General features: G+C 41.5%; 1 protein-coding gene and 1 pseudogene across 1 annotated transcript; both read left to right on the top strand.

The window, feature by feature from the left end:
• Nucleotides 21,078-21,989, top strand: CEACAMP9 (CEA cell adhesion molecule pseudogene 9; annotated as a pseudogene).
• PSG2 (pregnancy specific beta-1-glycoprotein 2) lies at nt 35,737-54,229 on the top strand. The gene is made up of 6 exons (NM_031246.4): nt 35,737-35,932; nt 37,192-37,557; nt 42,806-43,084; nt 46,484-46,738; nt 51,838-51,921; nt 53,837-54,229. Exons 1-5 carry the CDS (start codon nt 35,869-35,871, stop codon nt 51,879-51,881), a joined length of 1,008 nt encoding a protein of 335 aa, NP_112536.2. The 5' UTR covers nt 35,737-35,868; the 3' UTR covers nt 51,882-51,921; nt 53,837-54,229.
• Nucleotides 54,230-72,089: the final 17,860 nt, after the last annotated feature.

Raw genomic sequence — 72,089 nt, 5'->3', positions numbered from 1 at the left:
GCTTCATGAAACAGGGATGGATTAGCCTTCTCCTACACTAGATGTGAGCAATTTGAGGTATTTTCTGATTGCTCTAAAAGTGCCAATGGGTCCTCACCAGATACGTCTTAAGTGACTATTCCAGGAAAGATTGCTAGGATGAATTGTGGCTGTGACAGTGTATTGACTTGCATGAATATTTACTCAGCCTCTTTGGTAGACACTGGGGAGGGAGGACAGCAAAGACAAAATTCAATATGACTTTTTTCATTATTCCAAACATTGGAACCTTCATTCAATGACATATTAAAATTTGACCTTGGGACATCCAAGGACACAATTCTTCTAGCTTGAATTCTGCACCTCTGGAATGTTTTCTTTTTTATTTAGATATAGTTTTCTTTCTTTTTTTATTATACTTTAAGTTCTAGGGTACATGAGCACAACACGCAGGTTTGTTACATATGTATACATGTGCCATGTTGGTGTGCTGCACCCATTAACTCATCATAGATATTGTTTTCACTATTTACCCCAAATAAAGTTCAAGGGACATGCAGCTCTCTCATATCTAGCTCCACTCCAAAAGTAGGTAACATCACCATACCAATGATGCTGCTAATAATAATAATAAAAAATACAGTGCATTCTATGCTTACATTGGTCCTTCATCATAAAGTTCCTTGCTAGATTGATTTGTATTCCTCAGAATCTGTTTTTTGCAATCTTTCCATTCGTTCTGTATGGCCACAGAATTAACTGGTCTTTTCTGAACACTGCTAAAATAACACCACCTTCATTGTACCCCAGATTAACTAGTAGATGATGCATGTTTTCTTCAAACTACCTTAGCTTTTCTTTTGAATCAAAAACACTTTTTACCCTCCGAAGTATCTGCCTACCCTTCACTTCACTGCTTCCCTACTTTCCTAAAATCCTTAAAATTGTCTCCTATCCCTCATTACTTATTATCATAAGACTGTATTCCTTTGATTCATAGGAAGAATACACCAACTAAACAAAGTTCTCTAGAAGGCAACTTCGGAGACAATTTGATGCCCAACATTTACATAACATAAATATTTTCATTTCTATCTGTAGTAGATATTTGTTGGCCATTCCAAGTGTTTTCTTTGACATTGCATTTTTCTAAAGTTGTTTATTTCATATGTGATAGAGATTATATTTTTCTTAATTAGGTCAGAAATAACTTTATAAAAATCTCTGTCTTATTACTTTCAAGTACTCCTATTTCAGTGTCTACTTCTATCTCAACAATTCCATGAAACCACACATTAGAAAATGTAAACAGTTAAGTAGTAAATTTTATTTTTGCTTAACTGGTGTTTGACTACATTGTAAACCTCCCAACAAGCATTCAAGTAGTTTTAGTCCTTCTAAATTTTTTATACTTACTGCTCCAAATGCTATTTTCAATGTTTCATGACCACAACGTCAGATTATTTGGACAACAACCTTCAAACACAGGACTTTTCCTTAGGCAGAATGTATTTCTTGACTGTTGTCTTAAGGCATGGGTTTGGTTTATTTCATTTTAAAGCATGGGTTATCATAAAGAGAGAATGCCATTTGAATGATGTCTATGTCTATGTCCCCATTAGTTACTCTGGGCACAGAATTAGCAAGAAACATCCTTACAAGTAAAGCAGTTAGGGAAGCATTTTCCTACTTCCAGAGAAAAATCAGAGATTGAAAAATATTTCTTTGAATGCCAGTGACCTGGGCTATAGAGAAAGAATCTGCCCTGCCATAGCAATCCTGGTGTTGACCACCGAGGAGCACCACCTGTTCCTGGGCATTTATGTGTTGTGCAAAGATCATGCAAATATTATTTGAACTAAATTTAAGTTGTGCCAACACTAAGGCAGTATCAGCTAAGATAAACACCTGACTTAGAGGTGATTCACCGACTTTGGGATTATATGGAAAAGAGAGTGCATTAAAAAATTTTTTTTGGCTGGGTGCGGTGGTTCATGCCTGTAATCCCAGCACTTTGGGAGGCTGAGGCAGGTGGATCACAAGGTCAGGAGATTGAGACCATCCTGGCTAACATGGCTAACATGGTGAAACCCCATCTCTACTAAAAATACAAAAAAATTAGCCGGGCGTGGTGGTGGGTGCCTGTAGTCTCAGCTACTCCAGAGGCTGAGACAGGAGAATGGTGTGAACCCAGGAGGTGGAGCTTGCAGTGAGCCAAGATCGCACCACTGCACTCCAGCCTGGGCAACAGAGCAAGACTCTGTCTCAAAAAAGAAAAAAAAATTTTTTGGGTTAGCATCCTTTGAAACTTAATCATCCATAATAAAGCCCTTGTGTACCTATTAGACTTTGGAATTTATATAGTTTTCTTGGGGTTTCAAAGAATAAGATAATCATTAATGAATGATGAAAATCCCCACAATCCTTTTACATTAGGCAGCAGCATGATGACCTTCATTTAATAGAGGACAGAGATTAAAGGACTAATCCTGAAGTCTCTCTGTGCCATCAGTCGTGGAGCTGGCAGCAGGACTTGGACTTCTGTGCCTGTTTTGGTGCCAAATGATTTACCTGCATGGGAAATATGAGGAATGATTTAAGCTAAGTCCCCACTTGCAGTGCTCATATGGCTGGATCTGGTGAAATTATCAGGGGAGAAGTAGCAAAGTGGCATCTTCAGAGATGCCTCATTGCTCAATATAACTGAGTAGACAAAGGGAGTTCACTGAGCTATATTGTCCCAACACACCACTTGTGTCATGCACTCTGTGTGTGTGTCAGAAACTGCTGGTGTTTTACTTATATTGCATCATTTAACACTAACTGTGATAACTGGGGGCAAACCAGCTCAAGTTCCACATAGAACTGATATTTACAGGGTTTTTGAATAAACATAGAAATTGACCCATCCGGTCTTAAAACTTGAAACTTAACATTTGTCAGTCATCTGAGTTAGGAAACGGACCTTCAGGCAAGAGACTGAAATTCACCACATCACCATCAGAGAATGAGACACCAGACTCTTCATTTATCATGATTGCTTCCTTACCCCTCCTTAATTGCTGTTTTCCCTGCAGGTAGTTACCTCCCTTCCCAGCTATATAAACCCTCCAATTTGAGTGGGCTGGAGAGATGAATTTAAGACTGATCTCCCACCTCCTTGGCTGCAGCACCCAAATAAAGCCTTCTTCCCTGGCAATGTTCATTGTCTCAGTGGTTGGCTTTCTGTGCAGTGAGCAATGGGACCTAGACCCAACCCCTGGTGTTTCAGTAGCATGGGGAAACCAAGGCATGTTTTTATCTCACAGAGCCAGGATTTGAACCTCAGATTCTGGACCTAGTGTCTTCTTGCCTGGCCACTGTGCCATTGTCTATTTTTCTGCTTACTTGCTCCTTGAAGGTGATTCTGCATGTTAGAATCACCTTCTTCCAGTGGAAAGTCTCCCTCTCCACCTGTTCTTGTGTTAGTCTCATGTGTAGCCTGCTCACTGTCATCAGGCTGAAATTCTTTAGCACAGAGCAGTCACACCATGTTCTTGCTCCTGGATCCTTTGTGGCTTCTGGTGAAATTCACACTGAATTTTGGAAAAGGCATTTAACCTCAGCCATGATTGAAACCAAACACACATTCCAATACCTCATACAACTTCTTGTGAAATCAGTGGCCCAGCATTAGTGAAACATCACTGGTATTCAAAGATTGCTTTCTCTACCTAAACAACAGCAAAAAAAATCAACCCGATTTAACAAAATAGGCAGACGACCTGAATAAACATTTCTCCAAAGAAGATATACAAATGGCCAGCAAGCATAGAAAATATTGATCAATATCACTAATCATTAAGGAAATGAAAATGTAAACCACAATGAAATTATACCTTATGCGAATTTAAATGGCTACTCTCAAACACAAAGCAAAAACCCCAGAAAATAATAAGTGTTAATGAGACTGTGGAAAAATTGGAACCCCTGTGCACTATTCATAAGAATTAAAATGGTGCAGCCACTGTGAAAAACATTATGGTGGTTCCTCAGAAAACTAAAACTAGAGGGACTGTATGACTTGGCCATTCCACTCCTGGGTATAAAGCAAAAATAATTGAAAGCAGAGACCGAAACAGATATTGGTACCTCCATGTTTATAGCAGCACTATTTACAATAGCCAAAAAGTGAAGGCAACCTAAGTGTCCATAGATAGATGAATGGATAAACAAAAAGTGGTCTATCCATACAATGAAATATTATTCAGCCTTCAAAAGGAAAAAAATTCTCACATATGTTACAACATGAATGAACCTTGAGGACATTATGCTAAGTGAAATAAGCCAGTCACAAAAAGATACACAGTGTATGATCTCATTTATAGAAGTCCCTAGAGCAGTCACAATCATAGAGACACTGGAATAGTGGTTACCTGGGGTGGGGAGGAGGAAAAATGAGGAGTTAGTGTTTCATGGATATGAATTTTCCCTGTTACAAGATGAAAAATACTCTCTGAAGATGGGTGGCGCTGATGGTTGCACAATGCAAATGTATTTCTGAACTGTGCACTTAGAAATTTTTAAGATGGGGTCAGGTGCAGTGGCTCATACCTGTAGTCCCAGCACTTTGGGGCTAAGGCAGGAGGATCATTTGAGTCCAGGAGTTTGAGACCAGCCTGGGCAACATAGGAAGATCTTGTCACTCCCAAAAATATAAAAATTAGCTGGGCGTGGTGTTATATGCTTGTGGTCCCAGCTACTCAGGAGGCTGAGGTATGAGGATTGCTTGAGCCCAGGAGGTGGAGGCTACAGTAAGCCATGATTGAGCTACTGCATTCCAGCCTGGGCAACAGAGCCAGACACTGTCTCCAAAATAATAATAATAATAATATGGCAAATTTTGATGTGCATTTTATAATACCACTATTAAAAAATTAAAATTGCTCACCCTTGCCTCACTCCTGTACCTCTGCTCATTGTCACTCTTCCTGCTTCCATATCCTTCCCTTTAAATTCTACCAACTTTTAAAGGTCTAGTCCAACATGACCTCCTCCATGAAATAGTCCTTCTTGCAAACTGTGGAATGGAACTCTACCTTCTCTGAACGGCCATCAGTTTACTTAGGTTTTGATAGCCCTTGACTCACAAGTCCATATTTAGCGCTGCTCCAGGCAGGTCACACCACCACCCCTAGTGGCCCCCACAAGACTATGTGTTCCCTAAGGGTAGAAGTCATATTTCCCTCCTCTCTTCATCTGCCGACTGACTTATACATACATAATAAGCATTCGAGTTGAATAATTTGATAGTTATTTTCCTTTTTGTCAGAACTTTAGGGAAGATACTGGAATTGTCTCCGGTGCTTCTAAGGCTTTGCATTCTTTCATCATTGGACTATATATGGTTTCTCAGATAGCAATTTACATTTTGCAGAAAGACCTCAAACTGGCCTAAAGCTCTTTGAATGAATCCAGATAAGCTGCTTCCTAAAGAAAGAACCTCCTGACTTCCTAATACTTCTTTCATACCCTAATCTTTAAACAATGTTTCTAGCAATAATTCCATTTTCCACATACGTAGCAGAAGATCTGAGTATCATCTAAATATGAAATCACTATTTTTCAAATTTTATTAGGTTTCTGTTTAATGGAGAATTATCACTGTCAGTACATCAGATCTAAACATATGGTCATTTAAACGAATAAAAGGCAAACCTTTCATTATGATCTTTACGTTGTGGTAAGTTGTATATGTTTGTATAGAAAATTTTGGGAAATGAGCAAAGTGTTTGGGTTGGATCAACTATTTCATATCAGTCTTTGTTTGTAAGCCACGTTATTGTTAAGGAGTCAGTCAGAACCACCCTTTTTGGTAATTTTACGTGGCTCACTCTTGGCAGATCTGGCTGTGAGCAGGGTTTAAAGTTGGCTTACTATATGGAATTATTTTTAGGACAACTTCAATGCACTCTACACTGAGCTAAAACAAAAAAAAAAAATGAGGCTTAGCTCCTGACTCTGGACAATCTAAATCTACATTTGCTACATCCAAAGCAAATAATTTCTGTTTATTTATTTATTATTACATAAGGAGTTCATTCTTATTATAAAAAGGATGAAACCGGCAGGAGCAGTGGCTCACACCTGTAATGCCTGCACCTTGGGACGCCAAGGTGGGTGGATAACTTGAGTCCAGGAATTCAAAACCAGCCTCAACAACATGGTAAAAGCCCATCTCTACAAAAATACAAAAATCAAGCATGCATGGTGGTGTGTGCGTCTAGTCCCAGCTACTCAGGAGAGCAAGGTGGGAGGACGGCTTGAGCCTGGGAGGCACAGGTTGCAGTGAGCTGAGATTGCACCACTGCACTCCAGCCTAGGCAACAGAGTGAGACCCTATCTCAAAAAATAATTGGTTAAAACCCTTGCTGTCTTTATTGTTTATTCCTTCTCTTCTTTTTTTTTCCATGACAGCTGTTTCAGGACAAGAAAGTTCTTTTCATCTCTCAGTTGGGGCCAATGTCAGCATCATGACTGGTGTACTGGCTGGAGTTACTCTCTTTATTATATCAAACTCTTATCAGAGTTTTAGCAATAGTCATTTTACATGATGGTCATTCACAGATAGTTGTTTTGATTCTTCCTGAAAGCAGTTGCAATCAGCTACAGTCCAAAATTGCTTCTATTTCAAAAGATTTATGGAAAAGATACTGACAAGTACTCTTGCATACAAGTTTCTGAGCAGTTCAAGATTATATCACTGGACTGTCTATAGACTTTCAAAGCTTTAACAGACTGGTTGATGCCTTCATGAAATATGCCAACCTAGACCAAGCAGAACAAAAATAATTTCATTGAAATAAATGATAACGTGGATAATGTTTTTATAATTTTTATTTGAAAATTTGCTGATTCTTTAAATGATTTTTTCCAGATTTATGGAATTTTTCTTCTTTTAAGCTATCTATATCTAAAGCAATTTGGTAAAGTATACTTTTGGAAACAATAATTGAAGTCCATTTATTTTTGCTCTTTACCTAACTGTCCCAGGATTGGGAAACTATTCATGAGTATTCATATGTTTATGCTAATACAGTTATTTGCACAAGTTTAGTAAGAATCTTCTCTCTTTACAAAAGGGCACGTTTCAAAACATTGGTTATATTACCAAGCCTTTGACTGAGATGTTATATTTGAGAATATACATAGAATGGACCCATAAGTACTGCAGGCAAAGTCTGAAGATGGCCTTTGAGAGGTTTGTAAAAGTTTAATCTGAGACTCCTTATAAAAACTTCTAGCGAAGCAAACTTCAGGAAGAGCCTCTGTCGTCCATTGCTACTCTTGATGCACCTATGTAAAGAATCCCGGCAAAGTTTCATAAGACTAAACCTACTTTGTAAACAAATTTGTCCTACTGGGTTTATCTTTGGTAAAAATAGATATGCCTATAGAGAGAAAAATAATGTTGCAAATAAAAAGTGTAGTATACCTGCTATGAAACTGCAGCTCTGTTCATTGTTTTTGAGTTTTTATTATTCACCGGTAGACTGGACTAGACCCTGAATTCTTCTAGTTCCTCCCATCCAGTTTTTTCTTATTGAATCAGTAAGAACAAAATCTGCTCTGTTACTGAAGTCCTATAAGCTGGAGGTGGAAAGCTCAATGTAAATTTCACAGGAAAACCCTCGTGCCTGAAGTATGAGTCACTCGGAGCTCACCAATATGTTTGACACCATAACTACAGACACTCAAACTTAAAACCAGGATAAGAAGTTGACAACTTCACACTGTGAAAAGCTTTTCCTAAGTTGCCAGAACAAGTCTTCACATCAAAATCAGGCTCTTACCCCTCTTAATTTGTCCATGCTTATGCCTGCCTCTTTCACTTGGCAGGATGATGGTATCATTAGAATCTCACGTGAAGTAGCTTCTGAGAGTAGCGTAACAGAGTGACAGATATATCACGTCACCCTCAAAGTTTTACAGAAGATATCATTTAGTCCACCCAATGGCTGACATTAGCAGCATCTTTAACACAATTGTTTGTTCAAATGTACAGTGGCCCTTTTAAAGTTACATTTTCAGACTCACTTGTTTTCACTCCCTGTTTTAATTTAATGAGCCATCGAATGCTACATAATAAAGTTGTTCCCTACCAGCTGAACAGGGAGGAGCCTGTGCAGTTTCTGACACTGATTGTTACACATAAACAAATGTATCGAGTATAATAATGACTCAATCACAGAAGTTACCAAACATACTACTTGGTTAAAATTGCTAGACTCTTCTGGCTCATTCTTTGATCTATTCTATTTTGCTTGGTTTGCATCTTGCCTAAAGTGCATACTCCAAACTTTTGGTGTTACCCTCCTAATAGTCATATTAGTAGCCTCTCTGGTGTGATAAATTCTATAGGTTTTTAAATTCTACATTTTGGTGTGGTGAATTCTACAAAAGTTTTTAGAAAGTTTTGTGTGCAGCCATCAACAAATACCAAAGGGTCTCTCTTTGGCTGAAATGACAAAAACTCAAAGAAATGTGTGATCAGGAAGACATCATAAACCTATAAATGATGGAAGCCCAATATGATGGTTACTGAGATGAATGCCAATGCTTTAAATTTTGGTCACACTCACCTAAGTGAGAGCCTAGAGACTCCAAAATAGAACCACTCATGCTAAATGCTACAGTCTACAACTGAAATTTTAATGAAGCAAAGAGATACCAGAACAGACCTTTGTTTTTGGTTGAAAACAGGAGATTCCACTCTACCTGAGATAGCATAATAAAAGTTTCCTCTGCTTTAACTTTTACAGAAAAGAGACCTGAAGTACCCTAATGTTCACCAATTTATTTATTTATATGGCTTTGTTTACTGGTTCCCACTTGACAAAACCCACTGTTTTGTTATTGTATAGCTCAGGGAGGGCTGTCACCATATTTGTAGAGTAAGAGCTGCCTCAAATAATAAACAAAAAATAAAATCTATAACTACATTAGTTGTAATTTTGTCTTTTGATGCATGCTCACACTCAGCATTGGCCAGTGGAGTTTCACAGGCTCATCATTCTCAGACTGATGCCCCTGCTTTTCTTTGTCACTTACAAGGACACTTCTGATTACAATGGGCCCACCCAGATAATCTAGAATAACGTCCACATCTTAAGATTTTAATTTTATCACCCCTGCACTGTGTTTTTACCAAGAAAAGTAAATGCACAGGTTCTAGAGCTAGGGTGCAAACATTTTAGGAGTCCGTTATTCTGCCAACACAGGTAACTTTCATAAATGTCACCCACAACAAAAACTTGCTTTGCCTTCCTTCTGTGTCTCACTTTTCTGTCTGTGCACAACGTCAAGGTGAAACACACAAGCTCTGTGAAGTAGCTGGATGACTCTAGACCACTCATTTGAGCTCCCTCAGCCTCTTTTCTCATCTTCAGCAGAAGGGTGACCCTTCACGCATCAGAAAATGAAAGTGGAAGAGTAAATCAAAATGTGTAAGATATTAGTCACAGAGCAAGGTACCAGATGAGCCCCTGGGTAAACTTTTGTTTTTTTTTTTGAGATGGAGTCTCATTCTGTCACCCAGGCTAGAGTGCAATGTCGCGATCTCAGCTCACTGCAACCTCCGCATCCCAAGTTCAAGTGATTCTCCTGCCTTCAGCCTCCTGAGTAGCTGGGATTACAGGTGCATGCCACCATGCCTGGCTAATTTTTGTATTTTTAGTAGAGATGGGGTTTCACCTTGTTGGTCAGGATGGTCTCAAACTCCTGACCTCGTGATCCACCCACTGCAGCCTCCCAAAGTGCTGGGATTACAGGCGTGAGCCACCATGCCCAGCCGATAAACATTTTTATCAGACCTTTCCTTTCACCATTCCATTTCTGTCACCCTCACTCATCTTCTCCTCTGACTTTTTTCTCTTCAGTGACTTACTCAGTCTAATACACTGTTTAGCATCAAAAGCCACACTACAAATTCTTTTGTGACTCTCTTGGAATATTCCTGTGATGCCCAGAACCTTGGAAGCCTAAGCCTTACATCAGTGTGCCCTGAATATGAGATATGGGGTCAAAGGAGATTATTTTGGAGCTTTAAGTTTTAAAGACTGTGCTGCAAGGTTTCAGACTTTCATGGGGCCTGTATCCTATTTCCTTCAGCCTATTTCTTCCCTTTGGAATGGGAGTATTTACCCAATGCCTATACCTCCATTGTGTCTTGAAAGTAACTAACTTGTTTTTGAATTTACAGGCTCATAGGTAAAAGGAACTTGCCTTGTCTCAGATGAAACTTGCTATTTCAGACTTTTGAGTTAATGCTGGAATGAGTTAAGACTCTAGAGATGGTTGGGAAGCCATTCTTATATTATTCAATGTGAGAAAGACATGAGATTTGGGAGGGATGACGTGGAGAATAATATTTTTTTGGACCTTTACCCCCACCCAAATCTCATGTCAAATTGTAATCTCCAAAGTTGGAGGTGGAGCCTGGTTGGATGTGATTGGATCATGGACGTGGTTTCTCATATTTTAACACCATTCTCCTTGGTGCTGTTATGGCAACAGTGAGTTTTTATCTGGTTGTTTACCAGTGTGCAACACTTGCTGTCTTCCTCCAGTTCCCATTATATTAGATGTCTTCCTCCACCATTGGCTTTCTCCGTGATTGTAAGTTTTCTGAGGCCTCCTCGAAAGTTGAGCAGATGCCAGAATCATGCTTACTCTACAACCTGCTGAATCATGAGACCATTCAAACTTTTTTCTTTATAAATTATTCAGGTTCATGTATTTGTCTGTAGCAATGTAAAAACAGACTCATACAGCCTTATTCTCAGTAGAAAAAAAACTAGGGAGTAAATCATTCTAACTATGTACCACAAGCAAAGCCCAAGACAAAGAACAGAGCTATGAAGAAAATGCCTGGATAATCTCATCTCTCCCAGCATGGCTAAAAGGCACAGCTGGAGGATGGGATGGGTTTTGTCCCCAGTTCTTACTGTGGTCACTCATCTAGAACTCAGAATTTAAAGCTTCAAATATAAAGACATAAGCTCACAGACAAATTAAGAAAATGTATATATATGGAAGCAACTGTTTGATGACCTTAAAACACCTAGTAAAGACAATATAAGCCTGCCTGCCAACAGACATAGGCAAAAACGTATAAATTAAATTACGAAGACATTTCTTCTTTATTTTACCAACAATTTTAAAACTATATTCACCAAAGGTTATTAAAATCACATGTATAGAAAAGCATTTGGGCTTATTCACTTAATTTGTGAGTACTCATTTATTTTTACATTAATTTGAAACTATGTGTCAACAGTATATAAATGTGTGACATAAACATGTATGTTATAAAACATATAACATATATATGTTCACATAAAGATAGAGAGAGACAAAAAGATTTTAGAATTTTGATTTTAGGGCTTTAGGCATGAGATCGGTAAAACCCACCATTTTAAAGGAAAGTTGGATTCAAATTGCTTTCTTGTAAATGGTAAAGGTTAACATTTATCTGAGGAAGGCTTTACTGAGTTTCAGAGAAAATACATAGCACATTTACATCTCAAAGCAAAGAGAGAAAGAGAGAACTTAAGCTCTTTCAGGAAAAAATTTGGTGTGTTCAAGGAAGATTAAAAAGATGCCAAGGTAACACAAAAATAATAGAAATTCACCATGGGGTTTTATTTATTTATTTTTTATTAGACTTTAAGTTTTAGGGTACATGTGCACAACGGGCAGGTTAGTTATATATGTATACATGTGCCATGTTGGTGTGCTGCACCCATTAACTCATCATTTAACATTAGATATATCTCCTAATGCTATCCCTCCCCCATCTTCCCACCCCACAACAGGCCCTGGTGTGTGATGTTCCCCTTCCTGTGTCCATGTGTTCTCAGTGTTCAACTCCCACCTATGAGTGAGAGCATGTGGTGTTTGATTTTTTGTCCTTGCGATAGTTTGCTGAGAATGATGGTTTCCAGCTTCATCCATGTCCCTGCAAAGGACATGAACTCAACATTTTTTATGGCTGCATAGTGTTCCATGGTGTATATGTGCCACATTTTCTTAATCCAGTCTATCATTATTGGACATTTGGGTTGGCTCCAGGTCTTTGCTATTGTGAATAGTGCCACAATAAACATACGTGTGAATGTGTCTTTATAGCAGCATGATTTATAATCCTTTGGGTATATACCCAGTAATGGGATGGCTGCATCAAATGGCATTTCTAGTTCTGGATCCCTGAAGAATTGCCACACTGACTTCCACAATGGTTGAACTAGTTTACAGTCCCATCAACACTGTAAAAGTGTTCCTATTTCTCCACATCCTCTCCAGCACCTGTTGTTTCTTAAAAGATGTAGCTTTTAATTTGGTCTCTGTTCTTCAACTGAATCACTGTGCTCAAGATAGAGCCCATTAAGGAAGAGGGACAACAATGTCTATGCAATTTTTAGATTCTAATCATTTAAATATGTAAAAAAGAGAACCAGTTGGAAGGGACAACATTTAGACATTAAAAATCAAGGATTTCACTGAATCCCAGGTCCCCAAGAAGAGGAAAATGCAATGAGGACCATACTGTGCAACACTCCCACAGAGTACCTTGCTACAAAGGCATTTCCTTAATTGTTTAAACTGTGTCTTTTGTATCTAAACATGCAAAGAAATGAGTAGCCCTCTGAAGCTAGAATAATTTATTATAACCACTGTTAGTCACCTTCAAAACCATAGCTCTTACCACTGACCTGGCAATCATTACACACACAAGTCAAATATTTTTACAGTACAAAGTAATGTAAAAGGCAAAGAGGTCAGGTAACACAACGGAGAGAAGAACAGAGTTTTAGACCTGAGAGAAATCTATTCACTTGCAACTCTTGGGATTCCATGAGAAAAGAAAACTATGGTTAATCCCCTACAGGAGAGTCTGTGTCATCTTTTCTGTTTTCCTAAAGGGGTCCTAATACAGGAGTTATTGAGAAATTATTTTTAGGCAGCTAGAAAGGGTAAAAGAATTCTTGGTGGAATTTTCCTTTAATAAAAAGCAGCCCCCAAGCCATTTCTAACAGAAAAAATACTGAATGATCAGGCTGCAAGCACAGATATGCATATATAGATGCAGGCAACTAAGAGCCAGGTACTCCCAATATGGCGGTTTCTGTTCTTTTTTCCTTGTCACCACAAGTGCAGGTGTCATGGTGACCACCAGGTAGAAGTCACATTTGCATAATAAAAGATTACTGTGGGAGGACCAGTCTTTTCTCGGGCTATGTAAACAGCACACCTGGTCAAAACAACCCCCTGGACCCTATGTAAATCAATCAGTGCCTCCTCAAGTCTCTGTATAAAATCAATTGCATTCCACCCCAAATTGGAGACCCTCTCTTAGGTGACTGCTTTCTCAGTATGAAAAAGCTTTTTCTCTCTCTCTTCTTTTTTATCTGTTAAATTTTTCACTCCTAAACCCACTCTTTATGTGTTTCCATGTCCTGAATTCTTTCTAGTGTGTGACAAAGAACCATGGATAGATTCCCAAACAGAGCCATTTTATTTGGGAGTTCTTATCCGGGATTGTGATCAGAAGATAGAAACATCAGAATGGTGAGTATGGAGCAAACCTCAAATCTCTCCTTTAATTTCAAGGTTCTCTTCAAACTAGTTTCCTTTCATGGAGAACCTCACCATCACATGAGGCTGGGGGATGTCCTGGAGCAGCTGAGAATTTCTGGCCAGGACACACCCTGATGTTATTCAAAAGCTTCTGGATTGAACACAGCCTCCAGCAGCTCATCCAGATGTTAGTAATGGGTCTCCTAATTTGCTATCCTGTTGCAAATTTGTTCTTCCTTTCTATCCATGGTCTCTATGTCTCCTATTCTTTCTGTGTATGCAATATGTGCAAATTTTTACAGTTCAGGGAACAGTTCTGTTAGGAAAGATCGGTAAATGCTATAATAACTAACCCAATAGGTCCCTTCCTCTCTCTCTCTCTCCTTCCTTTGGTAAGCACATGGTATTTCTAAGCCAACAGTGTCACCTAGTGGAAGCAGAAATCCTCCTCATGAGGCACATTTTTGGTCCTCTGCCATAACACTGCACTTTTAAAATTCTCTCTTTTTGCACTGATAGAAAAGCCCTTTCTGTGAATGGGGAAGCTCTGCTTTCAACAGTTAGGAGTAAAATGTCTTCCGTAGCCAAATTTTAGTTCTGATACTGTCCCATCAGCAGGAAAAACTGCCATTAGGTCCCTATGTTCATTTAAGGTACTTATTCTATCTCCAATTAGAACACGATTTAATTAGTAAGGGCATTTTAAGAACAGAGTTAACCAGGACCACTTTTCTGAGGGAAAATGTTTTAGCACGGGCCATAACCGGAAACTGGCACATTCCATCTGTTAAAGAAAGCTTGCTCAAAGGCAACTGCTACAGTTTCTCCAGAGATCCATTTTTCAGGAAGCCAGGCAGATCACAGGCAGATAAGCTAAGGTTACATGGGTAAAGTGTGGCTAATCCCATCACTTCATTTATCCAGTTCCATGGCTTAGAAGGCCACACCTAGAACCATGGGCGGCACATTTTACACAGTGCCAGGACTCAGGAGCCAAGGAGAGAAAACAGTTGGGGGGATGCTCCCACTGTCTTCCACTCCACTCTGGGTCACAATGAAAGGAGGAGGACTATAAGGACACTTTTATTTTCACTTCTTTTTCTAGATGGCTAACAGAGCATCTTCAGCTTGCACCCCTCTGGAGTGCACTCTGAGGCACTAGAACTCTTTTAACCTCAGGACTTTGAAGAGAAAAGCAACTCATTCTATTTTGCACAATGACAGGACATTTTTACTAAACCTTTACAAGCATTGTAACAGCAACCCAGATTTTTTTAACAGCCATATCAGGCAGGCCTATAAAGAATAATCCCCTCGAATTAGAAAAGCAAATTCCAAGGGAACCATCTGAGAAGAAACTCCATAATTTGGGATCCTTCCAAGTTCCCTTCTCATTACAGGACCTTAGGCAAATAAAGTAAGACTTAGGCTGATTTTCAGACAATCCTGATAGGTATATAGAAGCTTTCCAGAATTTAAGTCAGGTGTTTCACCTCACATGGAAGGATGTTATGCTGCTCCTAAACCAAACCCTAACTGTAGCTGAAAAATAGGCAGCTCTGCAAGCAGCAGAGAATTTTGGAGATGAGCAACATATCTCCTATAATACACCAAAAGGGAAGGAAGGAGATATGGAAAGTGAAGAAATAGCAGAAACACCATTCCAAATAAGAAGTGAAGCAGTACCTCTTGACAACCCTGATTGAAACCCCAATAGCTCTGCAGATCAATGGAAAAGAAAAACTAAGGCTAGACCTCTTAATTTCTCTAAACTGTCTAGGATAGACTAAAAGCCAGATGAGAATCCTGCAGCCTTTATGGATAGGTTGAGAAGGGCACTATTAGCACACACCTTTTTATCTCCTGATTCAGTCAAGTGACAGCCCATTCTAAAAGATAAGTTTATTATATAGAAATCTCCCAATATTAGAAGGAACCTACAAATGCAAGCTATAGTAGCAGATAGCACCTTGGAAAACCTTCTGAGGGTAGCCACTTCAGTCTTTTATAATAGGGACCAGGAGAAGGCCCAGAAGAAAGAGAGAAAGCTCAAGAGAAGGACAAAGCCTCTAGTAGCTGCTTTGCAGAGTTGCAAAGTCCAGGATCCCAGAGGTGTATCCACTAGTTGCTCTCGGTATGGCAGGCCAGGGCATTTTAGGAAGGAGTGTCCAAAGAGCAAGAGGAAGCCACCTTGACCCTGTCCAGCCTGTGGTGGAGACCACTGGAGATGCAACTGCTCCCAGAGATGGAGGTCACTGGGTTCAGAAGCAGTCTCACAGTTGTCCAGCAGGACTGATGGGTCCTGGGGCTCAAACCCCTGGCTCCAGCAGCTGAAACTGCCATTACAGCACAGGAGACACAGGTGATTCTGGAAATTATAGGAAAGAAAGTAGACGTCCTTCTAAACACTAGATCCAGTCTCTCTCTTTTCTCCTTTCTTATCCAGGCCTCCTCTCTTCCCATAGCACAACCATAAGGGGTGTCTCATTAAAAATTCAAATACAATATTTTTCTCAACCTGTACTTTACAATTAGGAGGACCTATTGTTTACACCTGCTTCCAAACCACTGTCACAATAGCTCCACTAGTCAGAAAAGTCTCCAAATTAACCCTAGGAAAAAACGGTTTACACCTCCACTTAATGTGGCAAAATTACTTTCCTCTAGAGGGAGCGCTTAGCTAGCAAACAGCTGGTAAAGCAAGAAATATATAAGGCAGGATAAGCAGTAGTCACTCTAAATAACATCTCTCTTCAGGTGCAGGTGCTCAATCAGCTAAACAAATAGTTCTTACAAGGGTACTTAAATTAAGCAAGAGAAAGGTAGCTAACATTTACATTGATTCCAAGTATGCTTTTTTAGTTCTTCATGCTCATGCTGCCATTTAAAATAAAAGGCATTTTCTTACCACTAATGGATTTCCTATAAAATACCACCAAAAAATTAACATCTTATTATCCTCAGTTTTCTTCCATGAGAAATAGCAGTGATACATTATAGGGAACATCAAAAAGGGAACAGATGAAGTAGACAAAGGAAATAGGTTCACTGATCAGGCAGCTAAGTCACTGGCAAGGCATCAACACAACTCAAAGCCTTCTAATCTAGGAAGACTCCATAAGATAAATTAAACCTCAGTACCTTCCAGCAGAAATAAAATAGGCCACTTCTCAGGGTATCCTTTCCAGTCCTCAGAATGGCTGTAGTCAGAGGATGGCAAACTCCATTTGCCAGCCTTCAGCCAATGGGAAGTCCTTAAAATCCTTCACCAAGCTTTTCACCTAGGAAAGGATAAAACTTATCAATGTGCTCACAGATTATTTTCATATAGAAAATCTCTACATTTGTTAAGCATATAACCTCTCTAGCTCACTTCCAACAGGAACTGACACATCTAGCAAAAGCCCAACCCCAGGAAATAGGACCACCCTTATTTAACCCAGATTTGGTATTAGTGGAAACTCTCTTCTCTCTCTCTCTCTCTCTCCCCTTAAGTGAAGTAGTTAAAATGGCACATTATATATATATATATGTGTGTGTATATATATATATATATGTATATATATATACACACAGACACACACATATATATACACACATATACATATATACATATATACATATATATACACATATACATATGCGTGTATACTTATAGACATATGTATCTATATATTAAATTTATATAAACATAAATTCACATCTAATGAATATAAGTATGTATGTGTTTCTATATACACACTCAACCACAATTTTTTGAAACGTGTTTGGTGAAAAAAAAAACCCACTATGTAAAACACCCCCACCCTAATCTGATAGCCCTCATACACTTCCATGCAGACCTCTCATGACATTATCTGCAGACAGGTTCAAGAGTTTAAGGACATGAAACAGTCCAGGAGACAGCACAAGCACAACATAAATGTATTTGCAGAGACTGAGAACTAACCTGGAGGCAGGAACCTCAGTACTGCCAGGACACATACCCTCCCTCCATGGATTCTGACTTTATCTGACCAAGCCCACTATCCAGATCTTGTTGTGGGGCTGGGGTAGAGAAAGTCACAAAGCCTGTTCCCTGGACACTCTGTGTGACACTCAAGACCACCCCCACCCCATCATTAGGTCTCCCCACACAGGTCTGACCATCAGGCATCGTGAGGAGGACTCTAGCATGGGCTCAGAAATCACACAAAAGAATTAGCCACAGAGAGAAACACTGAGCTAGAGGAGCTGGTTGCTGACATGGAACAGGGTCCCTGCAGTTCACAAGTCCAACCTGGTCTGAATTCCCCTCAATTCATAAGCCAGGCACCCCTGAGAAACAGCTTTTTCCCATGGTCTCCTCTGTGGTAACACACTAGGGTCCCTCGCTTTCAAGATTCCAGAGATGGAAGAAACCTGGACAGCACACATCCCAGCTTCACCCTTCCTCTCTCTCTCCCTCCCTCCAGGAATCAGGGCTCAGGGCTCAGGGCTCAGAAGGAAAGGCAGAGCCCAGTGAGGCCAGAGTTAGTGAGATATCTGAAAGGTGTTCAGTGAAAAAAGTGCATCCCCCTTTAATTCTACCTGATGAGCCCTGTCCTGTCCAGCTTCCTCCACCCTGAGGACTTCCCCAGACACCCTCTCTAACAAGATTGATGGTTCCATTTCCTTCCTGCTCACACTGAGGCCTGTCCTGCCTTCTGGGAAATGAAAAATGCACCAAAATCAGCCAGAGTAGCCACCCTTGCCAGGATCCGTAATGAGGCAATGTCCCCGGGTCACCAGGAGAATGAGCTTCCACTGTGTCCCAGTCCAGGGCTCTTTCCCTCTGAGAGGCTGACTCATGAAACAGACCACCAGAAAGAGATCAGTGACTGCTCCATCCATTCTTATAATCACCTGACAGGTTCTTGCCCTCTGCACAGGCAAAGCCAATTTATTGTGAAGGTGATGTGTAGTAAAGAATAGTTTTACTTAGCCCAAGGCTGCCAAACAGGAGGACAGAAATTTATTATGACTCAAATCACCTTCCCCAGTGGCTCTGAGGTTAGAGTTTTTCAAAAACTTTGAGGGGCGAAGGTCTAAGGAATAAGTACTGTTGACTGGCTGGAGATAAAATGATGCAGGTAGGAAAATGGTATGTATTTGTTGAATCTGCCTCTGAGTGGGGGCCACATGACTGGTTGAGCCATTGGTCATGAGTCTAGATGAGGTCAGCTGGTTGCCAGAATGCAAAAGTCTGAGAAACATCTCAAAAGATAAATCTCAGATTCTACAGTAGTCTTGCTATCTATAGGAGCAACTAGGAAAGTCACAAATCTTGTGACCTCTGGACACATGACTCCTGAGCAGTAAGAGATTATAGAAACTATGCCTGCATTTTAGCAGAATTTGGGCCCCTCCCATAATTTGTGGTCTTTTCTTAGATTTACCAAGGTAGTCCCCGACAAGGAGGAGCTGATTTTAGGGAGGGACTATTATCATCCTTGCTTTAAAGTTAAACTATAAATTCCTCCCATGCTTACCCTGGCCTATGCCCAGGAATCAGAGAAGAGAGCCAGTTTGAGACTAGAGGTGAGATGCGGGCAGCCAAGCTAGCTTCCTCTCACCATCATATGCTTTGCAATGGTGGTTTCTCTTTCTACATGGACTCACCAGGGGGTCAGAGGCAGAAGGACAGATCTGCAGTTTCCAAAGCCCATGGGCTCATTTCACCCATTTCACTCATGACTCCATCCTCAACCTGCTGTGGGGCTGATATCCTCCAGTCATGCCCTAGAGACTTCGAATTTCCATCAGGTATGTAAGTAGCTTAAAAATTTTCACTCAGTTCTAACAAGAAGTAAAAAGCTGAACAAACTGAAAAATCAACAACTCGTTTAGATTTCTCTGGAAGCAAGGTCTCAGTGCTAACTGGCCCACATATTGGAGAGACCCACAGGCAAATACAGAGCATGCACCATACCTCAGCAGAAACACAGGCACAGAAACCCCAGTGGGCACCAGTGCTGGGGTCAGAAAACCTGAACTGTAATTCAGGAAATTCTGGAGGCTCAGTGTGGACACAGCACAGAGATAAACACACCAGTGGATGGATTAGTCTTGGGAGTAGGGGGACAGATTTATGACTCTTAGCTCCTGGAGTCTACCAGTTTCTCACAGTCAATATCCAAAAAGAATCCACCTCCTTCTTGTAGGAAGAAGGGAAAAAAAAACACTTGGAAGGTTGTCAGTGAATTATGTTCTTCTTGGTAAGACCTACATTTAAGAGAAACTATTTTACTGCAGCCTAATTAGCTGGGGTTTGATGGGAGCTTAACTGGCCAGGGGGAGGGGAAATAACCAACTCCAGCCTCCTCAAGTTATCATATTCCACCTAGTGGAAACAAAAACCTGAGAGGCACTTGTGACATTCACAGCCCAGGACACAGACCACATCCAGAATCACAGAACCCTTCCCTCCCCACACTCACCACCATGTCACTGAATGCCTGCTCACTCAAGTCCCTTTTACACAGTACATCATGTGTGGTTTTCAAAAAAATACAAGACAGACTATGGCAAAAAAAAAAATGCAGTTTGAAAGACAGAGCAAGGATCAGAACCAGACACAGATGTGGTAGGGATGCTGAAATTATCAGACTGGAAATTTAAAACAACTCTGGTTAAGGATTATGATGGAAAAAGGAGACACCTTTCAGGAATAGATGGGTGATTTAAACAGAGATGGCTATTCTAAGAAAGAAGCAAAAGAAATACTAGAGATTAAAAACACTTTAAGGGAAATAAAGAATGCCCTCCATGGGCTTACTCGTAGGCTGCACACAGCTGAGGAAAGAATCTCTAGTTTAAGTGTGTAATAATAGAAACTTCCAAAATTGAAACAGCAAAGTTTAACAAGAGTGAGAAAAAGTGGAACAACATATTCAGCTTCATATTCAATATTTTGTATTAACAATAGCATATTTTATATTCTGTAGTCGTATTTTATATTTTGTAGCCTAAAAAGCTGTAACATACATATAATGGGAATACTGATGGTTCCTAGGACTAGGTGGAGCTGGCCAGGTGGGTGCTGTCTGATTTACTGCCTGTTTCATGCACACCTGTGTATTCATAATAACAACATTGTCATAAGGTGGGGTCCTTCGGGTGGGGAGATGCGTGAGCCACTGCTGCCTCACTTGGACTCTTCTCAATTTAAACAAAGTTAATCAAACTCTAATTGTTTGACCCTGCTCAATTCAGAGTTCACCAATATTGCTGCTCGATCCACACTTCAGAAGTCTGTGCATCTCCCACACAGAGCAGGTGGCCCCATGGCCTCTGAGCCCTCAGATCATCATGCATCCATCTGACTTTTGACACACAGACCTGCTGTGGGCTTTTAAGGACTTGGATTGGCTGAGAGGTGGGAGATGTCAACTCTGATTGGAAAATGCTCATGGAGAAATCAAGGGTGCCACACAGGGGAATCTTCTCTGTTATCTGCACAGCGAATCTGCTCAAGCCCTATGTCACCAGCAACCCCTCGGAGGATGAGGAGGCTGTGGTCTTAACCTGTGAACCTGAGACTCATGGCACAATCTACATGTGTTGGGTAAATTGTCATAAACTCACACTCAGTCCCAGGCTAAAGATGTCCAATGATAACAGGATCCTTGCTCTACTCAGTGTCACAAGGAGTGACACAGGACTCTATGAATGTCAAAGGAAGAATGTAGTGAGTACAAGCCACAGTGACCCAGTCACCTGGATGTTCTCTGTGAGTATCCTCTTTTCCTTCATGGACAAGGCTGCCGGCCCAAATCCACATAACCCTAGGCCAGACCTCTCTGTCCCTCTCAGGTCCAAGTATGAAGACACTTACCCCTGGACCCCCAAGCTGGCCATGACTTCCTGTCCCAGGCAAACCTAAGTAGGCCCAGGAAGGCAGGGGCTTCTCCGGTCTTAGGAGACTCAGCTTCCACAGCTTGTGATGGGAGAAACAGGTGAATATCTTAGACTCCTCCAGTTCAGTGAACACAGAGGAAGTTTGGCTGGGACTTCGGGGTTGTGACTTGGCAAAAAGGAACACTGTGTCCCTTTCACAGACCAGGAGCTTCCCATTCCCTCTGATAACATTACCTGTGGCTTTATTCTCTTTGCTCCAGATGGCCCAGATGAACCCACAACTTATCCTTCAGACACCTATTACTATCCAGGGTCAAACCTCAACCTCTCCTGCCTCATGGGCTCTAATCCATCAGCAGAGTATTCTTGGCTGCTGAATGGGAATAACCAGCAAACAGGACAAGAGCTCTTTATCCCCCAAGTCACTACAGAGAATAGTGGGGACTATCTGTGTTATGTCCATAACCCAGTCACTAATGGCAAAAACTTCACAACCAAGAAAATCACAGTCCCTGGTAAGTGGATCGCTGGAGCATTGGCAATATGCTTTCAGGTGAAGCCTATCTGGCTTTCCAAGAAAGAGCCAGGAAGACATTTTTATTCTCAGCCTGTGTCCCATGCACAAAATAAATCTCAAATTTTTCTTCTGAACACTCCCAATTCATATCTACAGATTCTCTTCCCTTTGTTTTCCAGATTTCTGGTGGATGACCTTGAGTCCAGCCTGAGAAATGTAGGGAAATGGCTTTATCAGCCCGAAGCCCTATGCAGTGTAAGGGCCTTCACAGAGGGAGAAAGAGGAGGGTCGTCATGGTCAAGCTGTTTCTGTCACCAAAACATCCCTCCTGTCTCCTTTGTGTGTGTCTGTGTCTGTGTGTGTGTACTCCATGAGCTGCGATGAACATCAGTCTTCAAAACAAGCCCATACTTTTCCCAAATGAGAGGAGGAAGCCCCTTGGTGAGGGAGAAGCAGCTCAGACTCTGCTCCCTGCATTGCTGTGGGCTCGCCCAGTGACCGACCCTGCCCTGACTCCACCCGGGCTGGGACTAGGGCATGTGGATAAGGTGCCTGGGTGGCCTGTTCTGAATCTGGCTAAATCGAGCGGCCAGTAGAAGCCAAGCCTCCCATGGGTAAGGCTTTAAAAAATGGGAATAGGGCTGTGTCCTGGCTCTGAAGTCACTGCCTGTCTGAGTTTGTGGACACAGCTCCTGGAACACAGCACAGAGGACAGTGAGTGATGCACACTTGGAGAAATAGGGAGATTAACTCACAGAAGCTCCCTATGGCAGGGAAGGAACAGCGACAAAAAGTGTGTACTTATAGAGAGGGTAAGAGTACCAGACACTATATATGTAAGATTTACCGTTAACTGTTTCTAAGCGTGCAATTTAGTGTTGTGTTACTAACAACACTATCCATTTCCAGAGCTTTTATCCCACTATACTAAACCTCTGAACCCAATAAATGATAACTCTCATTCCTTCTCCCCTTAACCCCTGGTAATCACCATTCTAATTTCTGTCTCTATGTAACTGACTATTCTAACTATCTTACATAAATGGAAGTATATAATAATTATGCTTTTATATCTGGCTTATTTCCCCTCACATAATGTCTTCAAGGTTCATCCATTTTGCACCATGTGTCAAAATTTTATCCCTTGCTAAGACTGAAGAACATTCCAAAGTATGGATATACATTTTTGTTCATCCACTTATCTTTCAATAGACTTTTCGGTTGTTTCCACCCATTGGCTATTGTGAGTGATGCTGCTGTGAACATCAGTGTACGAATATCTGTTCAAATATTTTTCAATACTTTTGGCTGTATGTCCAGAAGTAGAATTGCTGGTTCAAGTGGTAATGCTTTAATTTTTTTAAGAATCTGACATACTGTTTTCTTTTCTGTTGTTGATGTTGAGACACGGTCTTGCTCTGTCACCCAGACTGGAGTGCAATGGTGCAATCTTGGCTCACTGCAATCTCCACGTCCCAGGTTCAAGTGATTCTCGTGCCTCAGCCTCCTGAGTAGCTGGGACTACAGGCGCATGCCACCATACCCAGCTAATTTTTGTACTTTTAGTAGAGATAGGGTTTCACCACGCATGCCGGGCTGTTCTCAAACTCCTGACCTCAAGAGATCCACCCATCTCGGCTCCCAAAGTGCTGGGATTACAGGCATGAGCTGGCCATGCCATGCCACTTTTTCCACAGTGGCTATAACATTTCCCATTCCCATCAGCAATACACAAAGAGCTTCAATGTTTCTTCGTACTTGAAAACACTTGTTTTGTGATGTTATTGTTCATGTTGTTTTTATCAAAGCCATCCTAATGTGTGTGAGGTCGTGTATCGCTGTGGTTTTGGTTTGCGTATCTCTAAACATTAGTCATATTGAGAATCCTTTCATGTCCTCATTGGCCATTTGTATATCTTGTTTAATAAAATCTCTATTTTAGTCTTTTCTCCATTTTTAATTGGGCTTTTGTGTTTTTGCTGTTTTTGATTTGTAGTGTTCTTCATGTATTCTGGAAATTAATCCCTTATCAGATATATGATTTGCAGAAACTTTCCCTATGTCATAGTTTGCCTTTATACATTCTTGATAATGGCCTTTGATATATAAAAGTTTTAATTTTCATGAAGTCCAATTTATCTTTTTGTTGCCTGTGCTTTTGTAGTTATAACTAATAAATCATTCTGAAATTCAATAACATGAAGCTTTTTCCTTATGTTTTCTTCTGAGAGTCTGGTAGCCTTCACTCTTCCATTTAGGTCTTTGATCCACTGTGGGTTCATTTTTTTGTATATGGTGTGAGGTAAAGGTTCATTTCATAATTGTCCATGGATAGCCAACTTTCCCAGTATCACTTGTTAAAAAGACTGTCCTTTCCCCATGGAATGGTCTTGGCACTCTTGACAAAAATCATTTGCCCATATATGCAAGCTTTCTTTCTGGGTTCTCTATTCTATGCCATTAGTTACTATGTCCTCGTTTATGCCAGTACCACACTGTATTGATTACTGTAGCTTTGCAGTAGATGCTGAAATTGAAAGTGTGAGTCCTCCAGTTTCCTTTTTCCTTTTCAAGATTGAAGTTTTTAATTCCATCTTGGATATGCTGCACTCAGATATTTTTGAAGGTTTTGGGATGTGAGAAAGGCTGATTGCTATTTGCTACAACTTTAGAACTTTTCACCTTTTCATAGCTGCATCTTTCTATTGGTGTCTCAGTTGTGGCAGCCATGAATGACCTCCATGGCAGGGACTTGACTGACAGAGGGCCCAGGTCAGGGCATTCCAAATTCACCTTATATATATATGATAAGTCTATCGTGTATATACTTATTTATATATGATAAAATTGGCATTTATATTACATATGTGGATTTTATATATATAAATGGCCTAGTGTTTATGTGTTACCTTTTTTCATAGATATGGAAATATGTACATATTTTAAATTGTTACATATTCTATATTTTTAGATTATTATATATTGTATATAAATCTATAGAGAGAAATATGTATATGCTTTTTCCATATATATAGAAAAAGAGAACACATAAAACACTAGGAGGCTGTGGACACAGCACATGGGCCACAGCACAGAGGACAGTGAGTGACACACACTTGGAGAAATAGGGAGATTTGGCCATGGGAGCTCTGCATGGGAAAGAAGGAAGGGGCAGTGACAAAAATTGTGTATTTATAGAAACGTTAAGACTACCAGACACTACATATATATATATAACATATGTCAATTTTATTATATGTAAATGTCCTGGTGTTTTATGTGTTACCTCTTTTTCCATATACATATATGGAAAATATGTATATGTTTTACATTACTATACATTTTATATTACATATTTTATCATATATATTACATATAAATAAGTATATGGAAATATATATTTTTTTCTATACACATGAAAAAAGAGGTAACAGATAAAACACTAAGACATGGTTACTGGCTACATGTGGGAGAGACAGAAAAAAGCTAAGTGCAAAAAAATCAAGCCTGGTATGTTAGTTTATGCCCACTGAGATGCATCCAAGATGAGATTGGACATGCAGGATAATTTATTAGGAAAAGTGCCTGTGAGGAAAAGTGGGGCAGGCATGAAAAAAGTCTGTTGAGCTTTGGGACCACCATGCAAATCTGGTTCCTGTGAAGGAGAAAGAGAAAGAAAATTTAGCTAGAGTTCAAAGAAAGCATGGCAAGACTGATGGGGAGTCTTCCCCCCAGTCACCCAGGAGAATAAAACAGAGGCTCATAGAACTGGGCTTGCTTTCATATCCCTGCTGGGAGCTTCAGGAAAGTGAGGACTCTATGTAAAGTAGGTTATCAGTTTGGCAGGCACTGATTTGGGCCTTCTGTCAATCAAGTCAATTGATTATTAATTAATCGATTATTAGCTGGGAGTGCTGGAATTACCTAGGGAAATTTTTCAACATACATAAGCCTATACTTTCTCAGTCCTATTCATTAATGTGTTCCATCAAGAACTCTGTAATCCTCTTGAGAAACACAAGCTGCCATGGAGACCTGACAGAGTCTTATTCATGCCTACCACAACTGACACACTGAGAAAAAGATGCAACCATGAAAGGGTAGAAAGTTCTAACGACACAGAAAATAGCAGTCAGCCTTTCTCACATCATAAAGCCTTCAAAAATATCTGAGTGCCGCATGGTCAGGATGAAATTGACAGAAGACTGATCACTAACCTAGAAACATGTTGACAGATTAAAAAACTGCAAGAATATAGTTGGCTAATCATCTACCAGCAACCCTCCCACAAAATTAATGTAATCCCCGAAGGGACAAATAGAAACAACTTCATACTTAGTGATGGTTCATAAGGTACCACACTGTAAAATAACATCACCTTTATTCCTTCTCTTCTTTTCTTTCCATGACAGATATTTCAGTACAAGGAAGTTGTCCTGGCCTTTCAGGTAGAGCCACTGTCAGCATCATGATTGAAGTACTGGCCAGTGTGGCTCTGATCTAGCAGCCCTGGTGTAGTTTATTTCAGGAAGACTGGCAGGTATGATGGCCTTTCCTTTTGTTCTGTTTCCTGCAGGGCTGACTGTCATGCTTGGGAGAGGGAAAGAACTTCTTTGCCAGTATTTGGGACTGGACCTCCTCCTCCTCTCACTAAACTCCTGCTTCTCAGCACTTATTCCTGCAGGTCTCTTCTCCCCTGTTCTTCATGCTCCCTGTACCCCACTGTCTCCTACAAATGATTATCCTCAGCCTCTGCTCATTTGTTTCCCAGATTCAATACCTTATAAAACGCTCTTGATCATTTTTTTTAACATCTCTCACTTGTGTCATTCTCTCCATTCCCACAACTTCAACAACTGCTAGAGGTACTGCTTGACTTATCTCCAGTCTTTGAAATCTTCCTTGTGTATGACTGCCTCATTACCTTCCTAAATTCTAGTTAACTCCCCTATTCAAAAATCTTCAGGGATCTACTCTTGCCTATCTGATAAGTTCACATTTCTTCTCTTTACTAATTTTTATTGCTTCCATTCCCTCTATTTCCTAGTATAATTCCTCCATTCTAATTAAATATGTCTTTCTACACATCCCTTCCCCTCCAGCTGATATACACATAGAATGCTTAGTTCCAATGCTATGGCTAAAAACAGGGTGATCTCCCATCTACCGTCTGCATTATGGGCTTACCCATACCCTTCATCACAAGCAACCTCTGACCTCCTGGAGAACAATGACTCTAGCATTAATGTGTAAACCTGAGACTCAGAACACAACCTACATGTGATTGAAAACATTTTCCTGATGACCAACTCATATGTTCATGAAAGATACAGAAATGAAGAAGGCAAGGTTTCTACCCCAAGGAACATAAAGCCTAAGATAGACGATAAGACCCAAAAAATAATTATAATACCAAAATAGAAAAAAGTGAATGCCACAAGAAATCAGAGAAATCTGAGGGGAAATACAGCTACACATTGGAATCACTGGAAAACATTTTTTTAAATGGATGCCCAAGCCCCACCCATAGGATCCAATTTAATGGTCTAAAGTGAGACTCAGGCATTGGTAATTTTTAAGTCTTCCCAGATGTCACTAATGTGTAACCAGGATAAAGAACAGCTGTTCTAATAGGAAAACTGACACCTAAATTCATGATTATTAGCTGGGAGTATTGGAATTATCTAGGGAAATTTTTCAGCATACATAAGCCTATACTTTCTTGGCCCTATCCATTAATGACCTCCACCAAGAACTCAGTAATCCTGTTGAGAAACACAAGCTACATGGAAAAGCCACTTTATTTGACCTGTAAAATTATATGAAAAGCATTTTCAAATCATAAGTGGTAAAGGATGCTAAACCTTCTCTATGTTATATTTATGGATATGTTACTGATATGATTGTTCCAGAAATTGTATGAGATTCCTAGAAATTAAATATGTTATCAGCCATTAATGTCATATACCACAGAAATAACTAACTTTTTATGTGAGCTGTGTTATCATAATGAATTCTCATCAGAGTTTTAACCATAGTCATTTAAAATCTTTGTCATTCACAGATGTTGTTTTTATTCTTCCTCAAAGCATTTCCAATCAGCTACAGTCCAAAATTGCTTCCTTTTCAAGGAGATTTATGGAAACGATGCTGACAAGAACTCTTTAATACAAGTTTCTCATAACTTTCACATTATACCACTGGACTGTCAAAAACTTCCAAAACTTTAACAAACAGGCTGATATCTTCATAAAATTCTCAGCCTACCAAGCAGGAAAAACATTGATTTCATTGAAACAATTGATAATAATGAGGATAATGTTTTTATGACTTTTATTTGAAAATTTGCTGATTCTTTAAATGGTTTGTTTTCTAGATTTATGGAATTGTTTTCTTTTAATCTATCTATAGCTTATAGCAGTTCAATAAACTATACTTCTGGGAACAATAATTGAAGCATTTACTTTTGCTGTCTACCTGACTGCCCCAGAATTGGGCAACTATTCAGGAGTATTGATATGTTTATGGTAATACACATATTTGCACAAGTATAGTAAAAATCTGCTCTCTTTTTAACACGACACATTTGAAATCATTGGTTATATTACCAAAGCTTTGACTGGAATTTTATATTTAAGAATATAGATAGAATGAACCAATATGAACTGTAGGCAAAGTCTGAAGTCAGCCTTGCTTTGGCTTCCTATTCGCAAGAGGTTTGTAAATGTTTAATCTGAGATTCCTTATAAAAACTTACAGCAAAGAAAATTTTAAAAGAGACCCTACATGGTCCATTGATACTCTTGCTGCACTTATGTAAACAATCAGACCACGTTTGAAGAAACTCAACCTATTTTGCAAACAAACTTATTCTACTGAAATTATCATTGGTAAAACTAGAGATGCCCATAGAGAGAAAAATTATGTGGAAAATAAAAACTGTAGTACACCGGTTATGAGATTGCAGCTCTGTTCATTGTTTCTGTGTTTTTATTATCCACCTGTAGACTGGACAGTTCCCTGAATTCTACTAGTTCCTCCAATTCCACTTTCTCCCATGGAATCACAAAGAGCAAGACCCACTCTGTTCCAGAAGCCCTATAAGCTGGAGGTGGACAACTCAATGTAAATTTCATGGGAAAACCCTTGTACCTGAAGCGTGAGCCACTCAGAACTCGCCAACATTTTCGACACCATAACAACAGATGCTCAAACTGTAAACCAGGACAACAAGTTGATGACTTCACACTGTGGACATTTCTTCCCAAGATGTCAGAACAAGACTCCCCATCATGATGAGGCTCTCACCCCTCTTAAATGTCCTTGCTCATGCCTGCCTCTTTAACTTGGTAGGATAATGCAGTCATTAGAATTTCACATGTAGTAGCTTCTGAGGGTAACAACAGAGTGTCAGATATGTCATCTCAACCTCAAATTTTACATAACATCTCAGGGGGAAATGTGGCTCTCTCCATCTTGCATACAGGGTTCCCAGTAGAAATGAACACAGAGATATTGCCTGTGTGTTTGCAGAGAAGATGGTTTCTATAAAGAGTAGGAAAGCTGAAATTATAGTAGAGTCCCCTTTAAATCCACATTGTGTGGATGGCTCTCACCATTTCCTAAGAGATACATGGTAAAACATGACAGTAATACTGATTCTAGCAGAATAAGACATGTACCACATTTGCTAATACTGTTCTCTTAAAATAATTTTAAAAGAATGGGGTGGGCCCTCCCATGTGTCCAGGCCAGGTCTCTGAACAGAATCCTCCATCTGCAGTAACAATGCCTAAGAAGATGACATGGACTTGGTCCCGATATGCAGCCATTCCTGTATACCCTTCCCCTGCTGCAGGGCCGTACCAGCCCAGGGCCCAAATCTTCAGCTGCAGAGCTGAGACAGAACATGGGATACCCAGCAGCCCTTACCTTCTTCCAGTCCACTGCAGTGGCTACCGGCATGGCCCATTTACCCCTGAGGACACACATCTGCTGACCCATAGTTTCTAAGAGTCAGACTTTCCTGGCTTCTCTGAGTCCCAGCTACTTTCACTCTGCTGAACCCTTCTTCTCCCCACAGGTGTCATTGCCTTAGCAGACACCTCTTTCAGCTGCAGCTAACAGGTAAGATAAGACCCAGACCCCAGAGGATAAACAAGGATTTCAAAACCTACTGTGTCCAATGGAGATGCCCACTTGTGGGCGGCAAGCCACCCAGGTGCCGAGGCAAGAGACTGAGGGAACGAGCCGTTCCAGTATAATAAAATGTAAAAGAAGAATAGTTATACCAGATATAGATCTTAGATATGATTATATATAAATATCATTAATCATTAGTTGGTAGCAATTGCTCTTTATTCCAATATTATAATAATCCTTGGTCTATAATCATAACCTAGGAAAAGCCAGGCCATACAGAGATAGGAGCTGGGGAGACATAGTGAGAAGTGACCAGAAGACAGGAGTGCGAGCCTTCTGTTATGCCCAGACAGGGCCACTAGAGGGCTCCTTGGTCTAGCGGTAACGCCAGCGTCTGGAAAGATGCCCATTGCCAAGCAGACCGTGGTCTAGTGGTAGCCTCAGTGTCAAGGAAAAACACCCGCTACTTAGCAGACCGGGAAAGGGAGTCTCCCTTTTCCTGGGGGAGTTTAGAGAAGACTCCACTCCTCCACCTCTTGTGGAGGGCCTGACATGAGTCAGGTCCACCCGCAGTTATCTGGAGGCCTGACCGTCTCCCTGTGATGCTGTGCTTCAGTGGTCACACTCCTAGTCTGCCTTCATGTTCCATCCTGTACACCTGGCTCTGCTGTTTAGTTAGCAGTAGCAAACTAGTGAAAGTACTAAAAGTCTCTAATAAGCAGAAATAATGGTGTAAGCTCTCTCTTTCTCCTCTCTCTCTCTGCCTTGGCTGCCAGGCAGGGAAGGGCCCCTTCTCCAGTGGACACGTGACACATGTGGCCTTACCTATCATTGGAGATGGCTCACACTCCTTATCCTGCCCCTTTGTCTTATATCCAATAAATATCAGCGAAGCCTGGCATTCGGGGCCACTACTGGTCTCCGCATCTTGGTGGTAGTTGTCCCCCAGGCCCAGTTGTCTTTTCTTTTATCTCTTTGTCTTGTTTCTTTATTTCTACAATTTCTCGTCTCTGCACACGGGGAGAAAAACCCACTGACCCTGTGGGGCTGGTCCCTACACCCACTGTATAGAGACATAAAGAAGTTGAGATGTATACAACTCCCCCAACAACATTGTATCACAAAACAATGTCCTCTCTGCCCCTCATCATGGAATTTACTGTCTCTCACCACGTGGGCAGGTGCTTCCAGGGTCTCACAATTCTTCCACAATAGGCAATGCACACTTTAACATAGCACTTCAGCAAATAAAGTGGTGAGAGTTTACCTACTTAGATAAAGTTTCTTAAAATGTTCTCCCAAATTTCCCCCTGAAGAAGACAGAAAAGACTTTCCCAATTGTGAAACATTAGCTTCCCCATCTTTCAAAAATGGACACCTGAATAGCCAAAACAATCTTGCCAAAATAAATTGTAGGACTTGAACTTTCTTATTTGAAATCTCACAAAGGAGTACAATTATTAAAACAGAAGCTGCTGGCAAAAGAATGGACATAAAGAAAAATGGGATAGAATTGACAGTCTAGAAATAAACCCTCACACTTATGGTCAATTACTCTTTGAAGAGGGTGTCAAGACAATTTAATGGATGAACAACTCTCCTTTCAAATGATAGTGCAGAAACAACTAGATAACCACATGCAAAACAGTGAATTTAGATTACTCTAGCTTCCACCATATCAAACAATTCTCTAAAAAATTAATCACTGAGTTAAATATCAGACTTATAACCATAAAAACATCTTAAAATAGACATAGAGGTAAATATTGATGACCTCAAATGTGCAATGGATTCTTAGATATGATACAAAAGCATGAGAAACAAGAAAAAAAGATAAATTGGGCTTTATCAAGATGTGAGCCTTTTGTACATCAAAGAAACTTATCAAGAAAATAATTAATAGACACAGAATGAGAGAAAATATTTGCAAACCACATCAAGAAGGACATGAAAGGATACTCAACATCATTAGTCACTAGGAAAATACAAAGTCAAAGCTGCAATGAGACACCACATCACACCTACGAAACTGGCTACCATTCTTTTAAAATGTTAAATAACAAGTAGCAGCATTATGTAGAATTTGGAATCCTCATACATTGCTGGTGAGAATATAAAAAGTACAGCCCCTAGGAGAAAGAGTTTTGCTTTTCCTCAAAAAGCTAATCATAGAATTCTCATTTGGCCCAACATTTATTCCTAGGTGTACACCCAAGGAATTAAATCCAGGGACTCAAACAGGCACTTGCATAGGAATGTTGATTGCAGCATTATTCAAGAGATAAAATATGAAAACAATCCAAGTGCTCATCAACACATGAATAAATAAATATGGTGACACACACAACAGAATGTTAATCTGCCATAAAGAGGAATGAAGGTCTGACACCCGCTGGAACATGCATGGACTTTGGAAACATTATGCTAACTGAAATGTGTCAGAAACAAAATAACATAATTGTATAATTCCATTTATGTGAAACACCAAGAATAGGCAAATTCATAGAGACAGAGTAGAGATGATCAAAGTCTAGGGTGGAACATACAGGGAGTTATTGTTTAAAAGATACAAAGCTTCAGTTTAAAATGATAAAAATTTTCTAGGAAAAATACTGGTGATGGTAATTTAACACTGTGTATGTGGTTAATTTCACTTGATTGTGGATTTTAAAGTGGTTAAAATAGCATATTATTCACAGAACTGTGAAAAACAGATTTCTATTATTTAATTCACCCAGGCTAAGGTGTTTGTTATGGCAGCTGAAGCCCATGAATACATCATCTGACCCAGTGTTTCAATGAAACGCATCAGATTTTCAATCAAGTTAGTTGGAAGCTCCTGTCCCCAGCAGAACCAGAGGCCCCAAAACAAGAGCTCCAGCAGGGGCTCAACCAGCACAGGTCCCATAGGGCAGCCTCAATGTCAGGCCCTGGATGGCATGTGAGGCTACAATGATACAACCACAATGTGAAAATGTAAGTATTTTTAATACTTACACACACTAGGGAGCACTCAGCACACCTGGAGACCACAGAGGTCAGTGAGCACAGGCAGGGAGGAAAGAGACCGGTGAGCCAATGGCTTTATTAAGTCCAGGGTGTTATCTGACAGGTTTCCAGCAGGGAGCTTTAATGGATGTGTTCAAAGCAAGCAGCAAACACTGGGACCAGGAGCTCAGGCTGTGACTGAGAGGTGGTCACTTTAAATGTGAGGGCGAATGTCAGAATTATCAGTTTAAAGAAAGCAGCTGGAGAGAGGTGAGCCCAGCACACCAAGCAGGAGAGATGCCTCTAAGATTTTATCTCTGGACACCAACTGGAGCCACCTGAACCAGATACAGTATTGAAAACTGCCATGGTGACCAAGCCCTGCCTCTGATTTGAGGCAAATAAACTTACACCTTAAAAAATGAATGCCAAGGCAACATGACGCTATGAGCATCACGACATCCAGGGACACCAGAAGGGTGTGATACTGTGCCCTGGAGTCAGAATCCTGGGTTCTGGTCCCTGGGAGTGAGAAAATGAAAATGACTTGTCCCTGCCCCTCAACATTGATCTTCCCACCCTGCTGCTCCCTCTTCTGCTCCCAAGCCCATGTCCAGTGCTCAGCCCCAGACATCACTGCCCCCAGGGTATACACAGTGCCGCCTACTGCACACAAACACAAACTCACAGAAGGTGACAAAAATCTGCGTTTCGGACATCTGATTGTGAAAGAGGGAGAACAGTGAACGTAGAGTCACACAGACTGGGACTCACGGGGCTGGAAGGTGAAGGAGCTGTAACATAACATATGTGTGACCTCGTGTGAAGTGTGCAGATCCACATGGAATAAAACATGCAGCCTGGCCTGGGATTGCTGCCGTTCACACTTCCCTCCCTGTCCACAAGAGGGCGACAGAGTCCCTCCCAGCCTGGAGCCTTCCCAGGGGATGCCAACCTCCCTCAGCGGAACCCACAGCCCAGCAGTGTCCACCCTCACCAGGGTCACTTGGGCCTAAGTCCTCAGCGCCCTCCATGCTCCCCACACGGACTCTGTCAGCTCCTCCCTGCCTTGGCTGCCGCCAACCTAACACCACTCCCTCTGCAGGGAGCTCCTGCCCCACACACCTGCTCCTTCCCTGGGCCCAGCTAAAGGCATCTCCCAGGGCAGCGCTGGTGCACGCGACACTACACTGGGAGCTTTCCCCTCCTGACCTCCCTCCATCCTCATCAACTCTTTCTGTCACTGCTCCCTAAATGCCCACCCCTGCTCCATCTGTCCTGTTCTCTGGGGCATCCCAGGCCAAGCCTAGAGCTGACACAGAACAGCGGCTGCCTGAGGGCCCACAGCCTCCCCGGGAATCAGCCAGGCACCCTGTGACCTCCCTGCCCGCTGCACCGCGCGGGGCTCAGAGCGCATGTGATGGTCACACACAGGTACCATCCGGGATGGGGCCACCTGCCCCCAGCTGTCCCTTGGGAAGACAGACCTCTCTTGTGTCCTTGCGGGGAGATGAGGGGTGTTATTGCTCTTTGCTCCCAGAACACAACTCACCCCCACCTGCCCTCTCAGGTGTGAGCAATGTCCCTCCAGACAGGATCTCTGGCCACTGCCTGTTCCTCCTCTACACACAGCAGCTTGGCCAGGTCAAAACCCTCAGGACAGACCCCTGGGTATGTCAGCACATGGAGGGCTGAGCCCATCATGGCCACGGAGTAAGTCGGGATGAATCTCTCCAGCTCTGAACCCCTGCTCTGTCCCAGGTTCCCCCTCCTGCGTCTCAACAAGCCATGTCCCGCGGGGTTCCTGGGTAACTCCCCACTTCCTCCTGCACCACCACGGGGAAGGTGTGGTGACCACAGGACAATCAGCTGGGCAGAGAAGAGAGGACATCAAAGATGGTCAGGAAGAACATGAGAAACCCTGAGCACCAGCTCAGCAGCCAAACCCCAGGGAGTCAGAGAGTGACCGAGAACTTCCCCTTGACTACGGGACTCACAGCCCCCACTGAGCAACCAGCACAGGCCTCTCCTACCAAGAGGCATGAGAGATTCACCCTGCACACCTCCAGAAAGGACAGTTTCCTCTAGGACACCCAGGTCCTGAATGTCCATTCTTGGAAGCTGCAGCCAAGCTAGACACGATTAGAGAAAGGAAGGGTCCCTCTCACCAGGCAACACACAGCTCACCCACAGCACAATGGGACATCACTGTGACAGGGACCTGGTGCAGCTCCAGCCTCCTGCACTGAAGGGGAGAGCCAGATGGGGATGAAAGAGGGCAAAGGTCGTGAATGTGTACCCCGACCCAGGGCCATGGGGACAGCAGGAGGCTGAGGCCCAGGACTGTCCTTGCCCAACCTGCAGGGTATGTGTGTCACTGTGTGGGTCGGTGTGTGTCTCTTTTGTGTGTGTGTGTGTGTGTGTGTGTGTGTGTGTCTGCACAAAGTGTGTGTTGAGGTTTGGTGAAAGAATCACTGCTGAAAAAGGCAGAGGCCTCCACAATCCCCAGGGACCTGAAACACAGACAAAAGGAAAACAGAAGGAGGGACAAGGAGGCAGGACTGAGAGAGGAGGGGACAGAGAGGTGTCCTGGGCCTGACCCCACCCATGAGCCTGGGAATTGCTGCTGCCCCAGGAAGAGGCTCAGTGCAGAAGGAGGAAGGACAGCACAGCTGACAGCCGTGCTCAGGAAGTTTCTGGATCCTAGGCTCATCTCCACAGAGGAGAACACACAGGCAGCAGAGACCATGGGGCCCCTCTCAGCCCCTCCCTGCACAGAGCACATCAAATGGAAGGGGCTCCTGGTCACAGGTGAGGAGAGAACTTCCTGGGAGAGGACAGGAGGAGGAAGAAGAGTGACTGGATGGGGTCTCCTGGAGAGGATGGGGTTCTAAAAAATGAAAGAAGCCAGCACTTAGGGAGGCTGAGGTGGGTGGATCACGAGATCAGGAGTTCAAGGTCAGTCTGGCCAACACAGTGTAGCCCTGTCTCTACTAAAAATACAAAAAATTAACCAGGTATTGTCGTGTGTTCCTGTAATTCCAGCTACTCAGGAGGCTGTGGCAGGAGAATCACGTGAACCCAGGAGGCAGAAGTTGCAGCGTGCCGAGATAGCGCCACTGCATACCAGCCTGGGCGACAGTACGAGACTCCGTCTCAAAAAAAAAAAAAAAAAAAAAAAAAAAAAAAAAAAAGAGAGAAGAAAGAAATAAAAGGAAAGAAGGCTCTGTTGGAGCCTGGATAGGGGAAAATATACCAGAGAGGGACAGGGGTCAAAACAGGAAAATCACATTGAACTGGAATTGGTAAGAGGTAGGAAAATCTTAAGTGTTCTGTTTTCCTGATTAATCATCAGGGGCCACATTTTGAAAAATGATAATAATAACTATATCAGATGACACTTCAAATAAAAATATAAGCAGGACGTGAAACACTGTCCTCAGCAAAAAACCTCAACAATTGGGGGAGAAAAAAAAAAACACCAAGGGTGTGGAGGGCCCTGAGAAGTCTCACATCTACAGGAGTCTGCAGCCTGTTCCAGGCACTGGGGTGCAACCAAGATCACAAAAGTCCCTGTCCTCACTGAGCTCATGCTGTCATGGGGAGGAAGACAGACATACAAAGAGATCTAGAATGTGAGGTCAGCTGTTAACAAGAACCCTTTAGGGAGCAGAGCAGGGAAAGGTCAGAAAGGGAAGACCCAGGGTCTCTGAAGGAGGTGTCAGGAAAGAAGTCTTAGGATACCCTGATGTGAGCAGGACCTGATGGGGTCATGCGGACCCCTGGGGAAGAGGATTCCAAACAGAAAAATGCCAAGGTCACAAGTGGTGAAGGAATGGGGGTCATGCTGCTGACCTTGACCTAGTAGGACAGTAGTACACACACACATACACACATACAAACACACATGCCCCTTTTGTGTGTGTGTGTGTGTGTGTGTGTGTGTGTGTGTGTGTGTGTGTGTGTCTTCAAGGCTGAGGATTGAAGAGACCTCCTCAGGACCCAGGGCCCCATCTTTTCACCCCAATACATAGGTCTCAATATTGTCTGATGCTCTCTCCACCTCCTAGCATCACTTTTAAACTTCTGGAACCTGCCCACCACTGCCCAAGTCACGATTGAAGCCCAGCCACCAAAAGTTTCCGAGGGGAAGGATGTTCTTCTACTTGTCCACAATTTGCCCCAGAATCTTACTGGCTACATCTGGTACAAAGGGCAAATCAGGGACCTCTACCATTACATTACATCATATGTAGTAGACGGTCAAATAATTATATATGGGCCTGCATATAGTGGACGAGAAACAGCATATTCCAATGCATCCCTGCTGATCCAGAATGTCACCCGGGAGGACGCAGGATCCTACACCTTACACATCATAAAGCGAGGTGATGGGACTAGAGGAGTAACTGGATATTTCACCTTCACCTTATACCGTAAGTGATTCCACATGATCCCTGGGTGTTGGGGGACAGGGGTCATTTCTACTTCACACACACAGGATTGTCAGGCCTAGACTGTGCCTGTGTCCCTCTCTGCATTATGTCCCATGCTGGGGTTTGGGCATTTAGTGCAGGACACACACAGAGGAGACACATTTCAACAGATCAGAATTCCTTTCCCGCATCCAGACCCTGCAGACACTCGCTGCAGAGGAAGGACAGTCTGATGGGGGGACTCAGCAGGAGGAGATCAGTCTCAGCCAAGCACCTCATGCCCTCTTCATAAATTTGACCCTGAGAAAGACCCTGGAGAACTGAGCAGGGCTTGGCCTGAGGGGTCCCCTGAGATACTCTCAGAGAAGCTCAGCCCTAGAAACCTCAACCTCCAAACCCTGTCCCTAAATCCTTGCTCCAGATAAAGCTTAGGAGCCTGTGCCAGGGCTGGGTTGTGGCTTCATGGGCAGGGCTTACTGGGACCAAGGATTTACCAGCTGTCTGAGGACTGTGTCTCCTGGAGCTGTTCACCAGCTAGGGCTCAGCCCTCAGAGCCTCATCTGGGCAATGGTGTAGAGGACAGAGGTCAAAACAGGAGAGGCAGAGTGGAGAGGACAGAAAGACAATCTTTGAAGACCATCAGCCAACTGCCTTAGGAGGCTTAGGAGAGTCCATAGGAAGTCTAATGTCCCCAGAAGCAGAAACAGAAGACAGAAGATGTACCTGGTAGCAGCTTGTCCACAGGGATCTGATGTAACGGTGCTTTCTCATGGAAGCAAATTAATAATAAATGCTGTTTGTGTGAAACCTCCACTGTGCCAAGCATTAGATCAAGTGACTGTGAATACTTTAACATTTATTCACAGATAGCATGAAAAGCCACAGTCCATTTGCCATTTAGCTTATTTGATTGAGAGAAAACTGAGGCACAGGAAGGCACAGTCACTGAACCAGAGTCACACCAACACAAAGGGGAGATCAGGGTCACATGAGGTCTGCCTGCAGCCACAGGCCCTTCCTCTCCTCCACCAGAAGTGAGGGCTTACTGGGTCCCAAGGACCCCATGTCATTTATTGGCTCAAATCCTCTCTTCTTAGGCATCCAAACCTCAGAGGAGTGAGAGCAAATGGTCAGCTGATTAATCTGTACTCCAGAACTAAATCACCTGCCTCAACTGTCAGAATCAGTGCAAAAAACATGAGCAGGCCTCCCTCTCAGATCTTAACCCCCATCACTGAACCTGAAACCCTGTGTTTCCCAAAGTGTCCATGTCACTGTCATGAGAGGATCAAGGAGAGGACCTTGTTTTCTTTCCCCACTCACACCCTGCATCAGCACAGGCCCAGTGAGAGACACACACACTCAGGAGCTCTCACATAACAAATGAAGGAATGGAATGAAGAAATGAATGATCCAAAACCTCTTTAGAGACTGGATGTTGGATGCAGAATCCTAGGAGGTCCTAGCCACACCTGTCCCTTGTCCTTCAGAAGCTGACACCCATGTTTCATCCCCCCACTACCTCTTGCCCCTAAAGCAACCCCACCTCATGTAACTCTGAAGCTCTTTGGCCACCAGAGGGTTCTCAGGGCTCCTTGGTTCTGGACTGTGGAACTGGGGGCAGCTGGTCCCTGGGGTCTCTGACGTCAGTGTAGCCCTCACTGCTCACTGCCATGGTGTCTCTGCCTCTCTCTGCTTCTCTGTGTCCCTCATCTTCCTCCCACTTCATTCTGACTGGCAAGCCCTGTCCTGCACAGCTTCTTCCCTCACACCTAGGCCTTCCCCAGACACTCCCTCTAACTAGGCTGGCTGTTCTGTTCCCTTCCTTCTAACACTGTGGCCTAGCCAACCTCCCAGGAAATAGGAAAGGTGCAGAAATCACCTGGAGTTGCCACTCCTGCCAGGCTTCATCTCGAGCCAATGTCCCCAGGTCACTAAGAGAATGAGCTTCCACTGTATTCCCATCAAGGGCTCTTCCCCTTTGTGAGGCTGACCTGTGGACAAGACCATGGGACAGGGATAGGAAGTCCCTCCAACCACTCTTATCATTGTCAGACAAGTTCTTCTGGCCTCCTGCACACACACACAAAAAAATTATTGAAATGGTGATTTGTAGTAAAGAAAGATTTTAATGACTCCAAGTCTGCCAAACAGGAGGACAGAGGTTTATTATTACTCAAATCAGCCTCCCCAGTGGATCAGGGCTTAGAGATTTTCAAGGATAGTTTCAGGGGCACAGGACTGAAAAATGAGTACTGCTGATTGTTTGGTGATGGAATCATGCGGGCGGAGGGAAATGATCAGTTTGTGCTGGAATCCGCCTCTAGGTAGGGACCACATGACTGGCTGAGCCATTAATCATAGGTATGGATGAGGTCAGCCAGTTGCCAGAATGCAAAAGAATGAGAAACATCTCAAAAGACCAATCTCAACTTCTATAATAGTGATGTTATCTATAGGATCAATTAGTTACAAATTTTGTCAACTCCAGCCAAATGACATTGGAGCAGTCAGGGATTATAGAAACTGTGACAACAATTTAGCAGAATTCGGTTCCCTCCTATAATCTTAATCTCATGGTCTTTCACTAGTTTGACAAAGGCCGTCCCTGGGCAAAGTAAGGGTGTTAGTTTTATGGAGGAACTATTATCATTCTTGCTTCAAAATTAAACCATAAACTAAATTCCTCCCAAGGTTAGCCTGGCCTATGCCCAGGAATAAGTGAGGACAGCCAGCCTGAGACTAGATGCCAGATGGAGTCAGCCATGCTAGTTTGCTGTCACTGTTGTAATCTCTGCAATGACTCACCAGGGTGTCAGAGGCTGGACAGGCCTGCAGTCCCCCAAGCCCATGGGCTCATATCACCCATTTCACTCGTGACTCCATCCTCAACCTGCTATAGAGCTCACATTCTCCAGTCACTTCCTAGAGACTTCTGGCTTCCGGTCAGGCATATAACAAGCTTGGAATTTGTCACTCGGTTCCAACACTAAGTAAAAAAGCTAAGGAATCCCTAGCTTGAGGACGTGTCAATAGAAATTTCCAAAACTGAAACAGGAAAGTTCAAGAAGAGTGGGGAAGAAAAAGTGGAACAACTGATTCAACTTCATATTTAATATTTTGTTTTGACAGTAGCAATTTTTAAATTATGTAGTTGTGGGACAAATACAAATGCTGTAACGTACACGTAATAGGAATACTGGTGGTTTTGAGGACCAGTTGGAGGTGACCAGGTGGGTGCTATCTGATGGTTTTACTGCCTGTGCCACACACAAGTGTTTCCTCATGATGATGCCGTTTTCATAAGTTGGAGTTCTTCTTGTGGGGAGACACATGAGCCATTGGCATCTCACTTAGAATCTTCCTATTTCACACAAACTTAAACTCTAGTGGTGTTTCCTGAGCTTAAGAGAAAATGAAGAAAGCATTTCACATACCTGTTTTGGGGTCCTCCCCATTTTTCCTAACTCTGCACAGAAATTAGAAGCAGGGAGTTCTTTCTATATTTACTAACATAACACACATCACTTCTTTTAATTTGGCATCCTTCCTCCCTTTATGTAATTGATGCACTGACCAGTTCTGTCCTTTTAACGGGACTCTCTCTACTTAAGGAGCTGCTAATTTCCAATCACCTTTGGCATCTTTCTTTGAGCATAATGTGATCCTGCTGGAATTCACGGCACACCTAAACCTTATTTTGGTCTCAGGAGAAATACTACTACCAGCAATTGATCTTAGATGTTTGGATCATCAGTAAAAATTTCCACTTATGAAAACATTTTAATATTTCCTCCAAATTTTTTTTGTTACTAGAGTCAGAACATAACATGAGGTCTAAACTCCTGACAACTTTTTATGGGAAAATTACAGTATTACGAATTGAGCATCCCAAATCCAGAAATCCACAATCTGAAATGCTCAAAACTCAACCCTTCTGACCACTGATGTGATGCTAAAAAGAAGTGCTCACTGGCGCATTGTGGATTTTAAATTTTTCAGATTTGGGATGCTAAACCAGTACATATACGGCAAATATTCCAAAATAAAAAAATTAGAAATCCAAAACACTTTGTTTTAAGCTTTCTGCATAAGGAGCACTTTATCTGAATGAACTATAGGCACGAGGCTGTACAGGAGATCTCTAGAACCTCCTTATCCTGCATAACTGGAACCGCACACCCACAGAACAACGCCCTATTCCCCTGATCCCAGCTCCTGGAAACTACTATTCTACTCTCTGATTCACTCTGGAATCCACTGATATGAGGTACATAGGGTAGTTAAACTCAGAAACAGAGTAGAATATCTAATGAAAGTATCTGCAAGACTTCTTCCCAAATATTGGTCTAATATCCACCAAACACATATGGTCCATGAGGGCCAGACTTCCATCATCAGTTCATGTTCACCCTTTCCACCAGTCAGTTTCGCATTTGCAAACATCCACATGTATTTCTAGAAAGGTCCACATCGTCCTCACCTGCCCTCTACAGGGGGAAGGGAGCATTGTGGACCCAGAACAGGGCACATGGTCTTGTTCAGAAGCTATCAGCTCTTGCCTGTCCCCTTCACTCTTTGTAGGTCATTCCTTGGACTCTGCTCTATCTTTAGAGGTCACTGGCTCAAGTCACTCACTATGAGACACCTGGGAAAACTGCCCCACCTTGTGGCTCCACTGCCTGATGACTGAACTGACCTCCAGGCTTGACTCTGGTCTCCCCTGTGTTATTTATGCTGAAGTACCCAGTCCCAGGCCAGGCTTTCCAGTACCCAAAGGGTTTAAAGACAATGGGAAGTTCCATCATTCATCTCTTGGATGTCCTTGGCAAGGGAAGCTGCAGAGAAAACATACCTCAGGGGGCAAAGTAAGACTGAAACTAAGAAGATTCCAGCACTGCATGCTCCAAGTGAGGACCACAAGGTGGGCCAGGCAGGCACTTCGAGATGGAGGGACTCAGAGAGGCACCAGGGGCTGTGACTGCTGGTCCTGTGTCTTTCCATGACCCAATGCTGCTGCTCAATACACACCTGAGAAAGTCTGTGCTTCTCCCACATAAAGCAGGCAGCCTCACAATCACTGAGCCCTCAGATTGCCATGCATCTGTCTTGTAACACACACACCTGCCATGGGCTTTTAAGGACTTGGGTGGGCTGAGAGGTGGGAAATGCCAACTCTGATTGAAAAATGCCTTTGGAGGAATCAAAGGTGCCACACAGGGCAATCTTCTCTCTGTTTTCTGCACAGTGGAGACTCCCAAGCCCTCCATCTCCAGCAGCAACTTAAACCCCAGGGAGGCCATGGAAACTGTGATCTTAACCTGTGATCCTGAGACTCCGGACACAAGCTACCAGTGGTGGATGAATGGTCAGAGCCTCCCTATGACTCATAGGTTTCAGCTGTCCGAAACCAACAGGACCCTCTTTCTATTTGGTGTCACAAAGTATACTGCAGGACCCTATGAATGTGAAATACGGAACTCAGGGAGTGCCAGCCGCAGTGACCCAGTCACCCTGAATCTCCTCCGTGAGTATCTTCTGTTCCTCTGTGGGCCAGACTGCCATCCCAAATACACATGGCCAGAGGCCAGGCCTCTCAGTCCCTCTCAGGTCCAAGTACAGAGACCTTTACCCCTAGGCATCAAAGCTGGCCATGACTTTCTGCCCCAGGCAAACCAGAATAGGCCTAGGCTTGATCCACAATAGGAGAAAAGAGGCTCCTCCTGTCATAGGAGACTCAGGGTCCACAGCTTGTGATGGGAGAAACAGGTGAATGTCTCAGGCTCCAGATCAGTGAACACAGCGGGGATTTGGCTGGGAGTTCAGTGTTGCGGCTTGGCTCACAGGGTCACTGTGGCCCTTCCACAGACCAGGATTTTCCCTTCCCTCTGACAATAGTGCCTGTGACTTTATGCTCTTTGCTCCAGATGGCCTGGATGCCCCCACCATTTCTTCCTCACACCTATTACCATACAAGGGAAGTCCCCAAGCTCTCCTGCCTCACAGACACTCACCCACTGGCAGAGCATTCTTGGCTGATTGATGGGAAGTTCCAGCAATCAGCACAAGTGTTCTTTATCCCTCAAATCACTAAAACATATAGAGGGCTCTATGTCTGTTTCATCCATAACTCAGCCACTGCTGGAACAAATCTCATAATCAAGAGGACCATAGTCCCTGGTAAGTGGATCCCTGAAACATTGGCAATATGTTTTCCAGTGAAGTCTATCTAGCTATCAGGGAAGAGCCACCTGCCCTCTGCAAAGGGAGAGGGAAAATCAAAACCCCAGGACAGGGAATATGTTTCTGCTCCAAAACCACCAGCTTTTGCCTGTCCCCTCACTCTTTCTAGATCATTCTTTAGACTATACACTAACAATGAACAATCTGAAAGGAAATTAAGGAAAGAAATTCAATTCACATTAACATCAAAAGGAATAAAATATTTTGGAATAAGTTTAACCAAAAAGGTCAAATGATTATACCTTGAAAACTACAAAACATTGCTGAAAGAAATTAAAGACGATATCAATATATGGAAAGACATTTCATTTTCATGGATTGGAAGACTCAATATTGTTAGAAAGACAATACTACCCAAAGTGAGTTGCAGATTCAATGCAACCCCTCCCAGAATCACAGTAACATTTTTGGCAGAATTAGAAAACTCCGTCCTAAATCTGACCTGACAGGCTCTTATTAATGACTGCCACAACAGAAACACTGTGAAAAAGATGCAACCATGAAAAGGTGGAAAGTTCTGATGACACAGAAAATAGCAATCAGCCTTTCTCACATCCCAAAGCCTTAAAAAATAAACGAGTGCAGCATGGCCAGTATGGAATTGACCGAAAACTAATCACCAAGCCAGAAACGTGGTGAGAGAAAAAAAAGGGCAAGAATATCTTTGGCTTATCACCTCCCACTTTTGCCTACTAATCTGATGCTGAAAAGAAATGCTCACTGGAGCATTTTAGATTTTGAATCTTTCAGATTTGGGATGCTAAACCAGTAAGTATATGACAAATATTTCAGAATCAAAAAATGTCAGAAATCCGAAACACTTTTTGTCTTAAGTCTTATGCATAAGAAATACTCAATCTGTGTGAACTATAGGCATCAAGCTCTACAGCAGATCTCTAGAAACTCCCTACCTTGCATAACTGAAACTGCACACCCATGAACAACTTCTGATTCTCCCCACTCCCAGCTCCTGGCAACCAGCAGTCTCTTCTCATATTCACTCTGGAATCCACTTACATGAGGTCCCTAGAGTAGTCGAACCCAGGGAATCACAGAGTAGATTGTTCAATGAAAGAAAATATTTGAAAAACTTCTCTCCAAATTTGTCTCATATCCATCAAACACACATGGTCCATGACGACCAGATTTCCAGCAGTTCATTCCCACCCTTTCCACCAGTCAGTTCTGCTTTTGCAAATGTCCGCATGTATTTCTGGAAAGATCCACATGGTCCTCACCTGCCCTCTGCAGAAGGAGAGGAAACTTAAAGAACCCAAGACAGGGAACATGCTTCTGCTCCAAAGCCACCAGCTCTTGCCTATCCCCTTCACTCTTTCTAGATCATTCCTTGCACTCTGTTCTATCTTTAGAGGTCACTGGTTCAAGTAAGTCATCATGAAACACCTGCAAAAAGCTGCCCCACCTTGTGCCTCCACTGCCTGATGACTGAACTGACCTCCAGGCTTGACTCTGGTCTCCCCTGTGTTATTTCTGCTGAAACATCCAGTCCCAGGCCAGGCTGCTCAGTATCTTCAGGGTTTCAGGACAATGGGAAGTCCCATTATTACTGATCTCTAGAATGTCCTTGGAAATGGAAGCTGCAGAGAAATCACATCTAGGGGGGCAAAGTAGGATGGAATTTGGAAGGGGCCCAGCAGTTGCACATTCCAGGTAAGGAACCCAAGGTGAGCCAGCCAGTCAACTGATTAGGGAGAGACTGGGAGGGGTACTGGGGCTGTGACTCCCACTGACATGTCTGTCCATGACCCAACACTGCTGCTCAATTGACACTTCAGAAAGTCTGTGCTTTCCTAAGACAGAGCAGGCGGCCTCACAGTCTTTGAGCCCTTAGATCATCATGCATCTGTCTTGTGACACACACACCAGTTATTGGCTTTCAAGGACTCAGGTGGGCTGAGAGGTGGGAGATGGTAACTCTGATTGAAGGATGCCTGTGGAGGAATCAAAAGTGCCACACAGGACAATCTTCTCTCTGTTATCCACACAGCGAAGCTGCCCAAGCCCTAAATCACCATCAACAACTTAAACCCCAGGGAGAATAAGGATGTATTAGCCTTCACCTGTGAACCTAAGAGTGAGAGCTACACCTACATTTGGTGGCTAAATGGTCAGAGCCTCCCGGTCAGTCCCAGGGTAAAGCGACCCATTGAAAACAGGATCCTCATTCTACCCAGTGTCACGAGAAATGAAACAGGACCCTATGAATGTGAAATACGGGACCGATATGGTGGCATCCACAGTGACCCAGTCACCCTGAATGTCCTCTGTATCTTTTGTTCCTCTGTGGGCCAGGCCACCAGCTTAAATCCAAATGACCAGGGGCCAGGCCTCTCAGTCTCTCTCCGGTCCAAGTATAGACAACTTTACTTCTGGACATCCAAGCTGGCCATGACTCCCTGCCCTGGGAAAACCTGGGTAGGCACAGCCTTAACCAAGAATATAAGGGGAGTGGACGGTCTTGTCGTGGGAGACTTGGGGCCCACATCTTGTGGTGGGAGAAACAGGTGAATACTTCAGGGTTCGGCTCAGTGAACATAGAGGGGGTTTTGCTGGGACTTGAGGATGTGTCTTGTCTCAGAGGGTCACTGTGTCCCTTTAAGAGACCAGGAGCATCCCCTTCCCTCAGATGGCATCACCTGTGGCTTTATTCTCTTTGCTCCAGATGGTCCAGACCTCCCCAGAATTCACCCTTCATACACCAATTACCGTTCAGGAGATAACCTCTACTTGTCTTGCTTCGCGAACTCTAACCCACCGGCACAGTATTCTTGGACAATTAATGGGAAGTTTCAGCAATCAGGACAAAATCTGTTTATCCCCCAAATTACTACAAAGCATAGCGGGCTCTATGTTTGCTCTGTTCGTAACTCAGCCACTGGCGAGGAAAGCTCCACATCGTTGACAGTCAAAGTCTCTGGTAAGTGGATCCCAGCATCCTTGGCAGTAGGGTTTTAGGTGGAGTCTATCTGGCTTTCAGAGAAGAGTCAGGAAAACATTTTTATTCCCAGCCTGTGTCCCATGGGCAAAAGCAAATCCCAAATTCTCCTCCTGAACCCTCCCAATTTGTCTCTACAAACTCTCTTCTCCTTGTTTTTCTGTTTTCTCATGGCTGACCTTGTGTCTCGCCTGAGAAAGGTAGGGAGGGGTCATTATCAGCCCTGAGCCCTATGTGGTAGAAGAGGCTTCACAGAGGGACAAGAAGGAGTGTCCTCAAGATCAAGTTGCTTCTGGATGTCACTAACACATCCCCTTCTGCCACGTCTTTTTTTTCTTGTACCTATTCCATGAGCTACAAGGAACATCTGAGGCTTTGAAACAAGCTCACACTTTTCCCCCAAATGAGAGGAGGAAGCCCCTTGGGTGAGGGAGGAGCAGCTCAGACTCTGCTTCCTGCTCTGCTCTGGGCTCCTCTGGTGACTGGCCCTGTTTGACTCCACCTGGGGTGGGACCAGCATGTGTGGAGAAAGACCCCTTGTGGACTGTCCTGAATTTCGCTAAATGGAGCTGCCAGTTGAAGCCAAGCCTCCCCCGGGCCAGGCTGCAGGGAAATGAGAAGAGAAGGAGCCTCAGGGCAGACTCCTAAGCCTGGTCCTGGCTCTGAAGTCAGCGGTTGTATGAAGCTGTGGGCACAGTACGTGGGACACAGCATGGAGGACTGTGACTGATGCAGAGCTAGAGAAATAGGGAGATTCACCCCTGGAGCTCTGCATGGCAGGAAAAGGGCAGTGCCAAAAAGTGTGTAATTATAGAGAGGGTAAGACTACCAGACACTTTATATATATCTAATATAAGGCTTACCATTAGCTATTTCTAAGTGTGCAATTTAGTGTTGTGTAACCATCACACTATCCATTTCCAGAACTTTTTCCTCTTACCATATTAAACCTCTGTACCCAATAAACAGTAACTCTCACTCCTTCTCCCTCGAACCCTTAGCACCCACCATTCTAATTTCTGTCTCTATGTAACTGGCTATTCTAACTATCTTTTATAAATGGAATTATATAATAATTATCCTTTTGTGTCTGGCTTATTTCAGTTAGCATAATATCTTCAAGGTTCATCCATTTTGCACGATGTATTGGAATTTTATTCCTTGTTAAGGTTGAATAACATTTCAACGTATAGACACACCTCATTTGCCTACCCACTTATCTTTCAATGGACTTTTTGGTTGTTTCCATTTTTTCGCTAGTGTGAGTAATGCTTCTCTGAACATCAGTGCACAAATATTTGTTCAAATTTCTTTCAATTCTATGGGGAGTATGTCCAGAAGTGGAATTGCTGGATCAAACGGTAATTTATTGTTTAATTTTTTGAGAAACAGCACACCAATTTTTACAGTGGCTATAACATTTCCCATTCCCATCAGCAATGCACTAGAGCTCCAATTTTTCCATCTGCTTGAAAACACCTGTTGTTTTGTGTTGCTGTCATTGTTGTTGTTTATCAAAGCCATCCTAAAGTGTGTGAGGTGGTGTAACATTGTGGTTTTGATTTGCACATCTCTAAGTATTCATGATGCTGAGGAACTTTGCATGGGCTTACTGGATATTTGTGTAACCTCCTTGGAGAAAACTCCATTTTAATCTTTTGTTCATTTTTTAATTGGGTTTTCGGATGTTTGCTGTTGTTGACTTGTAGCTTTTCATGTATTCTGGAAATTAATTTCTTATCACACATATAATTTGCAAATATTTTTATCATTTCATGGGTTGCCTTTTTACTTTCTTGATAATGTTCTTCGATATGTAAAAGGTTTTGATTTTTATGAAGTCCGATTTATCCGTTTTATTTGTTGCCTATGCTTTTGTTGTTACAACCAGGAAATCATTGTGAAATCCAGCATCATGAAGCTTTTCTTCTAAGAGTTGTACAGTTTTTGCTCTTACATTTAGATCTTTGATCTATTATGGGTTGATTTTTGTACATGGTGTTATGTAAAGGTTCTAGTTTTCTTGCCCTTGAATATCCAGCTTTCCCAATATCATTTGGTGAGAACACTGTCCCTTCCCCATTGAATGATCTTGGCACACTCGATGAAAATCATTTGGCCATATATGCAAGAATTTCTTTCTGGGCTATTATACTTCATTAATTTCTATGTCCTCCTTTATGCCAGTACCACACTGTATTGATTACTGGGGCTTTGTAGTAAATGCTGAAATCAGAAAGTGTGAGTCCTCCAGCTTCATTCTTCCTCCTCAAAGCTCTGTGTCTATTTAGTCATGAGATGCAATATAAATTTTAGGACAGATTTTTGTTTTTCTGCAAAAATGTCACTGAGATTCTGATTGATAGGAATTGTATTGAATCCGCAGCTCACTTTGGGTAGCACTGTCCTCCTAACAATATTGAGTCTTCCAATTCATGAAAACAAAATGTCCTTCAATTTATTGATGTCATCTTTCATTTCTTTCAGCCATATTTTGTAGATTTCAGGTATAATCATTTCACCTCTTTGGTTAAACTTATTCCTAAATATTTTATTCTTTTTGATGTTAATATAAATTGAAATTTTTTTCCTAATTTCCCTTCAGACTGTTCATGGTTAGTGTATTGAAATACAACTGACGTTTGAATGCTGATTTTCTATTGTGCAACGTTACTGAATTTATTTATTAATTCTAATAGGTTTGTTCCACCTTTAGGATTTTCTACATATAAGTTCAAGTTATCTATAAACAGAAATAATTTTACTCCTTCCTTCCAATTTGAATGTCTTTTTTTAAATTCTTGCCTAATTTTTCTGACTAGACCTTTCAACACTATGTTGAATAAAAGTGTCAAAAGTGGGCATCCTTGTCTTATTCCTGCTCATACAGGGAAAGCTTTCAGTCTTTCTCCGTTAAGTATGATGTTACCATTGGGTTTTTCACATATTGCCTTTATGTTGAAGTGGTTTCCTTCCATTCTTACAATGTTTTTCTTATGAAAAAATATGGAATTTCATCAAATGCTTTTATTGATTCAATCTTATTAGTGATTATAGTTTTATTCATATTTTTGTGTGTTTCTAGGAGTTTGTCTATTTCATCTAGGTTATCCAATTTATTGGCATACAATTATTTATAGTACTTTCATAATCATTATTTTATTAGAATTGGTAGTAATCGCTTCATTTTTCTTTCTTTCTTTCTTTCTTTCTTTTTTTTTTTTTTGTTGAAAAGAGAGAGACAGGCTGTCACTCTGTAGGCCAGCCCAGGATGGAATACAGTTGTGTGATTATGGCTCACTGCAGCCTCAACCTCCTGGGCTCAAGCAATTCTCCTTCTTCAGCCTCTCAAGATGCTAGGACTACAGGTGCATGTCAACATGCCCAGCTAATTGGTTTTTTATTTTTTTGTACACACAGCGTCTCCCCAGGTTACCTATGCTGGTCCAAACACCTGGTCTCAAGAAATCCTTCTGCTGTGACCTCCCAAAGTGCTAGGATTAAAACATGACCCACCATGCTCAGAGTCCATTTTCATTTCTGATTTTAGGAATTTTAAACTTTTCTCTTTTTTTCTTAGTCAATCTAGTTAATGGTTGTCAATTTTGTTGATTTTATTTTGAAGAATCAACTTTTGGTTTCAGTAATTTCCTCTATTCTGTTTCCGTTCTCCATTTTATTTATGTCCACTCTAATCCTTATTATTTCCCTCATTCACTGTGCTTGGGTTTAGTTTGTTCTTCTTTCATATCCTGAAGTATTAAAGTAGGTTGTTGATCTGAGATCTTTCTTCTTTTTTAATGTAAGAGTTTACAGTTATAAATTTCTTGCACAAGACTCAACTTCTCTGAACCTCTGATTCCTTACCTGAATATTGCAATGACAGTGCTTTCTTCATACCATTCTTTTAAAGATTTAATGCAGTCAATGAAACAAGATGCCACACACAGAGGAACCAATGTCAGCTACTATATTACTATCATCATCATCAACCTTGAGGTCAAATAGTCCTAGAATGAAATCTCAGATCCCCCTGTCACTAGCCATATGACACCAGGAAAGTTTTTACACCACGCTAAGCTTCTGTCTTTTCATTGCCAAAATGGAAATAATGTCTACCTGACAGGGTTATTGTGTGGATTAAATGAGATACAGGGAAGTATTTAGCACAGGGCCTGGCACATAGCAAGTGCCCCTCAACAGTATCTACCTTTTTCCATATATATATATATGGAAAAAGAGGTAACACATAAAACACTAGGACATGGTTACTGACTGCTTGTGGGAGAGAAAGAAAAAAAGCTAAGGGCAAAGAATCAAGCCTGGTATGTTAGTATTTACCAACTGAGATGCATCCAAGATGGGATTAGACATACAAGATAATTTATCAGGGAAGACATCTGTGAGGGAATGTGGGGCAGGCATGAAGGTAGTATGGGAGAACCCACAGACCACTATGCAGAGCTGATTCCTATGAAAAACAAAGAGAAAGAAGTTTTAGGTACCAATGCAGTTCTAAGAGTTTTTGCAAGGCTGATGAGGAATCCTCCAACCAGTCACCCATTAGAGTTAAAGAGAGCCTCGGAGAACTAGGCTTGCTTTCACACCCTTGCTGGGAGCCTGTAGGAAAGAAGCTTTCTGTGCACAAGAGGTGGTGAATTTGAAATGCACTGACCTGGGCCTTCTGCCAATCAGGTCCCTGCCATGGAGACCTGACAGAGTCTCATTCATGACTGCCACAACAGAAACACCGAGAAAAAGATGCAACCATGAAAAGGTGAAAATGTGGCAAGTTCTAATGACATAGAAAATAGCAATCAGCCTTTCTCACATCTGAAAGCCTTCCAAAATATCTGAGTGCAGTAGAGAATTGACAGAGGACTGATCACCAACCGAGACACATGGTGAGAGGGAAAAAAAACTGCAAGAATATAATCATCTCCCATCAATATTCCAAGAGAAATAATGTGGTCCTTGAAGAAACAATTATAGAGTACCTCATGTTACATGCTTGTTCCTGATGCTCCCCCATGTAAAATAACATCACCTTCATTCCTTCTTTACTTTTCTTTCCATGACAGCTTCTACAAGAATAGGACTTCTTCCTCTCCTTAATCCAACATAGCAGCTGTGATGTCATTTCTGTATTTCAGGAAGACTGGCAGGTATGATGGCCTTTTCTCTTATCCTGGTTCCTGCAGAGCTGACTGCCATGCTTGGGAGAGGGAAAAGACTTATTTGCCTGTATCTGGGACTGCATCTCCTCCTTCCTCCACTAAACTCCTGCTTCTCAGCACTAATTCCTGCAGTTCCCTTTCTCCCTGGCCTTTATGCTCCCTGTACCCCACTGTCTTTTAGACATAATTATCTCCAGCCTCTGCTCATTTGTTTCTCAGATTCAAATGAGAAACACAATTTCACATGGTGAAACCCTCTTCATTATTTTTAACATCTCTCAATAGTGTAATTCTCTCCATTCCCATAAAGCTCAACCACTTCTCAAAGTATTGCTTGACTTCTTGTCTCCAGACTTTGAAATCTTCCTTGCATATGATTGCCTCATTACCTTTCTAAAATCTGGTTAATTGATTTAATCAAGAATCTGCAGGGGTCTACTCTAGCCTATTTGATAAGTTCACATTTCTTCTATTTACTAAGGCTTCTCACTTCCTTTACCTCTACTTCCTAGTATAAATCCTCCATCCTAATTAGAACTGTCTTCCTACACATCCCTGCCCCTTCACCCATATAGACATAAAATTCTTAGTTCCAATGCTATGTCTAAAAACAGAGTGAAATCCCTTCAACCATCTGCACTGCAGACTTAACCACACCCTTCATCACAAGCAACATGTGACCTCGTGGAGAACAAAGACTTTAGGATTAACATGTGAACCTGAGACTCAGAACACAACCTATGTGTGGTTGAGATCTTTTCCTGATGATCAGTTCATGTGTTCAAAAAACATACAGAAATGAAGAAGGCAAGGTCCCTACCCCAGGAGACATAAAGCCTAAGACAGGAAATGAGACCTGAAAATAATCATGATACCAAAATAGAAAAAATTGAATGCCACAAGAAATCAGAGAAATCTGATGGGAAATAGAGCTACACATTGGAATCACTGGAAAACATTTCTAAAAGTGGATGCTCAAGCCCCACCCATTAGTTCCAGTTCAAAGGTCTGGAGAGGGACCCAGGCACTGGTAATTTTTAAGTCTTCCCTGACACTACTAACACGTAACAAGGATGGAGAACTCCTGTTGCAATAGGTAGAACTTAAAACTAAATCAATGATTTTCAGCTAAAAGTACTGGAATTACCTAAGGACCTTTTTCAACATACATAAGACTATACATTTTTGGCCCTATTTATGAATGGGCTACACCAAGAACTCAGTAATCCTCTTGAGAAACAGAAGCTGAACGGAAAAGCCACCTTATTTTATATATTAAATTTATAGAAAGCATTTTCAAATAAGGGATAAGTGATGCTAAACCTTCTCTAAATAATATTTATGGGAATGTTAATAATATGAGTATTCTAGGCTGAGCGCGATGGCTCACGCCTGCAATCCCAGGAGTTTGGGAGGCCGAGGTGGGTAGATCACGAGGTCAGGAGATCGAGACCATCCTGGTTAACACGGTGAAACCCCATCTCTACTAAAAATGCAAAAACAAAATTAGCCGGGTGTGGTGGCAGGCACCTGTAGTCCCAGCTACTCAGGAGGCTGAGGCAGGAGAATGGCATGAACCGCGGAGGCGGAGCTTGCAGTGAACTCAGATGGCACCACTGCACTCCAGTCTGGGTGACAGAGTGAGACTCCATCTGAAAAAAAAATTTTTTTAATGAGTATTCTAAAAATTATATGAAATTTCTGAAAATCAAATATGTTATCATAGTGTCATATGCCACAGAAGTAACTAGATTTCTATGTGAGCTGTGTCTTTACCATAATAAATTCTCATTAGATTTTTAACCATAGTCAGTTTAAATCTCTGTCATTCCCAGACAGTTGCTTTGATTCTTCCTCAAACTACTTACAATCACCTACAGTCCAAAATTGCTTTTTCTTCAAGGAGATTTATGGAAAGGTCTCTTACAAGGACTCTTGAATACAAGCTCCTGATAACTTCAAGATCATACCACTGGACTAAGAACTTTCAAAATTTTAATGAACAGGCTGATACCTTCATGAAATTCAAGACAAAGAAGAAAAATACTCAATGTTATTGGACTAAATAATCAAAAGGATAATGATTTCATAATTTTCTATTTGAAAATGTGCTGATTCTTGGAATGTTTCATTCTCCAGATTTATGAACATTTTTTCTTGAGCAATTGGTAAAGTATACTTTTGTAAACAAAAATTGAAACATTTCCTTTTGCTCTCTATCTGAGTGCCCCAGAATTGGGAATCTATTCATGAGTATTCATATGTTTATGGTAATAAAGCTATTTGCACAAGTTCAGTAAGAATCTGCTCTCTTTATAACAGGACACATTTGAAAACATTGATTATATTATCAAGGCTTTGACTGGGATGTTATATTTGAGAATATACATAGAATAAACCCATAGGGAATGCAGGCAAAGTCTGAAGTGGGCCTTGGTTTGGCTTCCTAGTCTCAAGAGGTTTTTGGAAGTTTAATCTGAGATTCTTATTAAAAACTTCTAGCAAAGCAAAGTTTAAAAATGGCCTCTACAGTCCATTGCTACTCTTGCCGCACTTAGGTAAAAAATCTGGGCAAGTTCGGTGAGACTCAACCAAATTTGCAAACAAATTCATCCTACTGGAATTATCTTTGGTAAAAATAGAGACTCCTATAGAGAGAAAAACTATGTTGAAAAGAAAAACTGTAGTACACCTGTTACCAGATTGAACCACTGTTCATTATCTTTGAGTATTTATAATCCACTGGTAGACTGGACTGGACCCTGAATTCTTTTAGTTCTTCCAATTCAATTTTCTCCAATGAAATCATTAAGAACAAGAGTGGCTCTGTTCCTGAAGCCATATAAGGTGGAGGTGGACAACTCAATGTAAATTTCATGGGAAAACCCTCGTGTCTGAGGTGGGGGCCACTAAGAGCTCACCACATGTTCAACACCATAACTTAGAGACACTCAAACTGCAAACCACGACAAGTTGATGACTTTACACTGTGGACAGCTTTTCTCAAGATGTCAGAACAAGACTATCAATCATGATGAGACTCTTACCTCTCTTAATTTGTCCTTGCTTATGCCTGTCTCCTTTGCTTCCCAGAATAATGCTGTACTTAGGATTTCACAAGAAGTAGCTTCTGAGAGTAAGTTAACAGTGTCAGGTATATCATGTCAACCATACTTTTTTTTTTTTTTATAAGATGGAGTTTCGCTCTTGTTGCCCATGCTGGAGTGCAACGGCACAATCCTGGCTCACGGCAACCTCTGCCTCCTGGGTTCAAGTGCTTCTCCTGCTTCAGCCTCCCAAGTAGCTGGGATTACAGGCATGCACCACCACGCCCAGCTAATTTTGTATTTTCAGTAGAGACAGGGTTTCTCCATGTTGGTCAGGCTGGTCTTGAACTCCGACCTCAGGTTATCCGCACGCCTCAGCCTCCCAAAGTGCTGCGATTACAGGCGTGAGCCACCACACCCAGCCCACCCATTTTTACATACCGAGAGATCCTTTAATCCACCCAAAGGCTGACGTTAGCTGCACCTGTAACACAACTTTTTCCTCAAATGTATGGAGATTTTTTTAGGCTTCCACTTCTATACTTGCCTATTCTCACTCCCTGTTTTAATTTAACATACACATGCAATGCTAGATAATAGAATTGCTCTCTATCAGCTGAACAGGGGGGAGCCTGTGCAGTTTCTCACCCTTCTTGTTGCACATGGATAAATACATCGGGTTTTATAGAGACTCAGCTGTAAAAATCATGAAATGTGCTGCCTGGTTAAAATGACTAGACTCTTCTGGCTTCTTCCTTGATCTATCCTATTGCAGTTGGTTTGCATCTTGCCTAAGGTGCATATTCCAAACTCTTGATATTTTCCTCCTGATAGTCATACTGGTAGTCTCCCTCGTGTGGTGCAATCTACAGATGTTTTTATTGGTGTGCAGCCATTCTTCAAATATCAAATGGTTTCTCTTGGGCTGGAATTACAAAAACTCAAAGAAATGTGTGATTTATGGGCTGGGCGCTGTGGCTCACATCTGTAATCCCAGCATTTTGGGAGGACAAGGCAGGCAGATCACAAGGTCAGGAGTTTGAGATCAGCCTGGTCAATATGGTGAAACCCTGTCTCTACTAAAAATACAAAAATTAGCAGGGCATGGTGGCGCGCACCTGTAGTCCTGTAGGGAGACCCCCTGAAACTATTGCTACAGAATAAAAGATGAAATGCTCCTGATTATTGTAAATACAAAATTGCATGCAGGATTGTGTAAAGACAATGCCAGGTTGGGCTGCCAGAATGAGCCTACAGCGCGTGATGTGCTTCTGTTATATGGATGGGAGATAGAATTATGAGTTTAGAACACAGATTACAAATGCAACGTGATTGGAATACTTCTGATTTTTGTATAACTCCGTTCCAATATAAAGAGTCTTTTCACAATTGGGAATCAGTAAAATGCCATTTACAAGGAAGTGAAGATAATTTAAGTTTAGACATAAACAAGCTGAAAGAACAGATTTTTGAAGCCTCTCAAGCACACTTATCTGCTTTACCTAGTGCTGAAGTTTTAGACAGTATCTCTGAGGGGTTATCTAATCTCAACCCCTTTCAATAGGTAAAATCTTTGGGAGGATCCACTATCGTTAATTTTGTTCTGTGTATAATTTGTGCTATTGGTTTACTGTTCGTGTGTAAAATTGGAAAAAATATTCTTCAATCCAATCGTGATCAGTGCCAACCTATGATTGCTATGGTTCATTGAAATCAGAGAAAAGGGGGAGATGTAGGGAGACCCCCTGAAACTATTGCTATGGAATAAAAGATGAAATGCTCCTGATTATTGTAAATACAAAATTGCATACAGGATTGTGTAAAGACAAATGCCAGGTTGGGCTGCCAGAATGAGCCAACAGCATGTGATGTGCTTCCGCCTGCAGAGAGCCTATGAATGGACATGCAGTCAGGGAGGTTTCACATAACCAAGATTCCTATCCCAGAAAAGCAGATGTCCATAGCTCTGGGAATGGAATGCGACCCTTGTGGACAGCTTACAAATGACCTTAAATCCCTCACTAACCTACCAACACTCTCACTAAACTTAATAATAAATGCTGGTATATCCAGTGCATTGGTAGCATCGCAGGACCAGAAGGCAGTGACCCCTCTGGACCCAGTTTTCACTATCTTGTGTGTGTCTTTTATTTCTCAACCTGCCGATCTGCCTGGGAACAAAGAAAGAGCCCTGTTGCATTGCAAGCTGCTGGCCAGATCCCGCAATATAGTCCCAGCTACTTGGGATGCTGAAGCATCTGTAGAGGGAGAGCTGCCCCAAATCATAAATCAAAAATAAAAGCCAATTACATCAATAACTAAATTAGTTGTAATTTTGTCTTATCACACATGTTCACAGGAAGTAATGGCCAGTGGAGTCTCTCAGGCTGCATCATTCTCACCCTGACCCTCCTGCCTTTCTCTTTCACTTACAAGGACCCTTATGATGACACTGGGAGCCACCCAGATAAGTCAGAATAAGCTTTCCTTCTCAAGATACTCAACTTCATCACCTTTGAACAGTGTTTTTGCCAAGAAAAGTAAATGCATGTGTTCCAAGAGTTAGGATGTGGATTTTTTTTTTTTTTTTTGAGACAGTTTCACTCATGTTGCCCCAGCTGGAGTGCAGTGGCACAATCTGGGCTCACTGCAATCTCCGCCTCCCAGGTTCAAATGATTCTCCTGCCTCAGCCTCCCAAGTAGCTGGCATTACAGTTGCCCACCGCCACGCCCAGCTAATTTTTGCATTTTTAGTAGAAATGTGGTTTCACCATGTTGGCCAGGATGGTCTCGAACTCCTGACCTTGTGATCCACCCGTATCAGCCTCCCAAAGTGCTAGGATTACAGGCATGTGCCCCTGCACCCGGCCTGGATGTGGACATTTTTAAGAGGCCATTATTCTGCCTCATATGGGTCACTTTCATAAACATCACCCACAACAAAAATGTTTTGCCTTCCTTCCACGTCTCACTTTTCTGTCTGCACAAACCACAGTGAAGCACACTAGCTCTGCTATGAAGTGGCTGGATGACCCTGGGCCACTCATTTGACCTCCCTCAGCCTCTTTCCTCATCTGCAGTATAAGGCTGACTCTTACTGCATCAGAAAATGACAGTGGAAGAGTAAATTAACATGTGTAAGACATTAGTCACAGAGCCTGGTACCTGATGAGCCCTTGGTAAACATTCCTTTCAGTCCTTTCCTTTCACCTTCCCATTTTTCTTGCCCTCACCCATCTTCTCCTTCAACTCCTTTCTCTTCAGTAACTTACTCAGTCTAACCTGCCAATTAAAGAAGCCACACTACCCATTGTCTCATGACTCTGTTGGAATGTTCTTCTGATGCGGTCTGCTATCCACTAAAGGCAATGGGTATTATTTATATGGAGAGGTCTGTTTGCAACAAGAAATCCTTCTTATGCTCACACAAAATTTATACACAATTTCTCTTAACTTACATGTAGCAGTCTCAATTCTACCCTGTCATTTCATACATGTACTCCATTATTTTATTCTTCGGTCTTTCTCCTTACACCTTAAAAATTAGGAGAGTACAAAAACAAAAATAATGGCCTGGGCCAGAAGAGGGGATTCCTTTAGCAAGATGAATGCTTTCCTTTTTCAAGATGAATGAATGCTATGTGCAAGGCAGCCCTGAAGCCCATTTCTGGGTTTGGCTTACATCAAAGCCATTTGACTCTAGGACACATTCTTAGATTCCCAGGAGATAATGATTGCCACGGAATCCACGCCAACTCTGAGTATTCCTACTGTTGGGTAAAGGAATGTTTGCAGAATGTTGTGCATTCTGTTTACTCCTCCTAAATTCTTCCACTCCTGGAAGTTAAGCTTCCCCACTAATCAGCTTCATCTACAGCTGGCCTGCCTGGACCCTGACTGGAAAATACCTCCCCACTCTGGATGGCCAGGGTGGCACCTTTGTCTATTCCCATAATTATAATAGCTCACACTGATGCAGCACTCACTATGTACCAGGTACTATCCTGAGAGCTTTCCAGGAAACTACAGTCCTCACCAAAAAATCCCAAGTACCACAATCCCCATTTTTACAGATTAAAAAAAAAACTGAGGCAGAGAAGTATGTACCCACTGTCACCTAACTCCATAATTCAACCTCATCCTCCACTTCATCTGGTAAGAGGACACTCTAAGATTTACAAGGTCTCCTGAATGACATCCTCCTTCAAAAATGATTTTTGTCCCATTCACTTTCAGGATTTGACAAATAGCCAGAATTTTGTTTTCTGTCTCACCCTTCACTTATGCACCTGTTCCCTAAAACTACACTCACAACTGCACAGCCCTGCATAAAAGCCAGCTTTTAGAAACCTCAATCTCTTTTGGAAAAAAGAAAGGCCAGCTTCTAAGTCTGACAAATCGTCATTTTTTATTCTATTGTCAACTATTTGCATGGCCATTCTCTGGACATAAACGAGTGCACTAGAAACAGAAAGTGTAATGAGAAGAAAGTTGGAGGAGGGTGAGATTCTTGATAGACACACAGGGAAAAGATTATGAATCCAGAAAATTTCACAAAATGGACCCAGTGTGTGTGGCGTTGAGCAATGACAGCCCTACCTGCCACTTTCCCTGGCAGTTGGCCTCTTACTTCCTTCTCAACCTGCCCCTCCTGGTCTTGCTTTCTTAGACCAATACAAACAACCTGGGAGCTGGGGTCAGATCAGAGCACACAGCACTGAGTGGTAGGGTTGGGAAAGACAGAAAAGGAAGACGAGTGTTGGACTCATGAAGATCTGACTCATCTAGGTACACATCACCTAAGCAGGCAATAGATTACTGAAGGGCTTTGCAGGACTCATGGTGGTTATCCAGAATGATTGACTGAGGCAAGGGTCTTGACCAATTGAGTTTTATTGAGCCAGAGCCTGACAGTGCACCCTGGGAATATATGAGTTGCAAAAAACCTCTGTGGCTTGTGTTTTCTCTGAAGACGTTTCAGGAGGCTTAGTATTTATACATTTGATTAAAGGGGAGAAGGCAGGTTGGAAGAGATGGAGTGGGCAGAGAAACAATTGATCTAACGTTGTCTTTCTTCTTTGCCTCAGAAAATAAATATTATCAGAATGAGAGTTAAAATACTTCAGTTTTAGGACCTAGATTTTGATTGCTCACTTAAAGTTACAATTGGCATGTCTTTCTTTTACAAAGAAATATACATCTTGAAAGGTTTTGAAGCCAAGAAAAAACAATTTGTTCAGACAATCATCTGGAGATGCCCGAGATCTTTGGCTTTCCTGTTTACCCCGTTCTTTTCCTTTCCTTTTTTTTTTTTTCTTTTAGAGACACAACCTTGCTCACTCACGCAGACTGGAGTGTACTCACTACAGCCTTGAACTCCTGGGCTGAAGCGGTCCTCCAGCCTTAGCCTCCCAAGTATCTGAGACTATAGGCATGCACAACTGCACCTGGCTAATTTGATTTATTTTATGTTTTGTAGAGACGTGGTCTCCCTTTCTTGCTCAGGCTGGTCTTAAACTCCTGGTTTCAAGTGATCCTCCTGCCTTAGAGTCTCAAAGTGCTGGGATTACAGGCCTCTGCCAGCACACCTGGCCCCCCAATTCTTCAAAAGCTTTCAGAGAAAGCATTGTAGAAGACATGACTTTGTGACTGTAAGTTTCATCTGATCCTACATCACTAGGAAGGCTCATTCTTAAGAAGTCATGCATGGAAAAGGGGATGAAGACAAATCAGAAAAGGGCAAAGGGAAGTCACAGCAAAAAAGGGACAGTATAATCCTGGAACCTTATTAAAGTCACACAACTGCTGCTTCAATTAGAGCAATTCGTTTGGCAAACATCGTTCTAACCCTATAGACTAGGTTTTCCAGAGTTTGTGAAGTATCTTCCAATTGCAATGGCAATCTGACACATTTCTCTGAATTGCAGTCTGAATCCAGTGTTCATGTGTACCTTTTGTATAGTCCACACATCAGCAGCCACAAAGGTTGTTTATATATAAGTTGCTATGATTTCTCCAGAAGTTTACATAAGTCATTGAGTTTCAGCTTGCAAGGTTTAATCTATCCATCTGACAAAAGGCTAATATCCAAAATCTACAAGAAACTTAAACAAATTTACAAGAAAAAAAAAAGCCCATCAAAAAGTGGGTGAAGCACATGAACAGACACTTCTCAAAATAGGACATTTTTGTGACCAACAAACATACAAAAAAAAGCTCATCATCACTGGTCATTAGAGAAATGCAAATGAAAACCACAATGACATACCGTCTCATGCTAGTTAGAATGGTGAACATTAAAAGGTCAGGAAACAACAGATGCTGGAGATGATGTGGAGAAATAGGAATGCTTTTACACTGTTGGTGGGAATGTAAATTAATTCAACCATTGTGAAAGACAGTGTGGCGATTCCTCAAGGATCTAGAACAAGAAATATCATTTGACCCAGTGATCCCATTACTGGGTATATACCCAAAGATTATAGATCATTCTACTATAAAGACACACACACATATGTTTATTGCAGCACTATTCACAATAGCAAAGACTTGGAACCAACCCAAATGCCTATCAATGATAGACTGAATAAAGAAAATGTGGTACATATACACCATGGAATTCAATGCAGCCATAAAAAAGGATGAGTTCATGTCCTTTGCAGGGACATGAATGAAGCTGGAAACCATCATTCTCAGCAAACTAACACAGGAACAGAAAACCAAACACTGCATGTTCTCACTCATAAGTGGGAGTTGAACAATGAGAACACATGGGCACAGGGAGGGGAACATCACACACTGGGGCCTGTTGAGGGGTGGGGGACTAGGGGAGGGACAGCATTAGGAGAAATACCTAATGTACATGATGGGTTAATGGGTGCAGCAAAACACCATGGCACTTGTATACCTATGTAACAAACCTGCAGGTTCTGCAAATGTATCCCAGAATGAAAAGTGTAATAAAAAGTGTAATAAAAAAATGACACACACTCTGTGTGTGTGTGTCAGAAACTGCTGGTGTTTTACTTATATTGCATCATTTAACCCTAACTGTGATAACTGGGGGGAAACCAGCTCAAGTTCCACATAGAACTGATATTTACAGGGTTTTTGAATAAACATAGAAATTGACCCATCCGGTCTTATAACTTGAAACTTAACATTTGTCAGTCATCTGAGTTAGGAAACCGACCTTCAGGCAAGAGACTGAAACTCACCACATCACTATCAGACAATGAGACACCAGACTCCTCATTTATCATGATTGCTTCCTTACCCCTCCTTAATTGCTGTTTTCCCTGCTAGTAGTTACCTCCCTTCCCAGCTATATAAACCCTCCAATTTGAGTGGGCTGGAGAGATGAATTTAAGACTGATCTCCCACCTCCTTGGCTGCAGCACCCAAATAAAGCCTTCTTCCCTGGCAATGCTCATTGTCTCAGTGGTTGGCTTTCTGTGCAGTGAGCAATGGGACCTAGACCCAACCCCTGGTGTTTCAGTAGCATGGGGAAACCAAGGCATGTTTTTATCTCACAGAGCCAGGATTTGAACCTCAGATTCTGGACCTAGTGTCTTCTTGCCTGGCCACTGTGCCATTGTCTATTTTTCTGCTTACTTGCTCCTTGAAGGTGATTCTGCATGTTAGAATCACCTTCTTCCAGTGGAAAGTCTCCCTCTCCACCTGTTCTTGTGTCAGTCTCATGTGTAGCCTGCTCACTGTCATCAGGCTGAAATTCTTTAGCACAGAGCAGTCACACCATGTTCTTGCTCCTGGACCCTTTGTGGCTTCTGGTGAAATTCACACTGAATTTTGGAAAAGGCATTCAACCTCAGCCATGATTGAAACCAAACTCACATACTAATACCTCATACAACTTGTGAAATCAATGGCCCAGAATTAGTGAAACATCACTGGTATCCAAAGATTGCTTTCTCTACCTAAACAACAGCAAAAAAAAAAAATCAACCCAATTTAAAAAAATAAGCAGATGACCTGCATAAACATTTCTCCAAAGAAGATATACAAATGGCCAGCAAGCATAGAAAATATTGATCAATATCACTAATCATTAAGGAAATGAAAATGTAAACCACAATGAAATTATACCTTATGCCAATTTAAATGGCTACTCTCAAACGCAAAGCAAAAATCCCAGAAAATAATAAGTGTTAATGAGACTGTGGAAAAATTGGAACCCTTGTGCCCTATTCATAAGAATTAAAATGGTGCAGCCACTGTGAAAAACATTATGGTGGTTCCTCAGAAAACTAAAATTAGAGATACTGCATGACTTGGCCATTCCACTCCTGGGCATAAACTCAAAATAATTGAAAACAGAGACCCCAACAGATATTGGTACCTCCATGTTTATAGCAGCACTATTTACAGTAGCCAAAAAGTGAAGGCAACCCAAGTGTCCATGGATAGATGAATGGATAAACAAAATGTGGTCTATCCATACAATGAAATATTATTCAGCCTTCAAAAGGAAAAAAATTCTCACATATATTACAACATGGATGAACCTTGAGGACATTATGCTAAGTGAAATAAGCCAGTCACAAAAAGATACACAGTGTATGATCTCATTTATGTAAGTCCCTAGAGCAGTCAAAATCATAGAGACACTGAAATAGTTGTTACCTGGGGTGGGGAGGAGGAAGAATGAGGAGTTAGTGTTTCATGGATATGAATTTTCCCTGTTACAAGATGAAAAATACTCTCTGAATATGGGTGGCGCTGATGGTTGCACAATGCAAATGTATTTCTCAACTGTGCACTTAAAAATTTTTAAGATGGGGTCAGGTGCAGTGGCTCATACCTGTAGTCCCAGCACTTTGGGGTTAAGGCAGGAGGATTATTTGAGTCCAGGAGTTCGAGACCAGCCTGGGCAACATAGGAAGATCTTGTCACTCCCAAAAATATAAAAATTAGTTGGGCGTGGTGGTATATGTTTGTGGTCCCAGCTACTCAGGAGGCTGAGGTACGAGGATTGCTTGAGCCCAGGAGGTGGAGGCTACAGTGAGCCATGATTGAGCTACTGCACTCCAGCCTGGGCAACAGAGCCAGACACTGTCTCCAAAATAATAATAATAATAATATGGCAAATTTTGATGTGTGTTTTATAATACCACCATTAAAAAATTAACACTGCTCACCCTTGCCTCACTCCTGTACCTCTGCTCACTTTCACTCTTCCTGCTTCCATATCCTTGCTTTTAAATTCTACCAACTTTTAAAGGTCTAGTCCAACGTGGCCTCCTCCATGAAATTGTCCTTCTTGCAAACTGTGGAATGGAACTCTACCTTCTCTGAACGGCCATCAGTTCACTTAGGTTTTGATAGCCCTTGACTCACAAGTCCATACTTAGCCCTGCTCCAGGCAGGTCACACCACCACCCCTAGTGGCCCCCACAAGACTGTGAGTTCCCTAGGGGTAGAAGTCATATTTCCAGCCTCTCTTCATCTGACGACTGACTTATACATACATAATAAGCATTCGAGTTGAATAATTTGATAGTTATTTTCCTTTTTGTCAGAACTTTAGGGAAGATACTGGAATTGTCTCCGGTGCTTCTAAGGCTTTGCATTCTTTCATCATTGGACTATATATGGTTTCTCAGATAGCAATTTACATTTTGCAGAAAGACCTCAAACTCACCTAAAGCTCTTTGAATGAATCCAGATAAGCTGCTTCCTAAGGAAAGAACCACCTGACTTCCTAATACTCCTTTCATACCCTAATCTTTAAACAATGTTTCTAGCAATAATTCCATTTTCCACATATGTAGCAGAAGATCTGAGTATCATCTAAATATAAAATCACTATTTTTCAAATTTTATTAGTTTTCTGCTTAATGGAGAATTATTGCTGTCAGTACATCAGATCTGAACATATGGTCATTTAAAGGAATAAAAGGCAAATCTTTCATTATGATCTTTATGTTGTGGTAAGTTGTATATATTTGTATAGAAAATTTTGGGAAATGAGCAAAGTGTTTGGGTTGGATCAACTATTTCATATCAGTCTTTGTTTGTAAGCCACGTTATTGTTAAGGAGTCAGTCAGAACCACCGTTTTTGGTAATTTTACCTGGCTCATACTTGGCAGATCTGGCTGTGAGCAGGGTTTAAAGTTGGCTTACTATATGGAATTATTTTTACAACACCTTCAATGCACTCTACACTGAGCTAAAACAAAAAAAAAAAAATATGAGGCTTAGCTCCTGACTCTGGACAATCTAAATCTACATATGCTACATCTAAAGCAAATAATTTCTGTTTATTTATTTATTATTACATAAAGAGTTGATTCTTATTATAAAAAGCATGAAACCGGGAGGAGCGGTGGCTCATACCTGTAATCCCTGCACTTTGGGAAGCCAAGGCGGGTGGATAACTTGAGTCCAGGAGTTCAAAACCACCCTCAACAACATGGTAAAACCCCATCTCTACAAAAAATACAAAAATTAAGCATGTGTGGTGGTGTGTGCCTATAGTCCCAACTACTCAGGAGAGCGAGGTGGGAGGACTGCTTGAGACTGGGAGGCACAGGTTGCAGTGAGCTGAGATTGCACCACTGCACTCCAGCCTAGGCAACAGAGTGAGACCCTATCTCAAAAAATAATTGGCTAAAACCCTTGCTGTCTTTATTATTTATTCCTTCTCCTCTTTTTTTTTCCATGACAGCTGCTTCAGGACAAGAAAGTTCTTTTGGTCTCTCAGTTGGGGCCACTGCCAGCATCATGACTGGAGTACTGGCTGGAGTTACTCTCTTTATTATACCAAACTCTTATCAGAGTTTTTTTTTTTTTTTTTTTTTTTCATCTTTTTTTTTTTATTTTTATTTTTTTTATTATACTCTAAGTTTTAGGGTACATGTGCACCATGTGCAGGTTAGTTACATATGTATACATGTGACATGCTGGTGCGCTGCACCCACTAATGTGTCATCTAGCATTAGGTATATCTCCCAATGCTATCCCTCCCCCCTCCCCCGACCCCACCACAGTCCCCAGAGTGTGATATTCCCCTTCCTGTGTCCATGTGATCTCATTGTTCAATTCCCACCTATGAGTGAGAATATGCGGTGTTTGGTTTTTTGTTCTTGCGATAGTTTACTGAGAATGATGGTTTCCAATTTCATCCATGTCCCTACAAAGGATATGAACTCATCATTTTTTATGGCTGCATAGTATTCCATGGTGTATATGTGCCACATTTTCTTAATCCAGTCTATCATTGTTGGACATTTGGGTTGGTTCCAAGTCTTTGCTATTGTGAATAGTGCTGCAATAAACATACGTGTGCATGTGTCTTTATAGCAGCATGATTTATAGTCCTTTGGGTATATACCCAGTAATGGGATGGCTGGGTCAAATGGTATTTCTAGTTCTAGATCCCTGAGGAATCGCCACACTGACTTCCACAGTGGTTGAACTAGTTTACAGTCCCACCAACAGTGTAAAAGTGTTCCTATTTCTCCACATCCTCTCCAGCACCTGTTGTTTCCTGACTTTTTAATGATTGCCATTCTAACTGGTGTGAGATGATATCTCATAGTGGTTTTGATTTGCATTTCTCTGATGGCCAGTGATGATGAGCATTTCTTCATGTGTTTTTTGGCTGCATAAATGTCTTCTTTTGAGAAGTGTCTGTTCATGTCCTTCGCCCACTTTTTGATGGGGTTGTTTGTTTTTTTCTTGTAAATTTGTTTGAGTTCATTGTAGATTCTGGATATCAGCCCTTTGTCAGATGAGTAGGTTGCGAAAATTTTCTCCCATGTTGTAGGTTGCCTGTTCACTCTGATGGTAGTTTCTTTTGCTGTGCAGAAGCTCTTTAGTTTAATTAGATCCCATTTGTCAATTTTGGCTTTTGTTGCCATTGCTTTTGGTGTTTTGGACATGAAGTCCTTGCCCACGCCTATGTCCTGAATGGTAATGCCTAGGTTTTCTTCTAGGGTTTTTATGGTTTTAGGTCTAACGTTTAAATCTTTAATCCATCTTGAATTGATTTTTGTATAAGGTGTAAGGAAGGGATCCAGTTTCAGCTTTCTACATATGGCTAGCCAGTTTTCCCAGCACCATTTATTAAATAGGGAATCCTTTCCCCATTGCTTGTTTTTCTCAGGTTTGTCAAAGATCAGATAGTTGTAGATATGCGGCATTATTTCTGAGGGCTCTGTTCTGTTCCATTGATCTATATCTCTGTTTTGGTACCAGTACCATGCTGTTTTGGTTACTGTAGCCTTGTAGTATAGTTTGAAGTCAGGTAGTGTGATACCTCCAGCTTTGTTCTTTTGGCTTAGGATTGACTTGGCGATGCGGGCTCTTTATCAGAGTTTTAACAATAGTCATTTTACATGATGGTCATTCACAGATAGTTGTTTTGATTCTTCCTGAAAGCATCTGCAATCAGCTACAGTTCAAAATTGCTTCTATTTCAAAAGATTTATGGAAAAGATGCTGACAAGTACTCTTGCATACAAGTTTCTGAGCAGTTCAAGATTATATCACTGAACTGTCTATAGACTTCCAAAACTTTAACAAACAGGTTGATGCCTTCATGAAATATGCCAACCTAGACCAAGCAGAACAAAAATAATTTCCTTGAAATAAATGATAAAGTGGATAATGTTTTTATAATTTTTATTTGAAAATTTGCTGATTCTTTAAATGATTTTTTCCAGATTTATGGAATTTTCCTTCTTTTAAGCTAGCTATATCTAAAGCAATTTGGTAAAGTATACTTTTGGAAGCAATAATTGAAGCCCATTTATTTTTGCTCTTTACCTAACTGTCCCAGGATTGGGAAACTATTCATGAGTATTCATATGTTTATGCTAATACAGTTATTTGCACAAGTTTAGTAAGAGTCTTCTCTCTTTATAAAAGGACACGTTTCAAAACATTGGTTATATTACCAAGGTTTGACTGAGAAGTTATATTTGAGAATATACATAGAATGGACACATATGTACTGCAGGCAAAGTCTGAAGATGGCCTACATTTGGCTTCCTCGTCTCCAGAGGTTTGTAAAAATTTAATCTGAGACTACTTATAAAAATTTCTAGCGAAGCAAACTTTAGGAAGAGCCTCTGTGGTCCATTGCTACTCTTGATGCACTTATGTAAAGAATCCTGGCAAAGCTTGGTAAGACTAAACCTACTTTGTAAACAAATTTGTCCTACTGGGTTTATCTTTGGTAAAAATAGATATGCCTATAGAGAGCAAAATAATGTTGAAAATAAAAAGTGTAGTATACCTGCTATGAAATTGCTGCTCTGTTTATTGTTTTTGAGTTTTTATTTTTCACCGGTAGTCTGGACTAGACCCTGAATTCTTCTAGTTCCTCCCATCCAGTTTTCTCTTATTGAATCAGTAAGAATAAAATCTGCTCTGTTCCTGAAGCCTTATAAGCTGGAGGTGGAAAGCTCAAGGTAAATTTCACGGGAAAACCCTCGTATCTGAAGTATGAGTCACTCAGAGCTCACCAATATGTTTGACACCATAACTACAGACACTCAAGTTGAAAACCAGGATAAGAAGTTGACAACTTCACACTGTGAAAAGCTTTTCTCAAGTTGTCAGAACACGTTTCCACATCAAAATCAGGCTCTTACCCCTCTTAATTTGTCCATGCTTATGCCTGCCTCTTTCACTTGGCAGGATGATGGTATCATCAGAATTTCACATGAAGTAGTTTCTGAGAGCAGCGTAATAGAGTGACAGATATATCATGTCACCCTCAAATTTTTACATAAGATATCATTTAGTCCACCCAACGGCTGACATTAGCAGCATATTTAACACAATTGTTTGTTCAAATGTACAGTGGCGCTTTTAAAGTTACATTTTCAGACTCATTGTTCTCATTCCCTGTTTTAATTTAATGAGCCGTCGAATGCTACATAATAAAATTGTTCCCTACCAGCTGAACAGGGAGGAGCCTGTGCAGATTCTGACACCAACTGTTGCACATAAACAAATATATTGAGTATAATAATGACTCAATCACAGAAGTTACCAAACATACTACTTGGTTAAAATTGCTAGACTCTTCTGGCTCATTCTTTGATCTATTCTATTTTAGTTGGTTTGCATCTTGCCTAAAGTGCATACTCCAAACTTTTGGTGTTATCCTTCCAATAGTCATACTAGTAGCATCTCTGGTGTGATAAATTCTACAGGTTTTTTAATTCTACATTTTGGTGTGGTGAATTCTACAAAAGTTTTTAAAAAGTTTTGTGTGCAGCCATCTACAAATACCAAAGGGTCTCTCTTTGGCTGAAATGACAAAAACTCAAAGAAATGTGTGATCAGGAAGACATCATAAACCTATAAACGATGGAAGCCCAATATGATGGTTACTGAGATGAATGCCAATGCTTTAAATTTTGGTCACACTCCCACCTAAGTGAGAGCCTAGAGACTCCAAAATAGAACCACTCATGCTAAATGCTACAGTCTACAACTGAAATTTTAATGAAGCAAAGAGATACCAGAACAGACCTTTGTTTTTTGTTGAAAACAGGAGATTCCACTCTACCTGAGACAGCATAATAAAAGTTTCCTCTGCTTTAACTTTTACAGAAAAGCGACCTGAAGTACCCTAATGTTAACTGATTTATTTATTTATATGGCTTTGTTTACCAGTTCCCACTTGACAAAACCCACTGTTTTGTTATTGTATAGCCCAGGAAGTGCTATCACTATATTTGTAGAGTAAGAGCTGCCTCAAATAATAAACAAAAAATAAAATCTATAACTACATTAGTTGTAATTTTGTCTTTTGATGCATGCTCACACCCAGCATTGGCCAGTGGAGTTTCACAGGCTCATCATTCTCAGACTGATGCCCCTGCTTTTCTTTGTCACTTACAAGGACACTTCTGATTACAATGGGCCCACCCAGATAATCTAGAACAACGTCCACATCTTACGATTTTAATTTTATCACCCCTGCACCGTGTTTTTACAAAGAAAAGTAAATGCACAGGTTCTAGAGCTAGGTTGCAAACATTTTAGGAGTCCGTTATTCTGCCAACACAGGTAACTTTCATAAATGTCACCCACAACAAAAACTTGCTTTGCCTTCCTTCTTTGTCTCACTTTTCTGTCTGTGCACAAATGTCAAGGTGAAACACACAAGCTCTATGAAGTAGCTGGATGACTCTAGACCACTCATTTGAGCTCCCTCAGCCTCTTTTCTCATCTTCAGCAGAAGGGTGACCCTTTGCGCATCAGAAAATGAAAGTGGAAGAGTAAATCAAAATGTGTAAGATATTAGTCACAGAGCAAGGTACCAGATGAGCCCTTGGGTAAAGTTTTTTTTTCTTTTTGTGATGGAGACTCACTGTGTCACCCAGGCTGGAGTGCAATGCTGCGATTTCAGCTCACTGCAACCTCCGCATCCCAAGTTCAAGTGATTCTCCTGCCTTCAGCCTCCTGAGTAGCTGGGATTACAGGTCCATGCCACCATGCCTGGCTAATTTTTGTATTTTTAGTAGAGATGGGGTTTCACCATGTTGGTCAGGCTGGTCTCAAACTCCTGACCTCATGATCTGCACACCTCGGCCTCCCAAAGTGCTGGGATTACAGGCATGAGCCACCATGTCCAGCAGGTAAACATTTTTATCAGAACTTTCCTTTCACCATTCCATTTCTGTCACCCTCACCCATCTTCTCCTCTGACTTTTTTTTCTTCAGTGACTTACTCGGTCTAATATGCTCTTTAGCATCAAAAGCCTCACTACAAATTCTTTTGTGACTCTCTTGGAATGTTCCTGTGATGCCCAGAACCTTGGAAGCCTAAGCCTTACATCAGTGTGCCCTGAATATGAGATATGGGGTCAAAGGAGATTATTTTGGAGCTTTAAGTTTTAAAGACTGTGCTGCAAGGTTTCAGACTTTCATGGGACCTGTATCCTATTTCCTTTGGCCTATTTCTTCCCTTTGGAATGGGAGTATTTACCCAATGCCTATACTTCCATTGTGTCTTGAAAGTAACTAACTTGTGTTTGAATTTACAGGCTCATAGGTAAAGGGAACTTGCCTTGTCTCAGATGAAACTTGCTATTTCGGACTTTTGAGTTAATGCTGGAATGAGTTAAGACTCTAGAGACTGTTGGGAAGCCATTCTTATATTATTCAATGTGAGAAAGACATGAGATTTGGGAGGGACGATGGGGAGAATAATATTTTTTTGCACCTTTATCCCCACCCAAATCTCATGTCAAATTGTAATCTCCAAAGTTGGAGGTGGAGCCTGGTTGGATGTGATTGGATCATGGAGGTGCTTTCTCATATTTTAATACCATTTTCCTTGGTGCTGTTATAGCAACAGTGAGTTTTATCTGGTTGTTTACCAGTGTGCAACCCTTGTTCTCTTCCTCCAGCTCCCATTATATAAGATGTCTTCCTCCACCATTGGCTTTCTCCGTGATTGTAAGTTTTCTGAGGCCTCCTCAAAAGCTGAGCAGATGTCAGAATCATGCTTACTCTACAACCTGCTGAATCATGAGACCATTCAACCTTTTTTCTTTATAAATTATTCGGGTTCATGTATTTGTCTGTAGCAATGTAAAAACAGACTTAAACAGCCTTATTTTCAGTAGAAAAAAAACTAGGGAGTAAACCGTTCTAACTATGTACCAGATGCAAAGCCCAAGACAAAGAACAGAGCTATGAAGAAAATGCCTGGATAATCTCATCTCTCCCAGCATGGCTAAAAGGCACAGCTGGAGGATGGGATGGGTTTTGTCCCCAGTTCTTACTATGGTCACTTATCTAGAACTCAGAATTTAAAGCTTCAAATATAAAGACATAAGCTCACAGACAAATTAAGAAAATGTATATATATGGAAACAAGTGTTTGCTGACCTTAAAACATCTAGTAAAGACAATATAAACCTGCCTGCCAACAGACATAGGCAAAAACGTATAAATTAAATTATGAAGACATTCTTACTTTATTTTACCAACAATTTTAAAACTATATTCACCAAAGTTTACTAAAATCGCATGTATAGAAAAGCATTTGGGCTTATTCACTTAATTTCTGAGTACTCATTTATTTTTACATTAATTTGATACTATGTGTCAACAGTATA

This window comes from Homo sapiens, chromosome 19, assembly GCF_000001405.40.
Source record: "Homo sapiens chromosome 19, GRCh38.p14 Primary Assembly".
Classification (NCBI taxonomy): Eukaryota; Metazoa; Chordata; class Mammalia; order Primates; family Hominidae; genus Homo; species Homo sapiens.
The sequence above is the reverse complement of the archived record's forward strand: the minus strand, read 5'-3'. Positions and strand labels throughout refer to the sequence as shown.

What these genes read in the sequence shown, in the direction of transcription:
- PSG2 (NM_031246.4), top strand. Translation starts at nt 35,869, where the DNA reads ATGGGGCCCCTCTCAGCCCCTCCCTGCACAGAGCACATCAAATGGAAG. An exon ending in GAAGGGGCTCCTGGTCACAG is followed by an intron (nt 35,933 to 37,191) that starts GTGAGGAGAGAA and finishes TCCACCTCCTAG; the next exon opens with CATCACTTTTAAACTTCTGG. An exon ending in GTTGACAGTCAAAGTCTCTG is followed by an intron (nt 46,739 to 51,837) that starts GTAAGTGGATCC and finishes TTTCCATGACAG; the next exon opens with CTTCTACAAGAATAGGACTT.